The 72,089-nt window shown below is 35.6% G+C and overlaps 1 protein-coding gene across 1 annotated transcript; it reads left to right on the top strand.

Annotated features, from left to right (window-relative positions):
- The first annotated feature begins 19,698 nt into the window (after window positions 1-19,698).
- LOC149814701 (putative galacturonosyltransferase 14) lies at window positions 19,699-49,582 on the top strand. Its single transcript, XM_089990340.1, has 7 exons — window positions 19,699-19,967; window positions 20,335-20,837; window positions 43,536-43,594; window positions 45,402-45,563; window positions 46,345-46,935; window positions 47,867-48,142; window positions 49,075-49,582. The coding sequence occupies exons 2-7, from the start codon at window positions 20,597-20,599 to the stop codon at window positions 49,354-49,356; spliced, it is 1,611 nt and encodes a 536-aa protein (XP_089846466.1). The 5' UTR covers window positions 19,699-19,967; window positions 20,335-20,596; the 3' UTR covers window positions 49,357-49,582.
- Window positions 49,583-72,089: the final 22,507 nt, after the last annotated feature.

Raw genomic sequence — 72,089 nt, 5'->3', positions numbered from 1 at the left:
GTAAATAAATTTCAAAGGAGGTGAGACATCACCACCTACCTATTTAAATGAAATAAATAAAATAAAATAAAATATATGATTATCTATATAGAAATCCCAAGGGGTTGAAAGTTCCAAATTAGATGAGACTTTCTAATCCAATTAGAATTTTCAGCAAGGAGAGGAAAATGGGGTTACCTAATGGGTTTGAGAAACCCATGGAGAGCTATTTAAAGTGGCATTCACCCCCCACCCACCCCACCCCCTCCCCCCGCATTCTTTTTTTCCTTAGCGGATTTTTGTTTGGGTGTTTGGTTTTGTGTTTTTTTGACTTTTTTGAGGTAGGTACACTTACCTTAGCTTGTGTACATGATATTAGATTGCATATGCATATTGTGGATGGTCCATATATGCTCAGCAATATGTGTATATCAACCAATTATATTGACGGGGCTGATATCATAAGGTTCTTGGTGGAATAAATTCTTAAAAAATGATTTTGGGAAAAATCAGTTTTGAAGAGAATCTTGTTTCTTTCGTGGGATCAATTTCTAGTTGCATGTTTAATATGAACGAATGCATGAAAAATATGTATTTTTATATCAAACCCATGCATGTATTGATATGTATATCTGAACCAATCCCTACCACATGATTTTTACAAAAAATAGATTCTTGGATTTTTTAAATACTTATTTTTAGAAATTTGATTTTAGAAAGATTCTTTGTTTTTTTATTAAGAAACGTGTGTAGATCCCTGTTAAGAGATGGTTGTTCATAGCTTCAGCATGATTAGAGGTTACATATATGCATGTAATGATGATATAATGAATCAAAATTTTATTTAATGCATGAATTAGTGTTTTTTATTAAAATAAGCCTACATATGGCATATTTTCATTTTAATTTTGTGCATGTGCATATTGGATAAAATTTTAAAAGTGGTATTAATATGTTATCATCCCTTGCTTCATAAATGAATTGATATCATGTTAGGATTAGAGGTTTTGAAGAACTCCAATTCTATTTTGATAAAAATGATTTTGAGAAAACCTTATAATTCATGGTTATTAATTATGAAAATTGTGTGGATGTCTATAAATTAATGATAATTATTTTATTTGATGGTGATCAACATGTATGATGTTAAAACCATGTTTGGTTTGACAATTATGATATACTCTTAATCAATATGCAAATGAAAAATAAAACCCTAAACTTGGAAAACTGATTTTTGGGTTTTGGGTCTCTTTTTGAAATTAACAATTTTATGGCTTGTATGTTATTGTTCATATGCATTCTAATTAGGATCAGACTTATGTGTATTCTGATATGGATACATGTGATTGAACAAAACATGCACAAGTAAGTTCATGTAGGCTAGTACCGATTAGAGTTTATGAGAGCCTTTTTGGAAAAATCAGTTTGTATGAATTTATTTATGTTTGTACCCAAATTAATTTGTGATCGATTGCTGGTAATTCATGTTTATATAAGTCTGATAATATATGTGCATGACTAATATTGTCATGGGCTTACTTTTTTCAATAAGCCAGTGTTCAAAAATAAATTTCAATTGGTGAAATATTGATTTGGTGTTTTAAAGCCTTGTTTTGAAAATGTGGCATTTACGTGATTTGAGATTTATTTTATGAATTTAATAAATTTATGAACATGAATTAAGTTTGTTTTTAGGTTTTAACTCATGTTAAATGTGTATGAATGGCTGAACATCTAAGAAGTATTTATGAGAAATTGTTTTTGGCTTAAAGAGGTGTTACTTTGGAAAATTGAGTGTTCTTTGACAAATATGGGTAAATTCATGTACTGCAATTATATTTTATTCTGAATCCTTTTTTAACATCATGTTAAGACACCCTTAGACTTCTGTATTTGAGATGTTCATAAACCTAGAATTTAATGGGTGAATTTCTAGGTTTGCTTGGTAAATCCTCGTGAAGCTACATGCGATTTTGAAGAATTTTATCATGAATAACCTAAAAGAAATTATTGTTTCTCCCAAATGGTAAATCCTAAAAATTTCAGATTTTGGAGAGTAATTCCAGACGTCTCAAAGTATTTATAAAAAATATCCAGGTCTGAAATCAATTGCCACAAGGCATGGTTACTTTGCCAGTTAGATGTGAATTTTGGAAAAATTTAGAGTTTTGAGAGAAATTGATTTTGGTGATTGTGCATATGATTATGAAAATATTTGTCATATATGCATGCTCATGATAATTTAATGTTTAACATATCTTTATGTTATACTGCATGTGTTTATGGTGTACATATGATGCTATGAATGCATTTAGTGCTGACATGCAATATGTGAGTATAAGATGCATATAGGGTTATGAATGCACATAGTATTATGTTGTGCATCATGTGGCCATACTATAATCATGTTATCATGCTTGCATTTCAGTGTCAATACAGTACCTCAATTATGTGTTTGTGCATTAGACTGTGAAAACCATATGTGTTCACGCGTTTGCTCATAATTTCATGATGAGTTGGGGTTCCAAATGAGAACCAGAACATACATGATACAATGGGTTATCTCTGTGTGATAGCTGAATTGACCCATGACCTAATAAAGATAACTCTATTTAAGGATTTTGAGTACGCCTCACAAGGGTATATTGAACCAGAAAACCCAAGTCTACCTTAGAGATGGTAGGTGGTACAAACTCCCTAAACCCGTAAATTGTTAGAAAATACTTCGAGTAACAATAGCTTGGTTGGTCCTCAAGTCCTTGGAGTTAGGGGGCCAAGACTATCATTATTAGTCTTAGGTGGTATGTTTAGTCCTTCTGCAGAAGTATAGGATAGATCATGTTTGGCCATAGTTACTAGAGGAGCTTCTCTCAGTCTCAGACCGCTCCTAGTAGGTTTGACTCAATCAGTCACTAGAGAAAAATTAAAACACGTAGCATAAAAAACAATCAAATGGTCTCATCTCTTTTGTGTGACACCCTTTGAATACCCAATAGGATTGGTAAATAAGAGAAACAATGCATTAGATGATTAAGAATACTTTTTTATTATGCAATTGCATTCATTTTATATTTGTTATTGAAAGCATGCATGTGATATTGTTCATGTGTAAATTAATGATATGTTTTGATAATGTATTAACTAAATTTAGTGGTTGTGATTATCATATTTTTATTTTAAATTAATGTTGTTTTCATGCATACTTAGTATTGTGTATGCATGCTTAATTAATATGTAACCTACTAAGACTTGGTGAAGTCTGACCCTCTTACTTTTATACAAATACAGGTAGGAGTCAGCAATTAAGAAGTGGTTGTGGGCTGCTGCGGGGGTGTCATGTGAACCAATCATTTGGATCCCAGGGACATACTTTTGATTAACTGAATTATTAAATTTAAAACTAGATATTTTATTTATATAATGATCATTTAAATTTGATTTATGAATGGATGTGGTATGTGGAAGTTTTTGTAACCCGTCCAGAATGTTTAACTGATTTCAAATTAGTGATTTTTATTGTGTTTTCAAAATTATTTGATAAAGGGTTTTGTTAAGTGGATTTCTACTAAAGAGCTATTAAACGTTGGTGCTTGTGGAGACTGACTCCTTAAAGTTTTATTTGGTTAAGGCAATGTCATAGACGAGACCTTCTATTAAATTGCGCTTTTAAAAGAAATTGTTATTTTTTGGGTTAAATTTTTTGGGCATTACAGTGGCGCATTTGGTTAAGGAACATGGGTAAGCCAGTGTGAAATGATTCCTACTAGTTTATACACCAGCTCACAGATGGATCATGATGTTACTTTATACATGATGTAGAGCATGAACTGTTGGTTATTCAGTTGTATAGATTTATAACTTTAAGGGAGACTCTATCAAACTTGTTCTCTCCCAAGCGTCTGAGCAAGATGATAGATGTGTTAAGCAGAAACATCTACGTATAGGACGGTGAAGTAGTGAATTTATGGAGTACCCACTTATCGAGCAATATTCTCTGTTTGTTGGTCCCTTGTGATTTGGTAGTTTCTCTTTGGATTATGTGTGTGGAAGAAGTCATTATTCTTGGCTCATTGGGTTGGTTCCTATTAAAACGTGTTTGCTGGCTTTGAGACCATAGTTGTAGCGTATGGTCTCTGAGGAGAGAGTTGCAACATTGGGCCGACATGTGCACTTGTTGGATGAGTGACCAAGAAGACTACTTTGGAGGACCACTTCGAACTCTATATGACTAGGCATTGCCCATTTTGAGGATCAATTTCAGTTGTGGACCATTTGAAAATAGCAAAGTTTGGTGCCTTATGGAATCAGATATTCATGTGGCACATATGGTGGTCTCTTTTCTTCGCAAGTTAGCATGGATCATGATGGACAAAAAGTGCTCATTTTGATAGCCCTTAGGTTTAGGGCATGAATGTGACAGAAGGTCGCAAGAAAAATTAGTGGATCGTTGTCAAAATAGCTTGAAGTGTGTCATGGTATGGGACTCGACGTGCTAAAAGTTGTGATGATGGTAGATTGAAGCCAAAGGTGATGGTCATGCACAAGGGAGCATACATGGAAAGAGAGCTCTGGTGTAAGGATGGATTTTTTGGTGTGTGATTCGAATTGAGAAGGATAAGAAAAGGAAGAATCAAAGATAAGTGCAAAGAAAAACTGGCAATTCAAAGGAAAGACATTGTTCCTACCTACACTAACTTCGTTGAGGATGATGAAAGGTTGTGTGGGGGAGAATGTCCCATACCAAACTTGTTAGAATGTGGCAAGCATGGTGTTGAAGCTCTATTGAGTGAAAAATGCATCATATGCAGTAACGAGCGGTATGTGTTGGTATATCGGTTGTGTGCGGTGGTAGCATGGCTTGCAATGGACAACGATATTGTCGTTGATGTAATGGTATATGATGGCATAGACATAGAGCATTGTTCAGTTAAGTAGTGGGCTAGGAGATCAAAGGATGTTTCCTTTTGAGATTTGGTTAAGTACCTATCAACTTGGATGAGATATCCCATGCATAGCGTTTGGTGTGCATGGGGGTGCGTGTGGGTTAGGTTAATTCTCTCAGGGATTACATTAGGTGATCCTAACTGCGTATGGTATTGTGGAGCTAAGGAAGTGAATGCCTAGTCATCAATGAGTGATTTTAGTCGTGTTGCTTACTAAGACGTACAACTATCAACTGGTTGCAAGACTAGGCAGTCATGAGATTGATCTTCCCCATTTCATTGAGATATCTGCAAGGCCTTCCTAGGTGATGCTTTTAGGAGGCTGCATCACAGCCTTAGAGGTGTGACGTTGTTGTTGAATTGGGTTGTTGGTCCAGAGGGATGCACGCGTCGTCCCCCTTCTCGAAACTCCAATGATGACCGCTTTTGTACATTCGCTAAAGAACATTGTGGCCTGCGTATAAGGCAGATGCACCAAGTCATAACTTGGGCTATAGGCAGCCGCACATGAGGTGGTGCATAGTGCTAATGATCATATGGGCAGTCGTAAAAAGAGTTTGTGTACGTGACCTAGGCTATTAGGCTAGCCAGACTGAGCAGTCTGGCGTTGCATGGACTTGCAGAAAATTTTTGCTTGTGACAACGATAATGTAAAGGTATAAACGTGGCTCCATGCATACGAAGTACTTTGCAGGTTTTTGACTATTAATGGATAAGCATGATCATCGCCCAAGAAGTCACCGCTCATCTGATAGGGGCTACTCTTGAACGTCACCAAGTTAACTTTATGTTATGGTTTTAATGCACAAACAAGATAGAAACAACAAAGTAGTAGGAGAATAGTTGTATAAATTTGTGACAAACAATTCCCTTCAGAACGACAATAAAATAAGCAGGGGACAACAAACAAAATAATGTAAGTATAGCATCCATATAGCTTTAAATTTGAGTTCCAAACGTGTAAAAAGGAGAAATAATAAACGTATGAAATTTTAAAAATTTCATCGTAGACTAAGAAACAAGAATGGCCTTTAGAATTTATTAAAAGGCATAAAGTACAACTATTGGATTTTTAGCCAACCCAATGGGAAGGCTGTAATTCTTTCAATGAGATTGACACTAATCGTATTAGCCATTCTATAAATGAATATCAGCTGCAGAACGAATTGGAGAATTAGAGGGATCGATATTTTGCCCCATCTATACTAATACTTTTGTAGCATTTGAGAAAGATACCCAAAAACAAATAAACCCTCACGCCCTCGCAGGCACACATTATATAAGATCAAGTCTTAAAAAACACTTCAAAAATAAACTTTTTTAAGAAAATGAACCAACCTGCGATTGGCTCGTAACGAGCCCAGACTCGACTTAACTAACAAGAAGCTCGCGAACCAAATGCAAGCAAGGGTTTTCCCTCAACCAGCTGAGCTCGAACAGCCCAAGCTCATCTCTTTTGGCTTGTTTATGGTAATATATCATTCTATACTATATTGCTGTTATGCCAACCACGAATAAACACAAAGCAGATTACAAGATAAAGAGAAGAAGAGAACAAGAGAAGATATGGTTCAGCACTCAGGAAGAATAAAATCCACTAGCAAATATGTGTAAGATACAATGGCGGAATACAAAACCCATTACACTCAAAGAACTCCTTCTATCGGCTCCTTTTAAGAGAAAGATGCCCAAAAATACATAAGAAAAAATTATGAAAATAGGACAGGTCTACTTTTTGATGTAGCTTTAACAACATGAAGTTGAGGTTGTTTACATGCTGGAATGAGGGACATCTTTTGTCTTCGAACCTGGAGAGGCAAAATGATGGTCATCATGCATGGCTATCATTAAAAGGGTTGGCAAATCAACCGAGCTGCCGAAATTCTGCTTTGTTCGGCTTGCATGAAGCCCATTCAAACTTGTCAAATGAGCTTAATGAGCCGAGCTACAAGCTACTTGTGCAGTGTAAAGTGACCAAGTACAAACTGTGTTCATTTCGACTTTACTCATTTAGATAGTTTGTATAAGGTTTTTGTATCTCAAAGGTTCAAAAGAATAAGGTAGCTCAATTGGTTAAATGTGTAGAAACCCGTGTACAGTTATCAAATGAGGAAGGATCGAGGTGGAGCATGTTGTGACGCTGATGATCTCCAAGATCAGGAGCTAGTCACAGCCTCTCTGCAGGTATTATGATCTCTCTGCATTCTTGTTTTCTGTGTGTATATGTTTTTCAGAGAACGAGAGCGATCCCCTTATAACGACTAGGGATTGGAATATGTTTCCTTATCTTGGTATAACGCCCCCCCCACCCCTTTCCTTTTCTCATTGGATTGTTATGCATGAGTATATTTTATTTAATTAATTATTGTAAATTAAATATATTTTTTTAATTTATTTTCAAATTTAATCCCATACATTATAGTTTCCATGTGTGTGCATGAGAGGTGGGCTTACCTCTTATGCATGCCTTTAGGACTTCAGCCTGTTGAGATGGCCCCTCTCAACGGTCCTAAATCCTCTAATCAAGGAGGATTTGCTCCTTCCTTAATCTGGGATCGTGTTTCCTTAATAGCATTATGACCACAGATCTTTACATCTCCCACTTGGTCATAAGCCATTTAGCGGTGTTCAGTATCACAAAGCTTACTCTCACATTTTTAGGTTTTTGTATTTGTACACTTACCACTTCATATTCTATTTACGCATGCTGCAAATTTTAATACGAGCATCATGAGGATTTTTTCACACTAATTGAATTATCACTCGTGATTATTTATACATACTTAAATCTCATTTGACTCACATGTCTTGCAAAGGCATCCTCGATTACTACCTTCGTCAATGGATCGACTATCATATCTAACGAGGGTAAATAACTAATTGAGATTTCATTTTTCTTTATCATATCATAAACATACTGATATTTTATCTCAATATGTTTACTCTTAGAGCTATCATCTCCAGAGTTCACTAGGCTTATTGCAGCTTTATTATCACAAAATATTTGGACTAGTTCAATCGAGATATCCAGTCTCAACTTACTCAAGAAGTGATGAATTTAAACCTCGACGGTTGCAACCATGTTACAAGTTATATATTCAGCTTCTTGAGTGTGCAATGTCACACAACCCTGTTTCTTGCATGACCAAGAAACAACTCCACCTCCCAAAGTAAAGACATCAGGAAATAGATTTTTCATCATCAATGATTTTTGCAAAGTCAACATCAGAATAACCAGTAAACTTTAGTTTTTCTGCTTGGTAACATAACTTAAGTTCCTTAGTTCTATTAAGATACCTAAAGATTATTTTCACTGTTTTCTAATGAGGGATGTTAGGATTACTTTGGTATTTACTCACTAAAGTTACAATAAAACTAATGTGTGGTCCAGTGCACAATATAGTATGCATCAGGCTATCAATCGCCTGAGCATAAGGGACTTTAATTTTTTCTTATTCATTCTTTGGACAATCATTCTTACTTAATTTCATTCCTTTCACAACAGGGGTTAACTTGGCTTTACATTTTCTTAACTTAGGTATAACAATCTCGGTTGTCAGTCTCTTGTGATTTTAATTTCAAGCATGTATGATGTTTTACCCAAGTCTTTCATCTCAAACTGAGAAGATAGTTAAGTCTTGGTTTTGATAATTGTTCTCATGTCATCACATGTTATGAGAATATCAACATATAAGGACAAAATGATAAACTTACTTTAACTTTTCTTGACATATATATAATAGTCTAACATGTTTGCCACATACCCCAATTTGGTAATTGCCTTATAAAAGATCATATACCATTGTCTAAGTGATTGCTTAAGACTGTACAAAGATTTCTTCAACTTGTACTCCTTATCTTTTCGACCTTTTATAATAAATCTCTCTAGTCATTGCATATATATTGTAACACCCTAAAATTTTAACTAAAAAATACGTGCTAATTTTTTAGGTATTTTTTTAAGGTGCAATTTAATGCAAGATCTTATATATGGCATTGCCTTAACCAAACTAAGTTCTAAGGAGTTTGCTTGTATGCAAACACTAATGTTTAATATCCCCTTAAAAGTAAGTTAAAAAAAAAGATGACCAAGAACAAATCTATATATGGCATTGCTCTACTAAACTAAGCTTTAGGAAGTCAGCTTGTGCGCAAGTACTAACGTTTAATAGGTATATATAATTTAGTTCAAGAAAGAGATTACCCAAATAAAAAATATTTTATTAAGAAACTAAAATACAATGATTTTTTTTTGACATTTGGTTACAAATCTTAGGCGGGTCATAAATAATTGAACACACATAGGACTGGATCCAAATCCCTTCAACTTGGGTCCACATCCAATTTATAAATTTATTCTAATTAATGAATTTGAACATACTACATGTCATATGGTCTACAGACCATATTCCAACCATGATTCAAATCATGCATTTAAGCAAATATACTATCTAACTTTAAAGTAAAGTGTAATAGTCTTAATACATCAATTTAAAATAAAACAGTTTAATGACTTAGTAATAGTTTAAATCAAATCTCGTGATCCTAAAGAAAGTTTGGTTCTTGGCACTACCGTCGCATCCCGCCACCGCTTACAATGCAACTACTAATTGCCTGAATTTTGATATATTAGGGGTCAAACTCACTGAGTCTGATAGGTACAATAACATTGCAAGTTGCAGAGAACTAAGCATACATGAAACCTTCATTCATTCAGGACACATGCATTTCATTGTGATAAGCAGGATATATCAAATTGCTAAATAAAATGCATAACCATGATATACAATTATTAATTGCATGCTTTCAATATCCAAATCCAAAACATAAGCATGATACAATAGCTTTAACCGAAACTACTCTATAATCTTATAAATGGATTTCTTAACAATTTTATATTGCAATTCAATGTCATGCAACATCATGCAAATATACATAATTAGGTGTTGCACAATTATGACATATTTTCAATACAAAGTAGTTGTGATCAAATATAAGTTATTTGTTTTCCTTGATTACTATGTCCAATAGGTACTCGTTGAACAGATCACTGAGACAGAGGAGACCACAAAAAATGTTTATTATGCTATGTATTTTAATGTATCAAGTGACTTACTAAATCAGGTTCCCAAAGTGAGTGGTCTATGATCGGGAGAAAACCCCATAGAGGCACAACAACTAGGATGCATCTTATATTTCTGCAGAAGACATGGACCTATCACCTAGAACACATTCGTAGTTCAGCCTTTTATATCTCCAAGGATTAGAGATCAGGTGAGATGCATTGTTCTCACAAAGATTTTAATAACGAGGTCACACAAGAGGTTATACTACCTACTATCTCCAAGGTAAGCCTAAAATGAATGGGTTATTGGGTCTTTTCTAAAAGGGTTCAGTATATTTCATTACATGTGTCTCATATCATCAAGCATTCCAAGGCTCAATAGCTCAAATACCCTTTTAGGAGAGTTTTTTATATTTTTAAAGGTTCAACTTAGTCTCAACTCATTCATCATGCTATGGCGGATTTAGTCTAATTGAGTATCTTGTCATGAAGGCAATAACCATTAATTTATGTGTGAATGTATTTTTTTATAATTTGGTATACTTTCAGTACCTCATGGCTTCTCATCAACCCCTTACTCGTTCAAAAGTGATATCATGTACATGCATGTATTTTCATACCTTACAGTACAACATAATCACATGCTACAAATACATATGTGCATCATTGCACCATATTGGTTTCTTGAACCCAAGTTCATTCATGCGCATTATGCATGCATTCTTTTTCATGCCTTATAATATAATATAATCACATGTGTCACATTCATATGTATATTATTACACCATATTGTTTCTTTAAACCCAAGCTCATTCATGAGCATCACAAGTGCATGCATGCATTTCATGCCTTATAACAATATCATGTTGTATACCGACATCATGTTGTATCTCAACATATCATGTTACATATAAACATCATGTATGACAACATATAATGACATGCTTAACAATCATTCATTACAAGCATGATATTTAAACATATTTGGTATATACATAACCATATCATCAATATACACATAAAATATAATTTGTTATGCCCATACACATAGCATAAATCGCATACCTTAAATCAGATTTTTTGTGCACATAAGCATGATACAATCACATACATCAAATCTAATTTTTAGTGCACATAATCATTGCACAATGACATACTTTAGATCTAAGTTTTAGTGCATATAAGCATTTTCACAATCACATACAACAAATCAGATTTTAGCGCACATAAGCATTGCACAATCACACACATCAAATCTGATTTTTAATGTACATAAGCATTGCACAATCACATACTTTAGATTTGATTTTTAGTGCACATAAGCATGGCACAATCATATGTATCAAATCTGATTTTTAGTACACATAAGCATTGCACAATCACATACTTCAGATTTGATTTTTTATTTCATATAGGCATTTGCATAATCACATAAAAAAATTTAATTTTTTTTAGTGCACATAAGCATGGCACAATAATATACATTAAATTTGATTTTCTATGCACATAAGCATGAAACAAGCATATACATCAAATTTGATTTTCTGTACACATTAGCATGGCACAATCACATATCTCAAATATGATTTTTAGTGCGCATAAGTATTGCACAATCACATACATAAAAAATTGAATTTTAGTCCACATAAACATTATACAATCATATACATCAAATCTAAAATTTCTATATAGATGAGTCTCACCTCATATCTAATTTTTTTATGCAATTAAACACCATTTCAAAATTGAAAATTTTGTATATCTATGCACCATTTCAAATTTAAAAATTGTGTGCATCTATGCACCATTTAAAATCTAAAATTTGTGTGCATATAAGCACTATATAAATTCTAAAATTTATGTGTATATGAGCATTATTTCAAATCTAAAAATTTTGTACATCTATACACCATTTAAAATTTAAAAATTCTATCTATATAAACATCATATGAATTATAAAATTTCTGTACATATGAGCACTATTTCAAATCTAAAAATATTATGCATCTATACACCATTTCAAATCTAAAATTTTGTGCATATGAGCACCATTTTAAATCTAAAATTTCTATGCATACAAGCACACTCTCAAATCTAAAATTTTCATCACACACATGCATTCTATGAATTTTGAAATTTCCTTTGCATATATATTTCATCAAATCCGTTTTTTTTTAACACATGCATTATGTCAAATCTGAAATTTCTTTTCACACATACATTCTATTGAATCTAAAATTTATTTTCATGAATGCATGCTATTAAATCTGAAATTTCTTTTCACACATGCATTCTATCAAGTTTAAAATTTATGAGCATATATAAATTCAAATTTGCATAAAAACACATTTCTAAAGTATGCATAAATTTATATTTGCATAAAAATATATTTTCAATGCATGTATTAATTCAGATTTGCATATAAACATATTTTTAATACAAGTATAAATTCATATTTGCATAAAAATATATTTTAATGCATATATAAATTCAGATTTTGCATAAAATATATTTTTAATGCATATATAAATTTAGATTTTGCATAAAAACACATTTATAATGCATATATAAATTCAGATTTTGCATAAAAATATATTTCTAATGCATGTATAAATTCATATTTATATAGAAACACATCATATTTATATAAAACATAATTCTAACACATTAATAAATTCAGATCTACATAGAAACATGATTCTAACACATGACTAAATTTAGATTTACATAAAAACTTAATTTTAACACATGAATAATTCTTGATTTACTTATAAACATAATTTTAATACATAAATAAATTTTAATTCACAGAAAACAGTATTCTATCATATATTTAAAATTTAGTTTTACATAGAACATGGTTTTAACATGCATGTATAATTCAAATTTTGGGAAAACCCAAATCCTACACATGAATAAATTCTAATTTTTATGAAACATCATTCTAACATACATTTCAAATTCAGATTTACATAAAACCTAATTCTAACATGCAAATATAATACAAATTTGGAAAAATCCCCAATTCTAACATATGAATAAATTTAAATTTCTATGAAACATTATTCTAACATGTATTTAAAATTTATATTTACATAAAACATAATTTTAACATGCATATAGAATATGAATTATGAATTTGGGGAAAACATAATTCTAATTTCTATAGAATGTCATTCTAATATACATTTAAAATCTAGATTTATATAAAACTTAATTCTAACATGCATATAAAATTCAAATTTAGTATGTTTTAAAACTCTACAACCATATAAGGTTAGTGTATTTTTCTACCTCCAATATATAGAAATCAAATTCTCAAGAAAACCAAAAATAAAGAATCTCCAATTTGTGAATTAGAAAGCTTCCTCCAAAATCGTGAACGAGAGTAAGTGAGCTCCTCTAAAACATGAATTGAGAGAGGAAGTAGATAAAGAACGAGAGCCTTCTTAAAAAACCATGTGAGAGAGGAAGAGCTTCCTCCAAAATCGTAATTGAGAGAGATGACTTCCACTAACATGAATGAGAGAAGGAGATGGCTTCCTCCAACATCAATGAGAGAAAAGAAAGTGAGCTTCTTCCAAATCATAAGCGAGAGGGAGAGAAAGAGCCTCCAAAATCTTGAATAGAGAGGGTATACCTTGAGGTGAGAGATGAGATGAGGGGTTATAAATAAGACAAAAATTAAGGTTAAGGTTAAATAAACAAGGGAGAGAGAGAGAGGAATAGGAGGTGGTGGTTAAGGAGGAGGAGAAGAGAAGAAGCTTCTCCAAACTTTCTCTGTTTTCATCTTTGGGTTGTCCTAATGAGTGATCACCCCCTCTACTTGTGCCCCTCACTTGGATCTCCTTTCAAGTGGGTTCAAATCCAACCCCATGGGTCAACCCTCACTTTGGTCCCCATCTAGGTCAAAATACAATTTCTTAGGTCCAAATTAAATTTTATAGTTATAAATCTTTAATTAAATTAAAATATAAATTAAATAGAAACTATAATTTAAATGCCATTTAAAATTAAAATTAAATATCAATTTAAATATAACTACAATTAAATGCTAATTCAACTAAAATTAGCAAATAAATTGCTACTCAAAATTTAAATGCAATTTAAATATAAATTAAAATTATAAACCATATTTAAGGCAAAATTTTACTTTTAATTATTAATAATTATGAAAAAACTCATAATTGTTTTTTGGATATTACATATATAGTTTCTTTCAATTCACAATTCAGAAAGATTGTTTTTACATCCATTTGATGTAATTCAAGGTCAAAGAATGCTACTAAGGTCAATATAATTCAAATTGAAGCAAATTTCACCATAAAAAAGTAAGTTTCTTCATAATTGATGCCCTTATTTTGAGTGTAATCTTTTGCAACCAATTTTTGCTTTAAATTTGTTAATGGTTCCATTAGCTTTATATTTCTTTCTTAGGACTTATATAAAACAAATTCTTTGTGATCATTAAATAATATTACTAATTTTCATACTCTATTCTTTTCTATTGAATCAATTTTATTTTGCATTGCTTCAATCCATTCATTGGATTCATGCAAACTAATCGCATCCTAAAAGCTAAGACTATCAACAACTTCATCTAAATCAATGAAGTAACATAATTTCTCTGCCAAGTACACACAATAATCATCCAAATAGGATAGATGAACTCTAGACCTTTTATGTCTAGTTATACATTATAAAGATTGTCCGTCATCTATACTTGACTCTTGATCCACTGTAAATGGCACAAAGACTTATGATTCATTCAATGATACAATCATTATTTAAGATGTCAAATGGTACATGATCTCCTTGATGATTAAATCTCCATTCATTTTCTTATATGAATTTGACATATCTACTCTTTATAAAACATTTTTTAAGGTTATATAATCTATACCCCCTTGAACTTTCAGGATACCCAACAAAAATACACCTGAGTGCTTTGTTATCTAGCTTATTTCTTAGACATTTAGGAATTAATGCATGTGCAACAACCCTTCTACTTAGTGTCTATATCCCTTAAATCTTTTTAAAGCCTCTAATTTCTTAAAAATCAGATAAACATACTATATAGGTTCGCTAGGATAGGTCAACATAACTTGACTTGAACAATGAGTCAGGCTAAAAAGCTTTTATGAGTTGAGCTCACGGGTAGGTCATCTTGTTTTCCAGCCTTTGTTACTGTAGGTTCTCTAGCTAGGATAAGCTCATTTGGTAAGTCTACATAACTTGACTTGAACCATGAGTTAGGCTAAGCCCCAACTCAATATGGGTTTAAACTGTTCGATTTTGGGTTGTGTATCCAAGTGAGTGTGAGCCAGCCAGTAAGCAAAATTGCAGGTGAATGGTAATTGGACCCACAATTAATCTTAGAATGTTCTTATATTCATGTCCAAATCCAAATTGACCAAAATCCAAACTAAAGGCAGAACCAGGAATTTAGACTAGGGTGGGCACAAACATATAGTAAAAAAACAAATTAATTGTTAATAAAAAATATTCTAATAATATGTTTTCAAAAAGTGATCAAATAGTTTTTGTAAATCCTAACAAACATTGTTCATAGTTATGCTAATTAAAAAAAAAACACCCCTAATTAAATACGTATATTATTTGAAAAACCAAAATAAAAATTTTAAATTCTAAAAAAATCAAAGATTTAAGGGTTCGATAACCAAAATCAAGCACTCTTTAAAAGAATAGGTCAAGAGAATTAATGGAATCATGTTTAATGATAGTTGAAAAGAAAAAATGCACAAAAAAAAACCTTAGAACCCTAATTGAACGTTCATGTCATTTGAAAAAAAAATTCAAATAAATTTCCTAAATCTTAAAAAGAAACATAGATTTGCAAAATAGAAAGAAAATCTCGTACAATATAAAACACAAACATAGGGCATTAAAATTAGCAAAAATAGGCCTAAAACCTAACTTCACAAAAAAAAAAAAACCCTAAAACATAAAAAAAATAAAACTTAATTATTGAAATGCAACTATATAAGAAAAAGTATATAAAAACTTAAATCCTAATCCTAACAAACAATATTCATAATTTCATATGCTGATTGAAAAAAATCATAATAAAAAACCTAAATAAAATGCTAATTTAAAAAATCACCAAAAACCTTAACCCTAAAATCAAAGCTCATGAAGAAGAAGACCGTCAGACAGCAGATGGCCCAACACAGGAAAACCAGCCTGAGAGAGAGAGAGAGAGAGAGCATTCACCATTACCACAATACATCCAACAGAATATTGGATGAGAGAGGAACATAGGAGTAAGACAACCACAATCTAGATGGTGATTGTGCCCAGTTCAGAGTACATGCAGATCCAACCCCCGTCTCTACTATGTAATTTAAGAGCCAGATACACATCAGACATAACCCGCTGGCGAAGCCTTCTAAAATCGAATTTGATGCCCCTGAAAAAGATGTCATTTCTTTCAGTCCAAATCACCCACCATGCTGAAAACAATCATATATACCCGCCACAATAATCTCCATTTTTTTTGTCGTAAAATCATGGGACCAAGCAAGAGGTCCCAAATAACGGAACTCAAACAAGTTTGAACAGACGATGCACCCCAAGTTTGAAAAAATAAATCTAGAACGACCGGGCAAAACCAAAATAGGTGAGTCGTGTCCTCTACTGCCTTCTCGCAAAGAACACACATGCTTGGAAATTGAAGCCCCCATTTCCTGACATTAAATCTAGGTTTGAACACGATTCAGAGCCACTAGCCATGCCAAAGCTTTTCGCCTTGGAGCGGGACCCTTACCCCATATACAATAAGTGGGAAACCAATCCATCTCAGATGGCAACAAGGAATGGTAAACTTGCTTAATGGAGAACCTATCTCCGCTCGCCATGGCCCAATGAATCCACGGGCGGCCATGTCTAGGCCTAAGATCCCTGGCACTGAAGGAGCGAAGTGTCTTCCACCACTTCAGCCAGAGGAACGAATGGCACACTGAACTGGGCGTCGAAAGAAGGGAGTTAGGTAGACAATCATATTTTTGCCTAACAAACGTAACCCAAGGAGATGGAGATGTGGAAGCAACCCAAGCCCACTTCAAGACTAAAATGATGCTCCTCTTTCTCAGAGCCGGAATCTCCAAGCCGCCTTGCTGCCTCGGGAAAACGATCTGCTGCCAAGAAACAAGAGGGTATTTTTTGTGAGACGCATTCCCAAACCAAAAGAAGTGCGAAAGCAAACTGTTAATCGTATGTTCCACTGTCGTCGGTATAATGGACATGCTTATACGGAAATCTGGTAATCGGGCCAAAACATGGCGAATTAGCGTCAATCGTCCTACAAAAGATAAATATCGGGTCTTCTAAGACTGCAATCTCCCTTGCACCCGCTCTATAGTAGACATCAAAGATGAAGTTCCCAATGGCTGTAGTGAGTGCAACGATAGACCCAAGAAATTAACAGGAAGGTCGGATATCGGGCAATTGAAGATCCTTGCAACAGCTGATTGGAGAAGAGGGTCAACATTGAGTAAGACCAGAGCACACTTACTCTCGTTCAGGCGAAGACCTGAAAATGAAGCACAACCTAGACATTTGATTAACATTCGCATGACCAAATATTATAGTATCATTTGCATATTGAATTGTGTGACCAACAAAACCAGGAATGCCCAAAGAATCCAAGAAGACTGTTTGTTCTGCCTTTTTCATGAGTATAGGTAAACCCTCTGCCGCGATATTAAAAAGGATAAGGGCTAGGGGACAACCCTGTCGCACACCTCTAGCCAACTTGAATTCTTTTCCTCTCAGTCCGTTTATGCAAACCGATGACACGGATTTTGTGACCAGCTCCTTAACCCATGCTACCAAACCCTATATTTGTTAGAGATTCAAACAGAAAATCTCATGCTAGACTATCATAAGCCTTGTGAAAATCCAATTTTAGCAAGAAGTATGGTGCTCTAGTCGACTATAAAGAGTAAAGAAGATCAGTTGCATAAATAAAAGACCCTTGCACACTTCAACCTGCAATAAAAACCTTCTCGTTCAGAGAGACAAGTTGATCAATGACAGTGCACAACCGATTAGCCAACACCTTAGATATAATACGATACAGAGCACCCATCACCAAAATCGGCCTGAAGTTGGATATGTCTGACGCCCCTTTCTTCTTAGGAATCAAAGAGATGACTGCCACATGGTATGGTTTAGGCAACCTTGCATTACGATAGAATTCATCGAACAAGTGAAGCAGGTCAGCTTTAACAATTGACCAAAAGTTTTGAAGAAGACTACGTGGAAACCATCAAGGCCTGGGGCCTTCCATCATGAGAGGCCGCTAATAGCATTAGAAATCTCAACTTCGGTGAATCGAGCCTGCAGAGGAACAAATTGGTTTGCCACCAACCGCTTATAACCCATATCGCCGATGACCCCTCCAACGCCTAAGTCGATCGAATACAGCCTCGAGAAATAAGAAGTAATAGCTGGCAGACAATTTTGCTGACCAAATTGGTATCCATCGATCTCGACCGAGAGGAACCGGTTCTTACTGTACTTATTTGGTGCGTTTATGTGAAAAAAATGTGTATTATCATCGTCATTAGCCAACCAAGCAACTCTGACCCTCAACTTTCATCTAAGCTCATCTCGCGCTTTCCATTTTGCAATGAGGGCAGAGAGGACGACGATACGCTCCTGCAATTGTAGCACTTGACCCTCCGGCACACCAACAAGATTGACTTGACGTTGGGCTAGAGAGGAGAGCCCAGCTTTCCACTGGCCGATGAACCTAAACTTGTTCAGGTTATTAAAGCTGAGTTATTCCTTAATACGTTGCCGAAGACGAAAAATCATTGCATGGATGCGGATGGCCGCCCAAGATCCTGTAGCAGGTTGAGCCCACGATTGTCCAACCAGTTGTTGAAAGTATGGCACACGAAGCCACCACTCCTCAAAGAAGAACCTACGACACGCTTTGAAGCCTGCGCCCCAAGAAACAGTCAGTTGTTCATGATCGAACAGGGTCTACGAGAGCAGGCATTCAATGACATTCGAGACTGCGTGAAATAGATCTGGAGAGAGAAATACACGATCAAGTATCCGCAAGCAAGAGAGAAAGAGAGAGAGAGAGTATGTGTGGCGTGCGATGCACCTGAGGTCACCTTCGGATGATGAATGACCAAGTCTGGTGGCACTTCAAGGATATACTAGAGAGAGAGGTGGGGTCGGTTTGGGTGGTGCACATAGAGAGCGAGGGGTGGGGTCAAGGCTCAGAACTCTGGGTTGGGGGCACAATCGTGCCCTGCCTGGGTCGGGCCCCGAGTGGTGCCCACCCTGACCTGGGGTACCTTTAATGTGCGCTCCAGATCAGGGTGGACACGTACCCACCCAGCCAGCAATGGGGCTCCGCCCCTGATCCAATCTTTTCTTTATGTAAATGTACGCGTGATTAAAGCATTTATAGCCTGATCAGATTCAGCACGGGCTCTGTTCATCACTCCAAAGCCGATTATAACCGACCCGAGTGCGACTCGTTCAGACAGGTCACTAAAACTATCCTGATCAATCAACTTGTATGGTCAGAAAGTCAAAGGGCGAACTTTTGTGTAAAAACACCAATTTCGTCTTAGAACAAGATGGTAGAGTACATTTCAGTGATTTCATTCGCTGCCGGCTCTTACACTTGTTTCTATTATTTTTTTTTCATCTCACTTTTTTCTCCGCGGCTTGAACGCGGCATTAGTTTGGGCTTTTCTCCGTTTCCTTTTTCTTTTCCTTTTCCATTTTATCAAAATTTTGCCCACTCCGACGCCACAACTCTCTTTCTCTCTCTCTCTCTCTCTCTCTCTCTGAGTGAAGAATCGATATTTATAAACTAGAGGGAGCATCTTCTTCATTAGAATTTCTAGAAGCTTCGAGACGCAGGCAATCTCTCTCCAACGGCGCAGCGTTGAGAGTTTGCATACCGTCATCTTCCCAGGAAGGACGTTCTGGTATGTATAGAAGAAACTCAAGAATTCTGGTTTTTTACTGACTGATCTTACTTTGGATCTGCAAAATTTTCTCTCTTTTTCTGTTCCAAACCGAATCGTGATTTCTTACGGTCAAGTTTTGAAATTTCCCGATCGGTTTGTGCTTTTCTAGAATTCGAAAACTCCCGAATTGAAGAATTATTTATAAGAATAAAAAAAAGATAGATTTTTTGGAAACGTTCCGATGAGTTATTGGTGGAGAGAAGATCTCGTTTGGTTCTTCATTAATTACACGAAAAAAAGTAGCAGTTTAGTGAAGCGAACGAGATCCGGTACTGGGACGAATTCAATGAATAAATTAATTGTCTTTCTTTTTCTTCTGCTGCAGAGAAGCTTTTATTCTGCCCGAAACCTTCCGTGATCGAAGAACACGAAATCTGACTCCTGGATCTTTCACGAGAAGCACAAGGGGATCAGGATCGCAAATCTCGGTTTTGCCCTTGTTTTTTTTTTCAGAAATCGGAAGAAGAAAGATCTGCGTGAGAAGAAGAGAAGACGGCGGACGAGGGAGGAGAGGGGATGAGGTGGAGGAGGAGGAGGAGATTATTAGGGTTTTGACGTTTCGGGTAGGAAGGACAGGATCGGGTTTAATGGGAAAGATGCAACTCCACTTCCTGCCGGGGCACAGGAGAGTGACGATCTCGACGAGGGATTGCCTGCCGGAGATCGTTAAGGCGAACGGAGGGGGAAGCGGCAAGCCGGCGATTCACCGGCGACTCTCTTGGCGGTCGCTGCTGCCCACGGCCTTCCTGGTGACGATCCTCGTGCCCTTCCTCTTCTTCCGCACGGCCTTCCTCGCCCTCGACAGCGCCTCTAGATGCCCATCTCTCGGTAACGTTTTTCTTTTCTCTTCCCCTGATAAAATTTTATTGCCAGATTGGTCCTTCCATGGCTTTTTCTGTGATTTTTATTTTTTTCCGAGGTCGCTCTGGTTCCGGGGGTTGTTATGGCCAATGTTTTCTCAGCAAGGGAGGATCTCACGATAAATCAAAACTTTTTTTTTCCTGAAAGTTTTATAGAAATATTGACAAAAATATATAAAATACATAAAATAATACGAAGTAAAATATAAAAAATTCAAAATTTTAAATATGTTTTATCATTTAGATATTCGGTATAATGTGATCATACTAGGCAACATTTAAAAAATACCGCTATATTTCGGATTAGATCGGTGTCTGAAAAGGTTATATATGATAAAATGCAATATTTGCAAAATATCGGCCCTTTGAAAACAAACCAAGCTGTTGGTGGCCCGGACCCGGGCCCCGGCTTTGTTCGGCTTGTAAAGAGGCTCATTTGGTCTTGTAAAATAGGCTTGGCAATCCAAGTATGCGCTTGTTTGAACGAGGGATGTGAATATCAACTCGTTGCCTTTATATCCCATTAAAAAAAAGAACTCCTTGCTTTTAGATTATCCACAAATCCTTTGCTTTTAGCTTGTTAGAAGCATAGCCACAAATATTTCTGTATTTTTTAAAATCTTGCGAATTTATTTTCAGATTTTCAAAAACCAATATAATCCCAAAAAGAAAGTGTTATTTTGAAATACTGCATTTTTATCCCAATATTATTGCATCATTAACACGATAGTTATTGATTATATATTTTTTACATTTTAATGTTTTCTTATATTTTTTAAGTATATTTTCTTATATATTTTTAAAATTTAAATATCGATATTTTTTCAGAGATTTTTCCGAAAAACAAATTTTATTAATTTATCGTGAGATTTTCTTTTGCTGAAAAGTCCCGATAGATTTGTGATTGTGGTTTGAAGTAATAATATGTATATCTTAAATGCCATTAATGTCAACTACTATGTTGTAGATTGGTTGGTTGAGACGTATGGCTTTGTGTGGAATATATTGGGGTCCGAGTTCCGTCGTCATGCATATTTTTCATACATGAACAATCGATAAATAATCTTTATTTAATACCAGCTAGCAAGTGGTGATGGCAAGCTTGAGCTGGCTCGAGCTTGGTTTGAGCCTAAACAAGCCAAGCACGAAAACCAATCCCAACTGATGCCATTTGACGTGAGTTTTGTGCTATGCTATTAATATCGTCAAAATGCCGCTGGGAGTGGCGATAGGGGCATTATGAAGGCACCGGATCAAACCCCGCTGGTGCGCGTGCATGAGTGTGTCCGAAGCTTTCAGAGGTAGGACAAGTAAGGCAGGGTGGTCGTGGGCCCCACCCAGGCCTTTTGTTGTTTTGGCGAGGGTTCCTCGTCATAAAAAAAGATTGTTTTTGTTTTTCTTCTCTAAAAAAACCGGTCTCTCTTTTTCTCTAAAATTTTTACTTCTGTAATCCCTTTTTTCTTTTCTTTTTTAAGGAGTTCTAACTTTTTCCTATTCGTTTTGCTACTTTAAATGCACTAAAATTGAGATTTGGTTTTATGGTCATTAAAATCTTCATTTATTCCTTTTCTTTTAAGGAGTTCCGACTTTTCCTATTCTTTTTGGCACTTTAAAAATGTACTAAAATTGAGATCCGGTTTTTATGGTAATTAAGTTTCTCTTTTTGTTTAATTGAAAACTAATTGCCCTTGTTTCAGACATTACACGGTTACACCATTTTCAGTGCCGCACCTTCTCTCTTTATAAGAAAAAAAACTTGGTAAAAGTGGCTATCTCCATCACACCATATCCATGTGACATAATCAGTACGTCACAAACGCATAAGCAAATTACAGATTGGTTTCTTCTTAATCGACAGATTAGGTTGGGTACATATATATTACCGTCCTTGGCCCGTATGCCCTTCGGACGCCTGTCCTTACCTCGTCCTGGGACCGGATCCATTCCGGTATCTTAAAGAGAGTCGATCTACTTCCGCTCCTTGGGCCCTACTGGTCCTGGAGAACTACAGCTAGGTCCGGATATGGATAGTTGTAATTTTCTTCCGTTCCTTGTGCTCTCTGGTTGGGGTCTGCCCAACCCTAATTCCAGCTTGTCCATAAAAAAAAGGTCTTCGGAGTTCTTGGTTATATACTACGGTGGGATACTGTGAATTATGGGCGCTCTCGAGGTGCGTTTGACAAGCACAGAAACAGATTGAGTAGTAGTTTGAAACCATGGGTGGTGATGTCAAACTTGTAGGGCATAGACCATAGAGTACACACAAAATTACGGTGGCTTGTTGGGCACGATGGAGAAAGCAAAACCTTGTTCGTTTGGCCTCTTCAATGTCTTTTTGTTGAACCCCAAACGCTCATGGTATTCCACAAAACCCATGGATATTTCTGGGCCACCATTGGACCATGGCTGTCCAATTCAGTGATCTAATAATGGTCTTTGTTTTTTTATGGAGAGCTGACTGTGCATGATTAGATCACGGGCTCTAATCATGCCGTCAACTCGTCCAGTCAGTCTTCCATCTAAAATCTTGCTAACTTTGAATCATGTAGTGTTAGGCTATATGGGTAAGTTTGCACGTGATTTGAACTCCATAACGGTTAATAGTCATTGTCATACTGAGCTCGGTCAGGTTGAGTTCCGAATCACCCATGATGAGCAATGACTTGGTATGAGCTGCGGTCCACCAGCTTGGGTCTGAGGCGTCTAGAGTGGGCTTCATCCAAACGGGGCATAACGTGCTTCATGAATCATAATACCCCCACAAGGCCACAACTGCGGTTGATCACAAATATTTGCTGATCTTTTGAAAATCACGATGAATTTTCATCAACGATATTCTGAAAAGCTGAAGTATTCTTGGAAAACCGTGATATTTTCAACATACTTTTTATTTTTAAAATGATGTGTTTTTATCGAAATATGAACGTGATAAAAGCTACTTTTGTATTATTTATAGAAAAATATTGTGAAAACTTTCCTGACAACAAGTCCATATGGGACAGCACTACGGGGTTTGCCATAGTAGGATGGGGCTTATGCTGCTAGGCCAGCAGTGTAGCTTCAAATCTCATTGGCGTGACTCTCTTGTGCAAGCCGAAGCGCGACAACTCCCTATGGACATGGAGTTTTACGCTACCTAAGTCTGGCTAGGGCTGCACATGAGCCGGGTTTGAGCCAAGCTTCTCATGCTGAACACATTTATAACTTTTTTTTTTTAAATTTATGTCAAAAGTTCTTTTTGAAAGAAAGGTAAGTAGCAGGATTTGAACCTAAGACACTTTTCAATGAGACTAAAGACACACCCACTATGGTAACACCTCTTTTTGTGTTTAAGTATAGAAAAATAATATACATATATAAACTCTAATTTCTTTATATATGTGAACCGAGCCTAATTGGGTTTATCGAGCCTAACCGAGATGGACTATCTGTTCAAGCTCGGCTTGTTTACGTGTACCGAACCTAAACCTTTGTTCAAGCTCGGCTCATTTATTTTTCAAATGAGATCGAGCTGAGCTTAAACGGGTCGAGCCCGAGCTGAGCCCAAACTAGCTCGGCTCATTTATTTTTCAAATGAGATCGAGCTGAGCTTAAACGGGTCGAGCCCGAGCTGAGCCCAAACTAGCTCGGCTTGTTGTGCATCCCTAAGTGTGGCTGGCTGAGCCAGCACAACTAGGTTTCCAATCTTTTGGGGGGAAGTTTCTCCGTACAGTCAATTCAAAAAAGGCCCATATGGGGCATGGAAGGTTTACTTATCACTAGTCTTGTTCTATTGAATTTTAAGCACAAGCTGAGCTAAGGTTGAGCTAATAATAACATGCTGGAGATAGACAAAATGATTGGATCTGTCTCATTTAACCAAAAAAAAAAGCTTCTTCGACTAGTTGTTGACCAACCACCTTGATATAGAGAGAGGGAGAGACTAAGAAAAATGGAATGTGACTACTATTCTATAAAAATGGTGTGTTCTTGCAAAAACTCACAAATCTGCCAAAATTCTATGTCCAAAATCACTAATTCTTGCTTTTTTAGGATCATTTGACCCTTCGCAACATATTTGCGAAGACCTCTTGATGTTTACACAAATATGTTGCGAACCTCTAAATATATTTAAAATTATCGAGAAGATTTACAACAAATTTGCATCCTCTTGTTCACACAAATATGTTGTGAACCTCTGAATATGGTTAAAATTGCTGAGGAGATTCGCAATATATTTGTGCGGAGATCCTTACATTCACACAAATATGTTACAAACCTCCAAATATGATTAAAATCACTGAAGAGATTTATAATATATTTGTGCAAACCTCTTCACGTTCTCACAAATAAGTTGCAAACCTCCGACTATGGTTAAAATCACCAAGGAGATTCACAATATATTTGTTCGAACTTTCTCACGTTCACACAAATATGTTGTGAACCTTCAAATATAGTTAAAATCAAAATAAAAAGATTCACAAATATGTGTGCAAACTTCTTCATGTTCGTACAAATATGTTGTGAACTTTTAAATATGGTTAAAATCAAACTAAGAAGATTCATAACATATTTGTGTGAACCTCCTCACGTTTGCACAAATATGTTGCGAACCTGTAAATATGGTTAAAACCACCAAAGAGGTTGACAACATATTTGCGTTGACCTTTTAATGTTTTCAAAAATATATTGTGAACCTTCAAATATGATTAAAATCATCGAGAAAATTCAAAACATAGTCGCAAAAAAAATACAAGAATTTATATGAATATGAAATCATGTAACTATAAGATGTCAATATATTTTGTGCGAATGTTGAAAGGTCCGTGCAAATATCATGTGAAATCCTTAGTTTGATTTTAATCTTTCAGAAGTTCGCAATATACTTGTGCGAATGTCGGTAGGTCCACATAAATATCATGTGAAACTCTTTTAATTGATTCTAATCTCTCATAAGTTCACAAGATATTTGTGTGAAGGTCGATAAACCTGTGTAAATATCATGTGAATCTCCTTTGATTTTAACCATATTTGGAGGTTCACAACATATTTGTGTTAAAATGTAAACTGTAATATATATATATATATATATATATATATATATATATATATATATATATATTATTTAATATTATTATATTTTCTTTTATTATTTTCTTTTTCTATTTTTCTTTATTTTCTTTTTTAGCATCTAGTTCAATAGAAACTAGATATTTGATCTTGGAACTTGACTGTGCAAATAGCTGTTGGACTGTAGTCCAACAACTATAATAAATGTTGTTGGACTATAGTCCAACAGCTATAATAATAAATGCTATTGGACTGTAGTCCAACAGCTATATTAAGAGACGTTGGAATCCAACGTCTCTTTTGGAGAGCTCAAAATGAGCTCTCCTCTCTCTCCCACTTTTTTGTATATATAGGGGTGAACCCCTTCAATGTAAATAACCATGTTTCTTAAGCATTTTGTTCATGAATAAAGTATTATTTATTTTTCAAGTGTTCTTCCTTTTATACTCTTTCAAGGGTCATGTTTGTAGTGTCTCCAATAGACACTTGTTTGTGAGTTATTTGTGCATTTGTTGAAGACCACCATTTCATTACATGGTATCAGAGCTACGAAATCCTTAGATCTTGAAGTGCTTCTGCCTCGATTTCCGTGCCACATTGACAAAAGGTGTTTCATCACCTTGTTCTTGGCTCAAGAAGATTTGTTTGAAGAAAGGCAAACTTGTGCTACAAAAAATTTTGGTTTTGTATCCTCTCTTATTCCTTTGTCTACTCTTTTTCTTTTCTTTTTATTTCTCTCTCTCTCCTCCTATTTATTCCTCTCTTACCCTTGTAAAAGATGGATGACAATGATAAGATCACCATCATTCCTATGAAGCTAAATGATACTAACTATGTAATGTGGGCTTCGATTATGAAGCACCACATTTGGGGAAAAGGTTTATGGGGTATAATGGATGGTTTCGATTTGGAACCTAAACTATCTCTTACCAAGAAAGAGGGTGATAAAGAGGTTCCTCTAACGAAAGAAGAGAAGAGTAAGGCGTTAGCCACTTATGAAAAGAAATGGAAAGAATGGAGGATAGGGCATGCAAAAATTATGTCATGGCTCATCAATAGCATAGACATTAAAAAATGCTCTAGTCTAGCTAAGTTTGAGCATGCCGATAAGGCTTGGGAATACCTCAAAAACATGTATTCCCTTAAAGATATTGCACATGTATGCAATTTACAAGATAAAGTTCGGACAATGACTCAAAAAGATAAAACTATTCGAGAATATTATAATGAGTTGTCTGAACTTTGGGAAGAGTTGGCTCTTCTTGAGCCCAAATGGTATTGTGCCGAAGACATCGAGCTTCGCCAAAAGCAACTCGATATGGAACATTTCTATCAATTTGTGAATGGTCTAAGGCCGGAGTTTGAATCCACCAAATCGGCCCTTTTACATCGTGGAAAAATTCCTTCTATTGTTGATACTATAGAAGAGCTCACTATGGAGGAAAATAGACTTAGAAAAAGTACTCCAAAAGTTGATGATGACTCCGTTTTAGCTGTATCTAGACCGGAGAATCATACTCGTACTTACAAGCCGCCTCATTTTGTAAGACAAAATTGCGACTTTGATAAAAGAAAAGTTATTTGTCATCATTGTCATGAACCAGGGCACTATAGGCCTCAATGTCCAAAGTTAAAAAGAAGAGAAGAAAAAAGAGTTGCATCTGTTGAATCTGAGTCAAAAGATCAAGATGCACCTGTGTCTATGGCTCAACTGATGGAAATCCTTCAACCTCTTCTCAAAGGGGTATCCTCTTCAACCGAAGCCTCAACTGGAGCGGCAGTTGCATCTTTCTCCGGTCCAGGTAACTTTCCTTGGCTTTTAGATTCTGGTGCTTCTTTTCATATGACCCCAAATGTTAATAGTCTATTCGAATGTCTTAAAAATAACTCAAGTGTGTCAAAGGTTTTTACAGCCGATGGCACATCTCTCGAAGTAAAAGGAATAGGATGTTTTGAAAATCTTCAAAAATCCAAAAGATTTTTTATCCCAGAAGTTAGATATATCCCTAAACTTAATTTGAATCTCTTATCTGTCTCGCAAATATCTGATTATGGATGTAATATCTCCTTCTCTTCTCATGGTTGTTGGGTACAGGATCGCCAGTCAGGGAAGCTGATTGGGGAAGGCCATAGAGAAGGAGGACTTTATTACATGGACTTTTTGGAATTACCCAAGAATGCATTTTGTTATAATATTCAGAAATTAGAATTGGATTTATGGCACAAAAGGCTTGGCCATCCTCATATGTCTAAAATTCAATATTTTCCAAGTTTGGAAAAATTTTGTAATTCTGAAAATTTTTCTTGTAAAGACTGCATTCTTGGCAAAATGAAAAGGTTACCATTTCTTAGTAGAACTTTTGTTTCCTCACGACCACTTGAGTTAATACATTCGGATGTTTGGGGCCCCGCACCAGTTATTTCCAAAGGTGGTTATACATATTATGTCATTTTTGTTGATGACTTTTGTAGACATACTTGGATTTATTTTCTTAAACATAAATCTGATGTCTTTGCTAACTTCCAAATATTTCATAAAATGGTTAAAAATAAGTTTCAAAATGATATTTCTGTTTTTCGCACTGATTCAAGGGGAGAATTTATGTCCAACGAATTCAAAGACTATCTCAATTTACATGGTATTACACATCAAAGATCATGTCCACACACTCCACAACAGAATGGCATAGCCGAACGCAAACATCGGCACATTATGGAAACTACTAGGACATTGCTAATTGCAAATCAAGTTCCAAAAAGCTTTTGAGCTGAAGCGGTCCTAACTGCCACCTACCTCATTAATAGGATGCCATTTTCCTCATTAAAGAATACAACTCCAATAGAAAAGCTTGTTAATTTAACTCCAGATTATTCTAGATTAAGAGTCTTTGGATGCAAATGTTTTGTTTTCACCAACAGAAATTACCAGCTCTCTCCTCATGCAATCCCATGTGCCTTTTTAGGATATGCTGATAATCAAAAAGGCTACAGGTGTTTTGATTTTCAAAATGACAAATTATATGTGTCAAGAAATGTATCTTTTTTGGAAAAAGAAAGCTTCTTTGAATTTGAAAAATCCAAGGATGACACTGAATACTCGTTTTTAATTGATCCAACTTCAAAATCCAATGAATGTGATGTTGGATGTGACCTTGACAATGATCAAAGTCCTATTGTTGTTGAAAATGATGACAATGAAGAGCAAATCTATAGGGATGTTAGTCTACAATATTCAAGACGTAGAGAGCAAAATCTTCCATGTGCATTACAAAAATACTCTGAAGTCTCACCTAGAAGAACGTCTAGAATCTCTAAACCTCCAGAAAAAATTGTGTCTTATGAATCTTTTTCACCCACGTATAGGGCCGCCGTTACATTAATACAATCATATGTTGAACCATCATCCTATTCTCAAGCAAAAAATCATATAGAATGGATAGAAGCCATGAAAATAGAATTGGATGCACTAGAAAAGGCCAATACTTGGACGATACAAGATATTCCTCCGGGTAAGAAACCTATAGGTTGTAGGTGGGTATACAAAGTCAAAACCAAAAGTGATGGGACCCTAGAAAGATATAAGGCCCGTTTAGTAGCAAAAGGATATGCCCAAGAGTATGGCATCGATTATGAAGAAACATTTGCTCCTGTGGCCCGTATGACCACTGTTAGAACTTTAATAGCCTTGGCCTCCATTAGAACATGGTCTATCTTTCAATTAGATGTCAAAAATGCTTTTCTGAATGGGAATCTCGTTGAAGAAGTATACATGGAAGCCCCACTTGGTATTAGTATCCCTAAGGGTAAAGTTCTTCGTCTAGAAAAAGCTTTTTATGGTCTTAAACAGGCTCCAAAAGCCTGGTATGACCGATTTAGTCATGTTATGCTTGATATTGGTTTTCAACCTTGTTTAACTGACATTGCTTTGTTTGTTAAGAAATCTGATGCAGGCATCATTATTCTTCTTCTCTATGTGGACGATATGATCATCACCGGAGGCGACAAACAGGGAGTTGCAAATATCAAATCTCTTCTTAAAACTCACTTTGAAATTACTGACTTAGGTTTATTAAGATATTTTTTAGGCATTGAAGTTGCTTATTCCCCTCGGGGGTATTTGATATCTCAATCTAAATTTGCTCTTGATATCGTTTCCAGGTCTGGAATTACAGATGATAAGAAAGTAGACACTCAAGAAGTTGTCAATGTTAAAATGAAAATTGATGATAGAGAACTTCTTGATGATCCTACTCCTTATAGACAACTTGTTGGAGCTCTTTCTTATCTTTCCATTACTAGGCCAGATATAACTCATGCGGTTCATACAGTCAGTCAGTTTCAGCATGCTCCCACCTCCGTGCACATGAGAGCGATTTTGCGTATTATTAGATACTTAAAATCCTCTCTTTCACGAGGACTCTTCTTGTCTGCTTCATCTTCATTAAATTTAATTGCATATACTGATGCTGACTGGGGAGGTGATCCCAATAATAGACACTCAACTACTGGTTTTTGTGTGTTCCTAGGTGAAACCTTAATTTCGTGAAGGTGCAAGAAGCAGCAGAAAGTCTCTCTTTCCTCCACCGAAGCTGAATACAGAGTCATGGCAACCACCACTATGAAGGTTGTTTGGCTCAGACGATTGCTAGCGGATATGGGAGCTAAAGCAACGCAAGCTTCAAAGATGTGCTGTGACAACAAAAGTGCGATCTACATTGCAAGCAACCGGACATTCCATGAGCGCACTAAACACATTGAGATGGACTGTCAATATGTCAGAGAGGAATACTTACATGGAACCATTGATCTGCCATATGTTACATCAGAATATCAATTAGCAGACTTCTTCACCAAGCCTCTCGCTGCTCCAAGATTTCACTTCCTCTTAGACAAACTTTCGCTCATTGTACCGTAAGTTTGAGGGGGAGTGTTAAAATGTAAACTGTAATATATATATTATTTAATATTATTATATTTTCTTTTATTATTTTCTTTTTCTATTTTTCTTTATTTTCTTTTTTAGCATCTAGTTCAATAGAAACTAGATATTTGATCCAGTCAAGTTCCTGTTGGAACTTGACTGTGCAAATAGTTGTTGGACTGTAGTCCAACAGCTGTAATAAATGTTGTTGGACTATAGTCCAATAGCTATAATAATAAATGTTGTTGGACTGTAGTCCAACAGCTATATTAAGAGACGTTGGAATCCAACGTCTCTTTTGGAGAGCTCAAAATGAGCTATCCTCTCTCTCCCACTTTTTTGTATATATAGGGGTGAACCCCTTCAATGTAAATAACCATGCTTCTTAAGCATTTTGTTCATGAATAAAGTATTATTTATTTTTCAAGTGTTCTTCCTTTTATACCCTTTCAAGGGTCATGCTTGTAGTGTCTCCAATAGACACTTGTTTGTGAGTTATTTGTGCATTTGTTGAAGACCACCATTTCATTACAATTTGTGCGAACATGAAGAAGTTTGTGTAAATATGTTGCAAATTTCTTCGATGATTTTAATCATATTTGGAGGTTTTCAACATATTTGTGCGAATGTAAAGAGGTCCAAGCAAATATATTACAAATCTCTTTATTAATTTTAACTATACTCAAAGGTTCACAACATATTTATGCGAATGTGGGGAAGTGTGACCAAATATATTGCGAATCTCCTCAGTGATTTTAGCCATATTCGGGGGTTCACAACATGTTTGTGCAAATGTCAGGAGATTCCCACAAATATGTTGCGAATCTCATTGGTAATTTTAGCAATATTTGGAGGTTGACAACATATTTGTGGTAAAATGTGCTATGAAAGGTAAAATGATCCTAAAAAGTCAGGAATCAATGATTTTGGACATGCGAGGATTTTGATATATTTGTGGGTTTTTGCGATAACACATCTTTTTAATAGGACAATACTATAATTTTTTGTAAAAAAAGAGGTGATATTATTTCAGAAACATAATCACGACGTGCCATTTTTGTTATTTTTGTATGAATGACAACAGGAGAGAGAGAAAGAGAGTCACTCTCATCTCAATAGACATTACAAAAGTCCCCTTGTATGTGGACAATTTTTTCTAAAAAATAAAGAATATAAAATATTTTATAATAAATGTATTATATTCTTACATAAATGGTTTTATAAATAGTTATTATAAAACAAAAAATTAAATTTAAAATGAATAATATAGAACATTGTATATTAATATAAAATACTTTATATATATATATATATATATATATATATATATATATATATATATATATATAGTAGGGTGTATCATCAGACAAGGCGAAGTGCCATTGTTGATAGCATGTGCGATCAACAACATTTTTTTTACGTTTTTACGGTTTTTACTGGCGGTCTAGGATCCAAAATTTCAAAAAAGAAGACAGCGTTCGTGAAGCGCATATCTGATTTCTATCTTCAAAAGGGGGATCCCATTAGGGGTGGCAATCGGGTCGGGTTGGCGGGTCGTGTCGGCGGGTCAACATACCTCAACACGAACCCGACCAGTTTATTAAACGGGTCGGCTGTGGCAAACACGAATCCAACCCATTTATTAAACGGGTAACCCGACACGACACGGTTAACCCGTTTAATAAACGGGTTGGCGGGTCGGGTTCAGGGTTTTACATTGAAAAGTTTACGGGTTGGCGGGTTAGCGGGCGGGTTGGATGGCGGGTTAGCAGGCGGGTTGGGTTCGGGTAAACGGGTTAACCCGACCCGCCTAACCCGTTTATTAAACGGGTTGGCAGGTTGGCATACCCCTAACACGAACCCGACCCGTTTAATAAACGGGTTGGCGGGTTGTCATACCCCTAACACGAACCCGACCCGTTTAATAAACGGGTTAGGCGGGTCGACCTGTTTACGACACGAACCCGTTTAAGCCAAACCCGAACCCGGCTAAGAAGCGGGTTGGCGGGTCATGTCAGAAATTGCCACCCCTAGATCCCATGATACCCCTTATATATATATATATATATGTGTGTGTGTGTGTGTGTGTGTGTTGTTGTGTTATATCAGTGTCATGTTTTTGCCAAATCAGTGTTATGTTTATGAGTCATGTATATGTACATAGTTGTATTTTTGTTAGATAGATCTGCTCCTTGTTCTCAGTAATCCTCTATTAGGAACTTTTAGGGCACGTTTGGAAGTGAGAAAGATATAAGAAAAGTGAAGGTAGGAAGGGAAAATATGACTTTTCTGACCATTCCAAATGAGAGTTTTTTCTAAAAGGTACAATTTTTTATTTCCTCTACCTGGAAGGGTGGAGAAATGTTTCCTACAAAAGAAATTTTCATTTAACCCCAACCTTCACTCTTGCCCTCACCGAGTTCGAAGCCTTGAAAGCCGCCCAAAAAACCGCAGGAGGAAGTTGCACGCCCTCCTATCGGTGGAGGGCATTATGGTAAAGCACATCAGGACCGGTGAGGACGTCGTCATCCCCTATCAGCTCATCATGGTATTCCTCCGAATGATGATGGCAAATTTCAACGACCAGCTATTTCGGTTCCAAGTTTGATAACTCCAACAGCCAGATGAAGATCTCTGACAACCGGTTCGTAGCAATTTGGTTGGGAAATGGGAAGCTCAGGCTGTGGATGAACTCCATTTCTCAAATGAGTGCCCTCTACAATCTCTTCACGAGGGAAGAAACCCTCTACATAATGGAGAGAGATGAGGAGAAGAATGGTGGGATTGAAAATGGTGGTGTTTGGCACGAAAACGATGACAAGAACAGTGGTGTGAATGGAGAATTGGGTGGCAGGAATTTTGGTGAGAGGATGGAGGAAATAAAGCTTGTGATACCTCCTGTGTCTTTGAGAACTATTCTAAGATTTTGGGCCAACATGATCAGATTTAGGCAAGGGACATGTATTAGAAGGCAGTCAGATTTTGGACAAACGTAATTTTGGCTTTTCTCGCCCAGTAGCTGTAATGAAGTGGATTGAATCTGATACACATGCAAGTGGAATGCTTGATTGAATCACCAAACCACCCACACAAGGGTCTAACAAATTAATATTGCATATATTCACTCAAGGGAGTGTATAAAAAATACAAGGCCTTCAAGGCCAATTTATAGAGCAAGAAGGGTTGTTGGGGCAGCCCAATGTGACTGTTGGGCTGCTCCCAATGGTTAGAATTCTAACCGTTGGGAGCAACTCCAACAATCATATTGGAGTTGCTCGCAATGACCCAAAAAACAATAAAAGGAAAAAGACAATAAACAAAAAAGAAATAAAAGAAAAAATAAAAAGAGTTGTAAGCCCCTATTGGGCTAACACCTATTATAGTGAAAGTACCAAAATACCCTTGGGGTATTCGGTTTACAACCTTTATATATATATATATATATCTTAACACCCCCCCTCAAACTCATGGTACAACCATCTAGAGTTTGCCAAGTAGGAAGTGGAATCTGGGTGATGGTAGAGCTTTGGTGAAGAAGTTTACGAGTTGGTATTCTGATGGAACATAAGGTAGTGTGATGGTCTTTCGCAAGAACTCTTCATGAACGTAGTGGCAATCCATCTAAATGTGCTTTGTTCTCTCATGAAATGTATAATTGCTTGCAATGTAAACAACGCTCTTGTTGTCACAACATAATTTTGAAGGTTCTGCAGTATGAACCCCCAAGTCGTCGAGAAGTTGTCTCAACCAAACTAATTCCGACGTAGTGGTTGTCATGGCCCAATACTCAGCTTCAGTCGAAGACAGTGACACCTTCTGCTGCTTTTTGCATCGCCATGAGATTAGAGAATCACCTACAAAAACACATAAACCAGTGGTTGAGCGTCTATCATTGACATCCCCTCCCCAATCAGAGTCAGAATATGCAATGACTTCTAGTGAGGAAGAGGATGATAAAAACAAGCCAAGGTTAATAGATTTTTTAATATATCTAACAATTTTCATTACAACACTCATATGTACTATAGTGGGAGCATGTTGAAATTGACTAGTAGAATGAATAACATGAAATATATCAGGGCGAGTAATAGAGAGATAAGAAAAAGCCCCAATCATCTGTCTGTAGGGCGTTGGATCTTGCAAGGGCTCTCCATCATCTATCTTCATTTTGGCATTTATGACTTCCGAAGTGTCAACTAATTTCTCATCCGAGAGTCCTGATCTTTCAATGATCTCTGCCGCATATTTAGTCCATGACAAAAAGTAACCACGAATTATGTAAGCAACTTCTATTCCAAGAAAATATCGTAAAAAACCAAGATATGTCATTATCAAAGTTGACTTTAAGCACATCTTTAATATGGTTAACTCCCTGCTTATCATCTCCAGTGATTATCATATCATCTACATATAGTAGCAGAATTACCATTCCTGCATAAGAAGACTTAACAAACAATGCAGTATCAGTAAAACAAGATTTAAAATAAAGTTGAGTCATCACATCACTGAATCTATCATACCAAGCTTTTGGAGCTTGCTTTAAGCCATACAGGGCCTTACATAATCGGAGAGCTTTTCCATGTATTAAAGACAAACCAGAAAGAGGATCTATATATACTTCATCTAGGTTGCCATTTAAAAAGGCATTCTTGACGTTCATTTGAAATATGTGTCATTTCCTAATTGATGCTATAGCAATGAGAGTTCTAACACTACTCATGCGAGCAACTGGGGCAAATGTCTCATCATAGTCAATCTCATATTCTTGATTGTATCCCTTAGCTACTAACCTAGCCTTATATCTTTTTAATGTTCTGTCGTACTTGGTTTTTACCTTGTAAACCCATCGGCATCCTTTCAACTCGTCATTCATAGCCTTAATCCATTCATGCTGGTGTTTAGCCTCATGATATGATTGAGGTTCAGAATACGAGCGAATGACTATTAGGCAAGATCTAAACTTAGGTTCAAGAGAATCATATGATACGAATCTATTAGGAGCTTTCAAAATTCTTATGGATTTTCTAAGGTTAGAAGTATCTTCTTCTTGGCATTGGGAGTATTTTTCTAAAGCACTTTGTGGGTGATTTTCAGTACGACGAGCATAGGTTTGTAAATTATCATAAGGTAGGTCCACATTGTCAAGACTCTTACTCATATTCTCATTTGCCTCATGAATGTTTTGACTCTCATGAATATATTCACTCTTGTCATTGACAAGGTCAAAGAGAAACGAATAATCACAACTTTCTTGGATATTCTCTTTGGTAAACCCTCTTTCATTTTCAAGAAACGTAACATTTCTAGAAACATATAACTTGTTTCTTTCAATGTCATAACACCTATATCCTTTTTGGTTTTCGGCATAGCCCAAAAACACACACGGAATGACTTTAGGGGAGAGTTTAGCATTTTTGTTGGTAAGAACAAAGCATTTGCTCCCAAAACCCCTCAATTTTTTGCATTCGAGAGACATTTTACAAAGTTTTTCAATGGGAGAAATGTTTTTAATATTTTTTAAAGGCATTCTATTAATCAAGTAGACTGTCGTAAGGGCGGCTTCAGCCCAATTTTTTTTGAAATATTTCAAGACACTAGAAGAGTTCTATTGGTTTCAATAATGTGTCTATGCTTTCTTTCAGCAAGACCATTTTGTTGAGGGGTATAGGAACATGATTTTTGATGTACAAATCCATTTGAGTCAAGATAATTTTTAAATTCTTTTGACACAAATTCTCCCCCAGAATCAGTTCTAATAATTTGGATATTGGTTTTAAATTGATTTTGTATATAACTATGAAAAATTTTAAAACAATCAAATACTTTAGATTTGTGTTTTAAAAAGAATATCCAAGAGTGTGTTATAATCGTCCACAAACACAACATAATAAGAAACGCTTCCTTTGGATATGACTGGTGCAGGTCCCCATACATCCGAATGCACAAGTTCAAATAGATTATTAGTTATAAGATGTCTTGTTTCAAAAGGTAAGGACTTCATTTTGCCAAGAATGTAATCTTCACATACAAAATTTTCTTTTTTACAATTTTAAAAAAATGAAAATAATTATAATTTGGTCACACTAGGATGTCTTAGTCTTTTGTGTCAAATTCCTACATCTTTCTTTTTCATAAAATTACAAAAAGGTTGTTTTGGCAATTCAAGATTGTCCATAACATAGAGGTCTTCTCTTCTATGGCCTTGCCCAATCGGCTTCCCGAATTGGAGATCTTGTATTAGACAATCATTAGATGAGAAAACTATTTTGCAACCATAATCCACAATTTGAGAAACCAATAGGAGGTTTAAATTTAATTTTGATACTACTCTAATATTTGGTATGTGAAATATAGGTGTTTTTTGATAAATACCAAAAAAATTGATTTTTAAAGTGGTATCATCGGCAGTGAAAACACAAGAATCATTTGAGTTAAACTTGCATTCGGATAATATATACTCATTAGGGGTCATATGAAATGAAGCACTGGAATCTAAGATCCAAGAGGTCTTACCATGGTTGTCACTTGTCGATACAGCCACTCCTGAATATGAAGAATATTGAGCTTTGAACATAAGTTACAAAGCCTCCATCAATTGAGCTAAGAAGAGCAAACCGATGCATTTGGAGTCGTCTACTTCACTCCTTTCCACTGAAGCCACTCTTTTATCTTCTTTATAATCCTCCTTCTTTCTTTTGGGACAAAAAGGTTTGATGTGTCCCGGTTCATAGCAATGGTAGCAAATATTTTTTTCACCTTTCTTTGACTCATGATCACCCCTTTTTTCATAGTTGTTGGGGTTTCTTCCATTCTCATTTCTTACAAAATGAGGTAGTTTATAACTCTTCGTATGGTTTTCGGGCTTTGACATAGCAACCACAGATTCTTCATCCTTAGAAGTGGATGGCCTTTTCAACATATTTTCTTCCATAGTTAATTCTTCAAGAGTTTCAACTATGGAAGGAACACCTCTATGAAGTAAAGCAGACTTAGTTCCTTCAAATTCGGGCCTAAACCCATTTATGAATTGATAAAAATGCTTCGCTTTGATTTGATTTTCGCGGAGCTCAACATCTTGTGGGCAATGCCACTTTGGCTCAAGAAGAGTCAATTCATCCTAAAGGAGAGTAAGAGCATTGTAGTATTTTCTTATGATCATCTCCCCTTGAGTCATAGTCCTCACTTTGTTTTGGACATTACATATATGCGCAATATCCTTAAGGCTATACATGTCTTTAAGATATTTTCAAGCATCACTAGCGAAGTCAAACTTGGCCAAACTAGAACATTTGTGAATGTCCACACTATTGATGATCCATCAAATGATTTTGGAATGACCCATCCTCCATTCTTTCCATCTTTTCTCATATTCGGAAACAACTTTAGCTATTTCCTCTCCTTGAAGCACAATTTCTTTTCCATTTTCCAACTTTGTAAGGATGAGCTTAGGCTCCTTGCCGGTGCCGTTAACTAATCTCCAAAGCTCTTTTTTCCATATCTTATATTTTACTATGGATGCCCACATCACATAGTTTGTGTCATTTAAGCATGAGAATGGAGACAATTACTTCCCTTTCATTCTCCATTTACAACAAGCAGAAATAAAACACAAGAGAAGATGAGAAAGAGCGGAAGAAAGAAGAAGTGATACAAGGCCTTTTTTGGAGATGGTCCGCTTCCTGATGCAACGATCGGAATTTTCCCAAGTTCAAGATCCTCCTTTTGATCACGACCTCTTTCTAACAAACGTCCTTTGGAACACCAAAGCTTTGATACCATGTAATGAAGTGAATTGAATCTGATACACATGCAAGAACACTCTTTCAATCAAGTGGAATGCTTGATTGAATCACCGAACCACCCACACAAGGGTCTAACAAATTAATATTGCATATATTCACTCAAGAGAGTGTATAAAAAATACAAGGCCTTCAAGATCAATTTATAGAGCAAGCGAGGGCTATTGGGGCAGCCTAATGTGATTGTGATCTTGTAAGCCCTTAGTGACATTGTTTTGCATTTTTTGTTATTTTATTACATGATATCAGAGCCAAAAAATTCTTCTTGTCATTTTGCCTCTTTTGGGTCTTAGGATTCTTTGGTTCGAGTCGTGCTTCGTGAAAGATTCATGATCATTGTGTGACTTGGATTCTAGGAAAATATTGACCCGATATGTATCTTATATCTTTAATATATATATATATATATATGTTATTTTTATTAAAAACCTTTAAATATTTTTTAATTATCGTTGGACTTTTTTCATTAAATATCTTATAAGGCTTATTTGTTTAATCTTGTGAAATTATATATATGTATGTTTTTTAAAATTATGTTTAAATCTTAATTTTTCAAAACTTGCTTTATTTGATATTTATATATATATATATATATATAATCTTGTATGCTTGAGCATGTATTGTTGGCATTTAGATGCTTTATTTGAACAAGTCATGATTATAAATGTCAAATCATATTTGTATTTATTATTGAACTTTGTTTTGTTCTCTTTTGAAAAATTATCATATATTTTAAAATAATGTGAGATATTTTAAAATAATGATATCTTTATTTCACAAGTATGATCTTATGAAATTTTGTTTAAACTTGTGTTTAATTTTTCTCTTTACTCTTGGTGTATTAAAAATAGCATATGAAGTGTTAAAAATTATGATCTAAGATATGAATAAATAATTTTTATATTAATATTTAATCCTTGTGCACTTATGATTGTCTTACATGATGAATAACAACAACTACGCCTTCATCCCAAAACAATTGGGGTCGGCGATATGAACCAAAAATGAAAATCATTCTGGGTCTTCCACATGAATCCTTCTCCTCCAATCATTTCTATCCAATGCCATGTCCTCAGTGAGGTTCAAAGCATTCATATCCTTTCCTATCACCTCCATCCATGTCTTCCTAGGCCTACCCCGACCTCTTTTAACTAATATATTTTCCCATTTCTCCATCCTTCTAACTGGAGCATCATTAGGCCTTCGCCGAATATGTCCAAACCACCGTAAACGATTCTCTCTCATCTTATTTTCAATGGGTGCAACGCCTACCTTCTTACGTATCTCCTCGTTCCGAATCTTATCTTTTATTGTATTTCCACACATCCATCTCAGCATACGCATCTCAACTACACTCATTTTTTGAATATAATGTCTCTTGGCATCCCAACATTTCGTACCATATAGTAAAGCGGGCCTAATAGTCGTCCTATAAAACTTTCCCTTCAACCGCAATGGCATTCTACGATCGCACAATACTCCAGTTGCACTTTTCCATTTCATCCACCCAACCTTTATCCTATGATTTACATCTCCATCAATTTCTCCATACTTTTGAATGATAGATCCCAAATATTTGAAACAATCATCCACCGGTATTTCTTGCTCACCAAGCTTCACTACACTCCCATCACTACTTCGTTGCTTACTAAATTGACATTCCATGTATTCTGTCTTACTCTTACTCAACTTAAAACCTCTTGCTTCCAATGTCTGTCTCCATAATTCTAACTTAGCATTAACCCCAGCTCTAGACTCATCAATCAAAACAATATCATCAACAATCAACATACACCACGGCACATTTCCTTGAATTGATCTCGTAAGCCCATCCATCACTATAGCAAATAGGAAAGGACTTAAAGCAGATCCTTGATGTAACCCAACCGTTATAGGAAAATTGGTTGTCACCCCTCCACAAGTGCGGACATTGGTTACTACTCCTTCATACATATCTTTAATTATACTAATGTACTTGAGAGAAACACCTTTCTTCATCGTTGTCCACCAGAAAACGTCCCTAGGTACTCTATCGTATGCCTTCTCCAAATCAATAAAACCATATGCAAATCTTTGTTCCTCTCTCTATTTCTCTCAATAAGTTGTCTAAGAAGATGTATAGCTTCCATAGTTGATCTTCCAGGCATAAAACCAAATTGATTCTTCAATATCATGACAACCTTCCTCAACCTAGACTCAATCACCCTCTCCCAAAGTTTCATAGTATCGCCTTACATGATGAATAATATTGTTTATTCGTGTATAAGGTATTGACCATAATTTTTTATGAGAAGTCATTCACTTTAATAAATGCCTTTTATGGTCCTTTTGTGGGACAATAATTATGATATTAGGTGTTTCTCTTATTGATCATTTTTGTAGTACTTATGATTATATTATTTTCTTAGTCTCATGGCATTATTTTACATGTTTTGCATGATATTATGTTGCATACTTAGTTTTTAATAAAATATTAAGTTGAGAATCATTAAAAACTTTTGTGTTTGCTCTTTATGGGTGTTATAAGTGTTTCCTTCATAGTCCATTTAGTATTAGTCCATTATTGATGGATGAGCTTGTCCACTTAGATCTTTGGTGGATATATGTATTCTTGATTAAAAGACTCTTGATTCATTTTATAATTGTTATTTATAAAATATAAATTTTTATATTGTGCCCTTAGTGTCTTAATCTGTCACTTGCATATACATGAGTTTTTTTATCCCTTTATGAGTATCCATGATTAGTTGTACTTGTGTATGTACTTAATTTTCTATGTGGTACTTTAAGAATCTCTATATGTATTTTGGTCATCTTTAATGTCATATGGCATTGATTGTCTCATAGTAGACTTGTGATCTAAATTGAGTTATCTCTATATAGCTTGCTTATATTGATATGATTGCATTTCATTTTATTGCATCAATTGACACTTGTGCATATAATTGCACAATATTCATTCAAAGTTTTCATCTACCATTGTTAAGATTTGATTTGAAACTTTCTTTTTTCAAATTGGTTCTTATATATGAACTCACTTATTTGAAATTTGATTTTTGTGGGTATTTATTGTCTTCTTATGGCATTTGTGTTGTCCATAACAGACTTTTATATGATGTATCATTTTTCTTGGCCTTGTTATTGTTGAATCAGAGATGTTTATTGGGGTGAGTTGTGTACACCTCGTTTTATGTCAATTTAGATCGTCAACTTGGTAGTTTGGCTCTAACTGGTAGTTATGTGATCTCTGATTGTGTAAGTGTGTTGAATCACTCATTTGATTTTGGCCATTGTCTTTATTATGGATGCTTATAATTATGTGTATATGTGATGACTATTTATTTTTGAAGCCATGGTGTTTCGAAAGATTGTTAAAGTTTAATATTCTTATTAGTGATATTAGCTTATTTTTATTACAAGTTCTTTTACCTCATGTGTTTTCTCCTATTATGCTTCTTATCTATGTGTCATTATATGTGGACAAGAGTTGTTTATTCACACCTTCATGTGTGTTTTTAGCCCATTAGTGGCATTCTTGTTATACTCTTGTTCTAGTCGCTGATACACTTGTTTTAAGTGTTATTATATGTAGACAAGAGATGTGTTTTAATGTAGTGAGTTATGTGTATCCATTGGTTATACTCTTGATCTAGTCGTTTATACACTTATTTTGAGTGTCATTATATGTAGACAAGAGATGTTTATTCACGCCTTTGTGTGCGTGTTTTTGGCTATTAGTGGCATTCTTGTTATACTCTTGCTCTAGTCACTGATACACTTGTTTTGATTGTCATTATATATAGACAAGAGATGTTTATTCATACTTTTGTGTGATTTTTAGCCATTTAATGACATGGTGATTATGCTCTTGTTCTAGTTGCTGATACACTTGATTTTTGAGGTTTGAAGGCCTAGTGAGGTGATTGTTTGTGGTGGTCAAACTATTGTTGAAGTTTGTAAAATATCATTTTTGGATATTTGTGAGAATTTAAATCTCTTCATATTTTTCGTAAATCGGTATTGATTTGCAAATATCATTCTCTTTGTTATGTGGGATTTTTAAAAAACTCTCTTTGAAATTTTTAAATTTTTACTTGTTTTTCCTTGTATGGATGATGTTTATGGCTAAAAATTTCAAGCATTTTTGCATACTTGTGATGTTTAATAAAAAATTTATTCTTTATATTGTGAGCTTTCTTGTGTTTACCCCTATGTGGGTTTTGAGAGTATATTTCTTAAGTAAACACTTGTGTGTTGTCCACTAGATATTGGACACTTTGGTTTGTAATAAAAGGATACTTGTTTCTTTACATTAAATTCATGCATTTTGTGCATTTTATTGATAAAAATAGTTACTTTTATTGTTGTTTCACGTTTATTAAATATGCTTTACATTTAATTAGCTTGTTCACATTATTGTATGCATGAATTTAATTAGCTCTTCTCTTCGTGAGGTCTGTTTTTGAATTGTTATATTTTATATGCATGTTGTTATTTGAAATGCTTGGGATATTATTTATGCATATTGCCATCATTCCTATGAAGTTTAAGGCTGTGTTTGGATAGTTGGCTCCGTATTTCTGCCTATGATGGGGAATTGCAATGCCCCATAATTTCACTGAAATTGGTGCATTAGTAATTGGGTCTATCCATGACCTTGTAATTTCATGGTGGTGGTGAACGATTTTCTACTACGACTCTAAACCTGGACTAAAATGACTGTTTTCTGTATAAAATGCTAGGTGAACAACCAAGCTATCTATGCTCCATCTTCTATCTAAGTGTTTTTTTTTCCTTTGCAGAATTGATTATGTTGGTGCTCTCTCTCTCTCTCTCTCACACACACACACACACAACAATGTGCTGATGAGATAGTTTTTTGTTACTGATTGTGCAGATTGCATTGGGAGGACACTCAGTCAGCGGTTTCAATGGATAGGTGGAGACGCCTCTCGGGTATGTCCTTGTTCCATTAGCGCAGAAAAACTTGTATTTTATTATCATGATTTTTACCGACTCAAATCAGGGAACTGGGTTGACTCATGGCATGGTCCAGGCAACTCAGGGAGGATTCAGTCTCAGTTGCCTGATTTCGAGTCAGTGGGAGGGAAGCGGTGGTCCTGGAACTTCCCTTCTGGCCTGGCCCATGAAACTGAGTCAGCTGGTCCTTGGAACATTGATAAAAGTATCTGCAATGTCACTTTCGCTCTAGGATCATCTGTAGCATGAAATTGAATCAGAAAGCTTTAGGGGCTAATCCTAACTGCAACTACTAAGGCTACCCCCATGAGCTGCATGAAGGACAGGGAAACCACCCTCAGAATCAGAGACCTAATCACGCACTGGCTAAGCCTGCTGTACTTGCAGTCGCTGTCTCAATAATGTAAACCTGTGGTGCACCCCTTGGACCCAGGGAGTCGCGAAGCTTCGGCTGAGCAAGGGCTCATCCCTTGCCCTCATTAATGCTAGGGACTGATGCTCATGTGTATGAAACCCTGATTACCCGTCTAGTGGCCAAGGCCCCTTCCACTGCACCAAACCCCTTGGGACTTACCCCCATGAGCTCAATATCATAAACTTGAATGAATTAGTGAAACTCATGACTAACCACATTTGTCATCATATGAAACAGCGAACAAGGCACCAATCAAAACTTTTCACCCAGTTCACGTTAGCTACTACTCATTGGATTTTGTATCAAAGACTCCTATGGAATGTCTCTTTAGACATAATTAACGGCATGTTTGGATGTGGGGTATTTGAAAGTGAGTGCTTTCCAATTCCCTAAACACGGGCTGCAAGAGGTTTTAAAAACATTGCAATGGCTAAATTTCAATTGCAGTTTCTTCCTATCCAAAAGATGACACTGTGACATGGAAAACAATTATCAATTTGCAGCACCCAGTGTTAGCACTCTCACCCAACTAAGGTGTTGCCCAAGATAAATCACGAGTATGACTGAAAAGGTTTGGGATAATGAAGAAGGCAGCATTGCAATAACTTGCTCATCACCATGCACATCGGGTAGTTGAGTGATGGATTTTACCTTCTTCAGTCTTCCACGACATTATACCAGTGTAATCAACCAACTATATAGTTTAACATAGAAAATTCTTTCAATGGTCCTTATTCACTTAAAACTTGCCAGTCTAAACCGTATCAAACTGTAATGATGTGTGCTGCTGCCTCAAAACATATGGAAAAAGGTATTTTTTCTTCATATTATATTGTACGCTGGCCTATCCCCTAATATTCATGACTGTAAGGGTAAATCTTCAGGAAAGGTGCAGGCTGGTAATGTCCCAAACCCGTTATGCGTTTAAAATGCAAGCAGGCTGAACATGGCGGACTGAAACTAAATTTGAGATGTATTTATTGAACAGGCTAATAAATCCTACTTGGGGCAGTGTGTGATCATAGTTGGAATTGGGTCGGCTTGCTACAGGATAGTTTCAGTTCACTCACTGTCCAGATAATTTAGTTGACTAGGCAACCTCAAGAATGACTGTAGGATCAGCCAGTAAATGGTGTAGGGTTTGGTCTTGCCCGGCTTGTCCTCATTGTACCCTCTAACTGTAAGACTTTTTGGGTCAATATTAGAAAACTGGAAAGGTCCTTAGCACCTTCAACTTTAAGACACATCTTTAATGCGCTCAGTTTCTAGTAAGTTATATTGGGTATCCATTTTTTATACTTTTGGATGAGAAGGTTCACTTTTATGACTAGCCACAGCACCTCTTTTTGATGTGAATTACTCATGCAGGCATTGTCAGCGGAGCTGACCTGGGCAATTCTTAAGGCTGAAAATGGACCTGATGAAAAAGCATTGGATAAGGATGTTCCTGATTCATTGGATGATCTTATTGCTGACATGAGGGCTAACACAAACAATGTGGACATGTTCATTTTGAAGACCAAGGCATTGGTATGTGACTCATCAGGATGATTGGATAAGCCAACAATCTGGATTGGTCTTCTCCTGTTAAATTGTCTGTAAGATCCATTTGCCATTCATTAGAGAATTGGATGGGCGAACAATCTGTTTCTGATTTCACTGTTAGATTGTGCATGGGATCCATATGTCATGCTGCTTCAGCATAAAATTTGAATGTATGGTTACTTGTATATCACCATAATTAATGTACAGGCTCCACATTATGGTTCTTGTGTCATGTGTAGAGCATGTTTAGCTTGGACTCCACATAGAGCTAAGTTAGGATTCATCTCAGAATTCATGAGTTGCATGGCCCACTGAAGCCTATACTCTTTGCAGGGTTATATCTTTCTTTAGTCTTCTGTGCTATACCAAATCTTTTTAGCACTTGTCTTTGTTATTTGTGTCTGTATGTGCTTATTTTCCATTTTAGTGGTATTCTCAACAAAACAGGCCAAATGAGTTCAGTGAAGCAAACAAGCTTTGAACAACTTAGTTTAGCTCATTTTATAGTATCACCAGTGAATCCAATGTACAGCGGGAACTTCAGACTGACTATTGCATTGGATGGCATAGACTAAGTCTTGGCTTTCTTATTTTGGCCATAGACAAGGCAGTTAGAGCTATGCCTCAATTGTTGGTTCATGGTTCCAGATCCTTAACTACTCAGTTAGGGGTCTGTATGTTGAATTACAAAGTTTGTAGTCGAGCTCTGAACCTAATTAAGTTGACATAGTAATCTAAACCAGGCTGTTGTTTTGTGTTATTTCAGCTATCAAAAATGGATCAGAAGGTTCGTTCAGCAAAACTACAGGGGTATATATATCGTCACTATGCATCCATTGGTATCCCTAAGAGCCTGCATTGCCTGAGTCTGAAGCTTGCTGATGAGTACTCATCAAATGCTGCTGCTCGTACACAAATACCCTCACCTGATTCTGTTACCCGGCTCACCAACAACTTATATCACCACTATGTCCTCCTAACTGACAATGTTCTTGCTGCTGGTGTTGTTATTGCCTCTGCAGTAAAAAACTATGCCAGGCCAGAGAATGCAGTCTTCCATATTATTACTGACAAGAAAACATATGCCCCCATGCATGCCTGGTTTGCTCTGAACCCAGTTTTTAATCCAGCAGTCTTGGAGGTCAAAGGTCTCCACCAACTTGACTGGCCATCAGAATCAAACGTGAAAGTGATGGAGATCACAGAAATGCATGGAGCTATTAAAGAATACTTTTATGACCGATGGCGAGGCACGAGTCTTTCACATGTGCCAAGTGACTTTGGGATGGAGATGGAAGCTCGACGCAGCCCTAACCATGTCTCATTGATGAATCACATGAGGATTTACCTGCCTGAGGTGAGTTACTTCTTTGCGGTTTGATGGAGATATGTGATTGCTATAGGGGCTTGTTTAATTGCTTCCTAGTTCTAATTTTACAGAACTATGACTTCGGTGGGCTCAGTCCCAGTCAGTGATGAGAATTGCATAGTTCATCTAACAACACTCAGATTAACCCATAAGCTTGACAGGTTCTCCAAGTTTATCAATTTCCTGGACTTGGTAGGCTGAATTTCCTATGTGGGACTTTGTGGTGGTCACTCAAGTTTAGGACTGGACTTGAGTTGTCAAATCAACCAAAGTTTCCTTAGTGCCAAGGAAAGGGTACAAATTGAGGTTCTGCCTACTCTAAGATTATCATCTTGAAGCCAGTAAACTGGGAATCAATGCTTATTCATTTTAAAAAAGTCAAGACGTCCCTCCTCAAATAGTCAACTATTCCTATATGTATTTTTGGCATGATATGGTACTTGACGAAGTTCATGAGCTCTAAAATCTTTACTACTTGGGGAAATTTTGGACTTCCTAAATAATATAAAAACTGGAATTCATGGACTTCTCAACCTGCATATGATGTGTCTCAACATACCGTTCTGTTCATATCACTTTCTCAACACTAGAAATGGAGATTGACCTTTTTGGCATGTGTTGTACTGGAAATGTTATTCTAAATAAGCATGTGCCTTCTTTGCTATACGAGGGCGCTTCTGACATAATCAGTGGTACTGAAAAAATATTAGCAACTGATTTCATCACATAATGGATGTTGTCCAAAATGTGTGTAATCATTCATTCCCACCTCCATTGACAGTGTGAGAACTCCGACCAAGGTGGTAACATGGCATGTTTAACATAAACAGTTTGCATCAAAGATGCTATTTTTATTCTTGCTAGTATCTGATGATGATAAAAGTATGTAATTTTTCATGAAAAAAAATTAAACAAGCAGTTGTTTCCGAAGCTCAACAAAGTTATCTTCCTTGATGATGATGTCGTCATTCAACATAACCTGTCACAACTATGGGAGATAGATCTTCAAGGGAAAGTCAATGGTGCAGTTGAAACATCCAAGAAGTTTGAGGTTTATCTGAACTTTTCAAATCCATTTGTATCAAAAAATTTCCAGCGGGATCGGCTTGCATGGGCATATGGCATGAACATCTTCGACCTTAAAGCATGGAGACAGACCGACATCACAGAGAGATACCATCATTGGCTTAAGCTGGTAAGTTGTCTTAGTTTTTCTTTCCCCTCTTGTTTTCTCTTTTTGAGTTTGGTTGCTTTTGCATATTTGGATGAGCAACCTCAGTTCCTGACATGCCAGTAAGTACTGTGTTTTTGGGGGTGTGCATCTTCAATCCTGGTCACTGTAAAGCCACCCGAAGTCTTGCTAAATGTCTGGCAGTGCCTAATGCCTGGATTTCATGGCATTGGAAAGTTCTCTAGGACCTCAAATGGATGCCTTTACACGAGATATTTTCCTTGAATGATTTAAGGAAATGCAAATATGAAATCTTACTGTTACTATCAAACCAGTCCCAAGAAATTGACATGTAATATTCCCTGTTTATGGAATAATATTATGATTTATTGTCCATATTAGGTTTAGTTAGGATTAGTCTTGTTTTAGTGAAGCTAAGTCAATTTAGCTACATGCTCACAAACAAACCAGAGGCCAAGAGAGATTAGTTATGATTAATCTTTGTTTTACTGAAGCCAAGTCAACTAAAAAAAAATGGAGCAAGCTAAATGGATGATACAACCGCTTGATACAATGGAAGTTTATGTGGACTGACCACAATGTCTGGCAACTAAGCAGTGGAATCTTAGTTGCCACAAAAATTAAGAAAATTGACCTAAGTTCAGGGAACTCTCTCTCTCTCTCTCTCTCTCTCTCTCTCTCTCACACACACACACACACACACACACACACACACACAGAGTAGTGGTTGTGTATGTGTAATGTGCATAAAAAAGGCTGCACTCAGTTTGGTAGTCAAAAACATATGTGGCGAACTGTGGAATCCATCAGTCTGCCCTGCCCATTATGAAAGATCTGCCAGACTACCTGCCACCAAAGTTTATGTTCTTTTATCCAATAAAAGACAGTGCTATAAGGTTAACTGCCAACATTTTCATGACTTCTTGATTTTGCAGAATCTGGATTCAGGCTTGACTCTATGGCGGTTAGGCACATTGCCGCCGGCCCTACTTGCATTTGATGGATACGTGCATACAATTGATTCTAGATGGCATGTGTGTGGACTGGGCTACAGGCCCGAGATTGATCCACAAACTCTGGGGGATGCTGCTGTTTTACACTTCAGTGGCCCAGCGAAGCCCTGGCTGGCCATTGGATTTCCAGAGCTAAGGCACCTTTGGACAAGGTACTTAAACTTCTCTAATGAATTCATACAGAGTTGCAATTTTGTGGAGTGAAGATGTAAAGAATAAGGGTCACTCGATTCTTTTCTGTTTAAGGAGAGGGTACAGGAGTTAGCAAAGTGAAGAAGGATAAGAATTATATTATGCCTTCAGGCTCTGCTCTCTTTTCTTCCTCTAGTATATATCTGATAACGTATAACTTATTTTTTGTTTGTAACCAAAGAAAATATTTATATGTTTCAATGAAATAAATGTTGTAGAAATTTGAAAGGCAAACAAATGAAAGGTGAGAAAATTAGTTCAGCAGCTTTTGTTTTAATGAACTGATGAGGTTTCATAAGAGTAGAGAAAATATGGAAGTTTTTGGTGCTCTTTTTCACGATTTTGACCCCATAGATGTGTTCAGCATGGCCGATTTACTAGGAATCAGCACCAGGATCCTGTCATTTCGATGAAAGAAAATAGATTTGGAGCCTCAAAAATCTACAAAACGTTTCCACTGTTAATTTTTTGATCCTTATAAAAATCTACCCGTATGTCGGAATCTGATGCTCCAAGAGCTGATCCCTATAAAATCAAATACGAAGATTACATCTGTAAGGTTAGAATTTAAAAATAAAACAAAAAACCCGAAAATCCCATTTAGCATGTTTGCACCTCTCTCTCTCTCTCTCTCTCTCTCTCTCTCTCTATATATATATATATATATATATATATATATATATATATATAAATAAAGAGAGAGAGAGAAACGCCATGGTGCTCTCGCAACATCTATTCCCACCTACTATAAATTATTGTTGTAGGTTGCATCTTCTCAATCAGGCCTTATATGTGTACTGAATACAATTTATTTGATAGGAATTATCTTTTGGATCATGTTTTTTGGACATCAAAATATGTTTTTTTAAGTCATGAAATTTGTGTACATTGTTAGCCGTTGAATTTTGAAGGTCTTAAAAAACCTACATTTATGCCATAATCACATGATCCAAAACTTGGATTCCAGCAAATAATGAATGTAGATCATATCCATAGGGTTTGTCAACAAAACGAGCACTCAAATTTTGAAAATTTAAAACTTCTATTAGGTGGGATTAGGTGATGTGAGAGCACCATATCATTACTAATATATATATATATATATATATATATATATATATATATATATATATATATATATATATATATATATATATATCTTCCTGGCCATTTATCTCTACTTCTTTAAAAACTATATTTGCACAACTTTTTTATTTAATCCAAACATGTAGATGTGTTTATCATTGGTTATTTACTAAAAACCATGCTTTGAATCAAATCAATTTAACAAAAAATATTTAATTTAGTTAATCAAGTTTTTTGGTGTATCTGAAAACACATCTTAACATAAAAAATGCTTAAACTCATGCATGTTTTCTATTAAATAAAGCATAAAGATCATATATATATATATATATATATATATATATATATATATATATATATATATATATATATATATATATATATATATATATATTAAACATAAAATATGAAAAACGACAAATTTGATGTGTTTTCCCAAATGCTCCATAAAGATTAAAATGTACTAGATCTCCAATTTTATAGTTTTTTGACTTTTTTAGGATCTTTTTACTTAGCATAAGCAGATTTTTTTATTCTTGCATATTACATCGCAACACTCTTTCGATCTCGCTAAATCTCACTAAAAATAAAATTTATGCTATACTTTTGTAGAAATCATGAATTTGCACAATATATGATGCGAAAATGGATACTTTCGCAAAAATCCCATGATTTTCACATCTATAGTACAAAAATCACGACAGTGCAAAAAACTTTTGTTAATTTCATTAAGAGTTTTGTGGTATTGGTTGTAAAAGTCTGCCTTTCAATGCAAAATTCATAAAAAGTTCACAAAATTTATGGACTTTCGCATATTGTTAACTTAAGCGATGCGAGATTTTGTTTTAGCGTACAAATTTACTTGTATATATAGGCAATTAGAGTATGAATTTAGTCAAGAATTTCACGTTGATGGTTGTGAAAGTCTACTTTTGATGTAGAATTCATGAAAAAATTGCAGAATTCACAAATTTTTGCATACTATCGACTTTAAGCTATGTGAGATTCTATTTTATCATGAGAATTTACTTGTATGTATATAGGCGATTAGAATGCAAATTTCATGAAGTTCTTAAAATGTTTGCAAAAATCATAAAGTTTTGCATGAGGTGATACAAAATTTCTTTTCAGTGTGAGAATTCTGCAAGTATTAAAAGTGTTTTGTTTTTTAAAACTTTTTATACCCAACCCAAGGCTATTTTCATAAAGAGAAGAGAGAAACACGATGAAGGAGGGAAAGAAGAGGTGAGAGAGAGAGACATCTAGATGGAGAGAAGGAGAGAATTGAATTCTAATTCAATTAATCAAATTCATTCATTCATTATTAAGAAAGATTTTTAGGCCTCTATTTATATATTTCGAGCTTGGGGTATTGTCAAATTTTTAGTCCTAAAATAAAGTTAACTCATAAAACCAAAACATCCTCTAGTCGCTAAAAGAAAAGTCCTACTTGACCGTAAGAACTAAACTATCGAAAGGAGTTTAGAGTCTTATCTTGACAAGACTTTTTATTAAGCTTAGTTTTCAAAAATTATAAAAAATAATTAAATAAGCATAATTGGACTCTACACATTCTCTCCTTCCTAGAAGGAGGAAGATGCTTTCAGAGAGGGGTAGTCGTCCCCCCCATGTGGACCCTATTGGCTTGTTGTCCTTCGTTCTGGTGTCGACATGTGTCATGTGCTAGAGATGCCACCTCAATTCTAGAAACTCTGCAGGAAACTTGCACTTGTCTTGTGTAGGGCTCATTCTTGACCCACCACTTAAGCTGCCATATCAGCATGCAGGGGTCCCATGTTGACTGAGTTGTTACTTCAACACTGGATCTTAGATGCTCTTTAGATTTGGATCGTTGAGTGGATCTGGATCTCTTCTTAGGTCTAGAGCTCTAGCTGGATTTAGGTCAGGAACAATTGATGGATCTTAATCCATACAAATCCAACTCACTTCTTTAAAAATAAATGAATATAATACTAAAATCCAAACCCAAAGACCCATTACACTCACTCCATTAAAATAGACCAAAGTAAATCGAGTTCAATTCTAAACCGTAACATGGTGACACTCCATTACCCAAAAAAAATATAGGAATAAGAAGAGGAAAGAGAATACTTCTTGGTGCCACTTTGCTTGAACTTTCTAGAGTCTGCTACCTTCCAAGTGGGCCCAAGGTGAAACCTGTTTCTAACCTAGGTTGGGTTAGGTCAGTTAGCTCAAAAATTTGGTCAGTATCAAAACAAAAGTGGCTGATTTTTTAGGTGGGGTTCCTAGACACATGGGGGAAGACACTCTAAAAATGAGAGGGTTAAACTTTACTCGGTTGAGGACTTAGGAGCTCATGATCAGACCATAGGAGAAGGGTTGATAGGGTCTGGTAAATATGATGGTTCTCCTAACTGGGATGAAGTTAGGGGCTGGTTTTGGAGGGTTGGCAAGGGACACCTTGGTTCACCTACAGTTAAAATATGAGCTTTAACTGAGTCAGATTAGGGAGACAGTCAAGGGAAATCAAGTCAGAATCTATAAATTATAGCAGATTCATATCTATGCTTAGGTATAGTTCAAGGGGTTGACAAGGCAAGGCAGGTGGGTCTACTCAACTCACTAGGCTGGGATGAGGATGGTGGGGGTCTGCTACAATGTTGACACTACTGAGGTATGGCTGGGCTGTAAGGATGATGCTGGAGATGGCTGGAACGCCGATACCAAGCTCGAACCTTGAAGTGGGCCTTGTCAATGGCCTTGGTCCACAATGAGTTGATCACAAGGATCAAGCACACAAGCTTAAATGTGTCAAAAGAGACTTGACTTAGAGAGAGAAAGAGGACTAGGGGGCAGGGAAGAGAGAAGAGGACCTAGGGGCCAAGAGAGAAAGAGAGTTGGACGAAAGCCTAGGGGCTTAAGAGAGACGATTTTTCAAAGGAAACCTTCAATTCATTTTTTCTTTTATTCAGTCTACAAAATAGGGCCCTATATATAGGCTCAAGGATGTCATTTACAATGCCCCCACAAGTTACACGACTCAATTAAAGAGTAAGCTAAAAAAGTAGAACTTACTAGACCCAAACTATAACTAGGTAAGTCAAACTTGTACTAAGCTAAAAATAGCGAAACTAAGATGGACTTAACTGAAACAAGTAAAACTTAAGATGACCAAATTTGACTTATCCCAAAAATAGAGAGAACTTTCCCTCTCTCTTCACATAACCTTCTAGGAAGCTCCCAAGGGGAGGTCAACCTCCTTGTGGGCCCACTAGTACCAACTGGCCCCTCCTTGGATCCGGGTTCCTCTTGGCTGATCTGCTCTACTTCATGCTCCAATTTGTCCAAGGTGGAATTGGATTAGTTCTCTTCTTTCTCTGCTCCATCCAGAACTTTGTTGGATCCAGATTTAGTTGGATCCTTATCAGAGTGCTTCACCGAAAATCCTGTATGCAACACAACCATTGGTGCCACTTCACTGGAAAGTTGTCGATCAATGCCTTTTCTGGGTGCCTCTTCGCCAATGTCGACCACCTTTTGTGTTTCATGCATAACACATGTTTCACATACACAATGTGCTGCTATGTGTTTTGAGGCAATAACTAACTTCCACTTAAAAGAACTGGTAAAACAGAGTTTCACTTAAAGTGGTACAATGAGATTCACTTTTATAATCTATAGTGAATCTCTGATTCGTTAAAACTGACAATACTGAGCTACACATTAGAAAACCAATGGCAAAACTCATTTTGCAGTTTCATTCCAGCCATACAAATGGAAGGAATTGGGATTCATGTTATCCAACCAAAAAACGAAACTCTAACATTCATACAAATTGATACAACTGAGCTTCACTTTAGCAAATCAAAAGTGAATCTCATTTTGCAAATCCATTCTAACCACAGAAACAGAGGAAAATGAGATTCGGGTTAACAAATTAAAAGTGAATTTTTGGCATTCATATAAACTAAAAGAATTGAACTTCGCATTAGCAAATTAATAGCGAAATTAATTTTTGTAATTCCATTTCAACCATAGAACTGAAGGGATTGAGAGCTTCACATTAGCTAGTTAATAGCGAAACTCGTTTTTAAATCTATTCCAACCACAAAAATTGATGGAATTGAGATTCATGTAGATAAATCAAAAACAAATATTTTATATTCGTATAAATTGAAGGAACTAAAATTTGCTATAGAAAATCAGAGAAATTCATTTTGCAATTCCATTTCAACGATAGAACTGAAGGAATTGAGATTCACTTTAGACAACTGAAAAGTGAAACTTTGATATTTGTACAAACTGTTAAAGTTAATTCTAAATTGGTACAAACTGAAGAAACAAACTGAAAAGTAATTCTAAATAAGGATTTTTGATGTTTAGTGCAGAATATTCTATTTATACTGATAAAGTTATAAGAATGCTTGATTTGTTTGAAAACCTAAATTTTGGGTTTAACTTAGGAACTACTGTTAAGTAATGCCTAATTAATAATTAAATTTAGGAATTTAAGTAACTGACAATTTCATATGATTATTAAGTTGTTGAATAAATTGGTAGCTAGACAACATCTATATAAGTTAATTAAACTTTGTTGTTGATAGATAAGCCCTAAGTATTGAATGAGTAAAATTCATTGGGGTTTGGGTTTGGATCGGACCCAATTGGATTCAGATCCAATTAGAATCCATTATATAATTGAAAGTAAGTTAGGAAATTCAAGCAAAATAATAAATACATGAATATGTAATTAAAAAAAATATAATAATAATAATAATAACATAATATAATCTTGGTTGTTTAGTCTAGTTGGGATTGAACCAACTAGCCAACCAAGAGGGGGACAATTTTTCCATGTGGGGCCCTTCCCTATGCCATGTGCATGTGGGGAGGGGAGACACCTTAGGATTCTCATGAGAGGATACTCCTCTCATGCCACTCCCAAGGTGATTCCATGTTGGAATCCCAAGTTTTATCCCAAAGGGGATAAAATCCTTTTAAAAGACAAAATAACATTTTCTTTTTTGTGAAATTAGAAAAAGAGATTTTTTGAATTTTGTAAAAAATGGTTAAAGCCCAAAGATCGAGTTTCAGGGTGGAGGCTTGATTTCATCCTAGCCCTCCATCCTCACTCATGTGTGCAACACCATACATCTTATCTTGACCCTTTTCCCTCTATAAATATTCCCCTGATGCAAGTGAGAGAGCTCATTCCTTGTATTTTCAAAAATCCTTGTGCTCTCTCTCTCTCTCCACATAGGTATAGTGTGAGGTACCATTGTAGACTTCATCCTACACATTTTGTGGTTCTTGGTGTTTAGTTGTTCTTCTTTGGTGATTCTCCTATCAAGTGTAAGTTAAATTTCATACTTAGAGTTATTCAATGCTTGTTCTATTTTTTTTTTCATCCACATATATATATATATATATATATATATATATATATATATATATATATATATATATATATATATATATATATATATATATATATATATATATATACATGTGGGTATGGGTATGGACATTCATTCTTGTTGATACTCTTCCTAATCTCTTAGTGGCAGTTTCTCTTTTCAATTTATGCTTATAGTTAAAAATGATGTTCTTAGATTTTTAATTGTAACATTGTATTTTAACCCATGCTTATGGTTAAAAATGTTATTTTTAGAGTTTTAATGGTTACATTATATTTCTAACTTATGCCTATGGTTAAAAATGAGGTGTTTGGATTTTTAGTAAGAGATTCTACATTTTTAACTCTTGTTATAATTAAAAACGTGGTTCTTAAAATTTTAATTGTGACTCTACATTTCTATTCCATGCCTATGATTAAACATGTTGTATTTGGGTTTTTAGTAGTGACTACATTTTTTGACTCATATCCATAGTTAATAACTTTGGGTTGGATTCTTTTAATGACCGTTTCCCATTCTAGTACATGTGTATAACTAGATCTCAAACTTTTAGTTTTTGATGGTGGTTCGCCATTTGTAACATATGTCTCTTAGTAAGTTTCATATTAGTGTTTCCAAATTAAAACACACACGTTAAATCACTTGTATGCTCAAAATCTATTCATGTTACATTGTAGAGGTTGTTAAAGAAAAATAATAATAAATAAGCTCATGTGGTGTTAAAATATAACCGTATATGATTTTAAAGCAATATGGTTCTAAATACAAGTTTGTGCGGTTTTATAAAAACATATGATGTATGATTTTTAAATCTTAGTCTATAGGGCTTTAAAGTATAAGCATTAATGGTTTTGGAAGTGCTAGGGTTTTCAATATAAATATATATGGTTTTCATTAATTCAAGTTTGCATGGTTTTTTAATCATGTTTTGAAAACTGGTAAAAAACAAATCGTCCCTTACTGGTCTGGGTCAGACCCGGCCTGACCCTAGGCAGGGTCAGACCCAGCCTAAACCGCATGTTAGTTCAGGTCAGGCCTGAACCCAGGCGAGTTAGATCTGGTCTAAACCATTAATTGGTTCAGACTAGGTTTGAACCTAATTGGTTCAGACTAGGTTTGAACCTAATTGGTTCAGACTAGGTTTGAACCCAATTGGGTCAGATCAGGTCTGAACCTGAATCAACTAGATCATGTCTGAATCCGGGTGAGATCAGACCTGGCATGAAGTGAGCTCACCTTGTGAGCATTTAAAAAAAAAAGAAAGAAGAAAAAATATATATTAATGATGTTTGTGCAAAGTTGATTTCAAAGAAAAAAAGTATATACAAACTTATGTATATATATATATATGGTGTATAACATGCATACACTTATATGGACACACTTGTATGAAAATAAAAACTTATAAATACAGTCTCAAAAGAGTATATTTGATTTTGGCATTCACGTATGCACTGATACACATGTTCAAGTAGCCTGCTTGTATGCAAAGGATGATGTGTGCTAAAATTGCATGTCTTGATTATTCTATGAGTTGTGCCTAGTCTGAATGGGAAGCATGAGGTTATTAAGTTATGATACACAATGTTTGAGATATATCACCTGCTTGTGTAAAGCGCAGGGTTCAAGAAATCTTCCAGTATTTATGAATACTTATGTGGATTTACTTATTTATGCAATTGTCATAATTACACATGTGAGCATGTCATATTTATAATTGATAGCTCGGGTATGAGCTTGGGTTGGTCAAGAACTCATAAGGTATGCAAGGTCGTACCATTCACATGCATACATCCACACTTGGTTTGATCTCTTGCTCTCATCGGGAATACACTTATATGGGCTAAAGGCACTAGAGTGGCGTGCATGGGTTGAGTACATAACTGCATCATCACATGACTATTACCCTAATAGGGTATTCGGGTTACTGAGCCTTGTTTGCCTCATGAATGGAGGTACCTAGAATATCAATTATATTAATTAAGCAATACTTGTAACCCATTCATACTAATGGTGTATTGGAGAAGATAGATCGGTACAACTTTGAGTGACCCGGTCACATGTAGATTCACCTACATGTCACACCTCTTGTTTGAAAGCAACGACGTCCCTTGGGTCTCTAGTCACTAGAAGTTAAGGAGGTTGGGGTTGTTCATGGGATATACCTCAACTACTACAAATAATTTAGATTATAACCCGTGTTAAATGTTAGAACCTTGCAGGTTTTCGCCCGCTTGGGGATGGGACCTGGTCTGTTAGGCACTACGAGCAAGCAAGTCATGTAGCATAACAAACACTCGTAGTGACCTCAACAAATTATGTGACTCACCATTCGTGTATCTAGAGGTGTAATAAGGAAAAACAAGTCTGATGTTGGCATATCAATTTATAATTGTTTACAATGCTCAACTATATAGCTCTAGTAGTTCGGTTCAAGGTAGACCATGATTATGTTAACTGTTATGCTTGTGAGATCATGATTGTGTTAAATTGTTAAGCTATGATTTCATAATATAATGAATGTTATGGCATTATTCAAACTTTATATATGTGATTTTTCTTTCCTACTCGAAAGAGTCTGACCTCATTTCATGAGAATGTAGGTGACAAGTGAATAAGTGCGATGGTATGATGTGATGGTGTTATCATTGTAAAATTTTACTTTTGCAAGTCAAACTGACCTTTGAAAAAGATTTTGAAAATAACTTGCCTCTGTTTTAAAATGCAGGATAATTTCGAAGAATGGGACTCGCATGTCGGTACGAGGTTCAACCGTTCCTGGCACCATAACCAGGGGTAATCAAACCAAGGACCAATCATGTGTTTTGCTTTGCTCAACTTGTCTAAATCGATGTTATATTCCTAAATGCACAAAGAATCAAGCATGTGTTAGAAAATTCTAAAAGGTTTTGACTGAAAATATGATATAGGCTTCAAATGTTGGAGAATTCTTGGAAAAAGGGACACTTTGAAAATTGTGAATCGCATTGGAAAATATTTATGAAGAAAAGAAAAATCGATTTCTGAAAAAAAGGAGATCTTTTTGAGAAAATCGAATTCTGGAGAAAGATTTAGAGAAAATTGATTTTTATTGAGATTGAACTGGAAAACATTCAAAAGAGATGGATGTGTGGCCCTGTGGAAACTTTTCATGATGTAATCTAACCTAGATGCATGAATGAATGCAATTTGAGAAAATACTTTTTGAAGAATTTTAAGAAAATCATTTGAAAAAGGAATTTATGTGCCTTATAGAATTTCAATGAAATAAATTCTCTACATATCCCTGACTATAGCCACGAATACGTATTGAATATAGTTTATTTGTTTCTAAAAGGAGAAAATATTTGGAAAAACTTTGAATTATGCAATGATTTTAGAAAATGACTAAGAGTGTAGGTTATTTGTAGCTTAGAAAAAGATGATAAATCTGGGTTTCGTTCGTATTCTGACTATGGCCACAAATATGAAATAATATGGTTCCCGCGTGCCCGAGATCGAGAATCACATATTATCGATAATGCATGAATAACCTTAATCTAAGCATAAAAAATAAAAATAAAAATAAAAATAAAAAACTTGCAAATAACATCACAAATTTGGATTTAATGTTTTGATGAATAGAATAAACATAAATATGGTAAATAAATAAAAAAAATCAGGAAATACACGGTTAGAATTTGATTTAGCCTTCGAAATGAGGGATTCGACCAATTGAACGGGCGAATCTTGATCTTTTATTTGGCTTGAACATAAAAAATGATAGTTTAAACAATTTCAACGGTTTGAAATCATGAAAAATGCCCTTCCACAGCATTAGATGGCTTTCTTGAATTGATTTCATGGTTCTTGAATGAAAGCTTGGCTTGAATCTCAAAACCAAGGGGAAACAATGGTGAAAACCATAGAAACATGCATAAAAAATTAATAAAATTAATGAAATAAGATAAATAAAACTTACCTTAGAGGTTGCTGCAACAATGGAGGAAGGAAAGCTGCTGGAGGAGAGAGAAGAAGCAAGAAGAGGAGAGAGAGAGAGCATGGGGATCACCCCCTCCCTCTTGAGTGCCTTTTTATAATTTTTTCAAGACACTAATTTAGAAAGAATCTAGGTTAGTTTAAAACTTTCCTAAAATGAGTTTAGATAAACTACATGTGGGGCAATTTTTATTGAGGAATCCTAATCTAACTTAACTAGCCTAATTGACCTAAATCAACTAAAAAAGGTTTCAAATGTGGCGCCACCAAGGCGGGCCCACATTTGGTTTTTAAAACTTTTATTTAGAGGTTAAAAATACTAAAGTGAAAATGGATTTTTAAAAACCAATTTTGAATCTTTTAGACTCCTAACCTAGTTGGAACACTAACTAACCCTAGGCTAACCCTAACTCTTTCAAATGTGGCACCACCCAAAGTAGGCCCCACTTGATTTTTTAAAAACGATTTTAAAACATGAAAATACAGGTTTTAAAAAAAAAAGGTTTAGAATGGAATTGTTTTTTGAAATTAAAAGTTTTTAATTAATCAAAGTTCTGACTGGATCAAGACTCTTTCGGACGTGGCACCAACTGAGTGGGCCCCACATTAGGGTTTTAAAAAAATTGAAATAAAGACTGAAAAAAGGTTTTAAAATAGAGTTAAAATTATCAGATGACAATCAGAGGTTAAAAATAGAGTCCTAAATGAACTGAAACTCTAGACTAGAGTCCTAAACCAACTAAGACTCTAACATTTAGGTTTTTAAAAATCAAACGACGAAGTTTTCGAAGGATTTTCTCAAAACTAATTAAAATAAGTCAGAAAATGCAGTCAGGGTTAGAGTCATAATTCAATCAAAACTCTGAAATAGAGTCCTGAATCAACTTGGACTATGCAAATAAACTAATTTTTAAAATATGAATGAATTTTTTTTCAAAACAAGTAGAATTGAAAGTGAAAATAAGATTCAGAATAGAGTCCTAACCCGATTAGGACTCTAGAACAGAGTCCTGAAATTTTGAAACTCTTTATTTTTTGGGGTTTTTGAAAGAAAACAAAGAGATTTTGAAAGATTCTCTCAAAATTAAAATCAGGGTCAGAGTCCTGATCCAACTGGGACTCTTGAATAAAGTTTTGATTCGACTAAAACTTTAAGATTTTAACTTCTTTCAAAAGATTTTAACTTCTTTCAAAAGATTTTAGGAGGTTTTCTAAAAAAAAGGTGAAAACAACAATGAAAGATAGAGTCCTGATCCGATTAAAACTCTGAAATAGGGTTCTAGTTCGATTGAAACTCTAAACTTTTGACCAAAATAAATTTTTTTGATAATTTTTGCTAAAAATAGAGATGAAAGACAGAGTCCTAGTCCGAATGAAACTCTGTGATAGAATCCTAGTTTGACTAAAACTCTAAGATTTTGGCTCTTTTGAAAGTCAGATGAGAAAGTTTTTTAAAACAAGTGAAAAACAAGAATAAAGGATGAAATCGGGATAGAGTCTTAATTCGACTGAAACTCTGTGATAGAGTCCTAGTCTGACTGAGATTCTAAAATTTTGGCCAATAGGAAAGATTTTGAAAGGTTTTCTCGAAAATAGCTAAAAATAGAAGTGAAAGGTAGAGTCCTTATCCGACTGAAACTCTGAAAAAGAGTCCTATTTCAACTGCGACTCTGAGATTTTGGCCAAAATGAAAGGAATGGACAAAGGGTAGGACTACTTCTACTTTAAAACAGAAATGGGATTTTAAAAAAATCTTAAAAAGGTGAAAAGGTAGAGTTCTAATCTGACTAGGACTCTGAAAATTGAGAAATCCTGATGAAAGAAGTGATCCAGAAGCGACACCACCTAGATGGGTCTCATCTGAGAATTGAGATCAGTTAAAATTGAGTTTAAAAAAAATCCAGATCACTTTCTAAGAAAAATATTTTGAAATATAAGATCCTGGGGGTTGACAAAAGGCAAATATTGATCTAAAAACCCAGGTTTTGAAATTGATTTTGAAAGAAAAGTTTTAAAACTTGAATCTGAATTGAAAGATTTTGAAAAACAGGAGTGCTGGATCTCGAAAATGAGATGCAATGCCATAAAATGATATGAGATGGTATGAGATGATATGCCAAATGCATGCAGTGATATGCAATGACACATGAAATGTAAACCCTGGATGAGGGATTTAGAATCTCAGACCCCTAGCAAAGATAAAGAATTGAACATTGATGGTTGAAATCAAGCCAAAATAGATATTAAATCTTGATTGTAAGATGAAGTATTGAAATTTATTATAAATTTTGGGCTATGAATAGCCCTGGCTCAGATGTCGACCAACTGGTTCCCCGAAGGCTACAGAGAGTAGGCCCCAGTGGCAAAAGAAAGGGCTTGTGAATGAAGGTGGAAATTTTAAGGTGTTTACAGATGCCCCTCTTTGCTACTAAGTCGGTTGAGAGCTGAGCTTAGTGGCAAAGAAAAATACATCAAATTTAGACTATAAAAATACCCCAGTTAGAAGAATCTGACTGAGTGTGAAAGAATTGGCTCTGGTGATTATGGTAAGTATGAAATGAAGAGTAAAAAAGAAAAATTGCCTCATTGGAATGAGGCTCAGGCTTAGTCCTTAACCTGGATGGGACAAAAGATACCTCGTGGAAGAACGAGATTCAGGTATGACCCTTAACCTGAAGAGGACAAAAAATACCTTGTAAGAGAATGAGGTTCAGGTTTTGACCTTTAACTTGAAGGAGACAAAAAAAAACAGAATCCTCAAATGAAGAAACGATGATGAAACCTTCGAATTTTGCATAATAAATCTAAGAGGGGTTTGCAAAAGAAAGAAAATGGGGGTCCCTAAAACTTAAAAAGGGATTAATCTTGGGCATCTCATTGCTGAGACTGGATGACTTTTAAAACATATGACCTTTTGCAGAAACAATTCAGGTTTAACCCTTATCCTGAACAGGAACTGTCTATAGTGGGACAGTGGGGAACACAGGAAAGTGTGCGAATCTAAGAGCCCAGGCACTCAGATTAAAACAAGAAGAGAGGGATCTTGAAAACTCTTGTTATCAAGTCCTAAAGAAGGATAATAACAATGCCAGAATATATCAAAATGGATATCAAGCTCTCGCTTCATGTCAGGATAACTTAAAAATATTGTCAATAAGATAAAAATTACAGTTGATTCAAGATAATTGAAAATAAGCACATTTATTTGAAAGATATTCTCTCTTATACCTAGAATATTACCTCCAACCAGGCTAATTTTGTAGAATCCAGAATCAAAATCAAATTATTGTTGTTGGGTTTCTTCAAGGAAGCTATCCATTTTCTTGATATAAAAAGAAAGAAATTTGTTCTCAGTATCATAAAAGCAATTTATGAAAGGATGTTGATAAAAGAATTTTACATGAATAAAGAGGATTCTTGGCCGTTTGATATCTGGGGTTTACCCATGATAATCTTTTTGCACTCTTTTAAGACATAGAGGTTGACCTTTCTTGGGGTTTGGCAAGAATTTCATCACATCAGCCTTCAACTCGGTGGTGTTCTGATTTTCCCTGGAAGGACATGTCAGATACTCCTTCAACTTGGAGATGATCTAAGCCTCCTTTGGTCCCAGAAATTATATTGATGTTGTCTGTTTAATTGAAATCTCTTGATAATCTTTTGCGCTCTTTTAAGACATGAAAAGTAAGTTCTCTTGAGATTTGGCAAGAATTTCATCACATCAACCTTCAACTTGGCGATGTTCTGATTTTTCCTGGAAGGACATGTCACATACTTCTTCAACTTGGAGATGATTCGAGTCTTCTTTAGTCCCAAGAATTATATTGATAAAATTGTCTCTTTGTAAATCTCTTGATGATAACAGTGATCAAATATCTTTTAGAGATTGGCGGGAGGAGGTTCATTGCATCAGCCTTCAACTTGACGAAGATTTGGACTTTCCCTAAAAGAATACATCACATACTCCTTCAACTTGGAGATGATCTGAGTCTTCTTTGGTTCTGGGGGTCTAACGCATCCATCAGTCTTCAAATCGACAATGATTGAGAGATCCCTTTTGCAGATAGTTGATTGTAGCTTGATTGATTGAAGAGATATATTGAAATTGAGATTCAGTGAATTCTTTTATATCACCAAGGATATTTTCACTGCCTTATTACTAGAAGAATAGTCTTTAGAAATGTGCCATAGCTATGATCAATATCGATTCACTTATGTCTTCTCAACATCATTAAATTTTTTTTTTGCCAGTCATATCGAATATTTTTCTTCATCCTTTTGGTTGACTAACAGACAAAGCTTGAATTTTCTTCTTTATTCGCAAAAGTGTTGTCCTTTTAGAAAGAATACTGAAGGTAATCTGAGGTAAAATCTTTGTGCAATAAAATTTTGAGATCAACGATTGTTTTTCTTTTATAACAAATTAGCAAAATATTCTTGAAAGTCTTGATAAAAGAAATCGCTTGAGGTCCAATTAATACATTCGTGACTAAATTCTCCTCTCCTTTCCTCGAAGGAGAGACTCAGGCTTGACCCTTACCTCAATTAATACTCTTCTCTTCCTTGAAGAGGAGGTGTTTGCAAAATGAACTTTCGAAGAGAAATAAAGTTTTTGTCAAAACTCCCTATCTCTAGGCTTCTCTTATGGAAAGATGACCGATAACAAAGGTCGAGAAAAATATCATAGAGGAGTGAGTCCATCACACTCTCCTTGGAAACAGGGTCCTCAATGATGGGGTGGCCTAACAAAAAATATTGGGGGGTCACAAGGAGAACGAGCTTTCATCAAAGCTCTCCCTAGAAACAGGGTTCCTAGTGTGATAATAAAAAAAATGCTTTGCAAACTGTCCGTGAAACACGAGTCCCTTCAAACTCTCCCTAAAAAAGAGTTCAACGAACCAACAAAAATTGCATGCGAAAAGAACAAGCTCTCTCGAACTCTCCCTATGAGAAAGGGTCCCTCGCAAAAGAAATGATTGATAATTGATTTTGAGCCAATTGGCAGATGAGTTCGACACGAAGGTCAAATCTTGGATGACAATGATTGGTGGATGCAACCCGGGGGTTGGAAAATGATTGATTTTGATAGAATTGGTAACCAGAAGGTTTGCTTGATAAAAATTAATGACCCAAATATCGATTTAATAAAATTGGTGAAATGGGCGACCCAGAGGTCTGATTGACAAAACTTGATTGATAAAAATTGATTGACCTAGAGGTTTAAAAATGTTTGATTTTGACAAAATTGGTGACCAGAGGTCTGATTGATAGATTGGAATGACCCGAAGGTCTGATAAAGATTGTTTGGCTCGCAGATCTGAAGATTGGCATTGAGCTTAAACCCTAATGTGAGACTAGTGTTTGGATTGAATTTTGGAAGAGCGACCAATATTAAAAACCAGATTTTGAAGAAGCGTCAGCATGAACATTGTGTTTTGAAAGAGTACCAGCACGAACACTGGATTTTAAAAGAGTACCAACACGAATATTGTATTTTAAAAAAGGTACCAGCACGAACACTAGGTTTTAAAAAAGTACCAGCACGAACACTAGATTTTAAAAGAGTACCAGCACAAACACTGAATTTTGAAAGAGGTACCAGCACAAACACTGGGTTTTAAAAAAGTACCAGCTCAAACACTGGGTTTTAAAGAAGTACCAGCACGAACACTGGATTTTGAAAACATAACCAGCATAAACACTGGATTTTGAAAAGTACCAGTACAAACACTGGATTTTGAAAAAATACCAGCACGAACACTGGATTTTGAAAAATATACCAGCATGAACACTAGGCTTTGAAAAAGTACCAGCATGAACACTGAATTTTGAAAAAGGTACCAGCACGAAGAAAAAGAAAAGTTTGAGTTGAAACTTGAGTCTTTGAAAGAGAACTAGATAAATTGGATTTGAAAGAAGATTCCAGACGGAACTCGGATCTTCTAGACCAATTCTTGAATTTGAAAGAAGGTTCAAATGGAGACTCGAATATTCAAAGGAAAAACTAGGCTAATTGGATTTGGAAGAAAATTCGAGTCGGAACTTGGATCTTCTAGACCAATTCTGGAATTTTGAAGGAAAGAAAATTTGAGTCAGAACTCAAATCTTTAAAGGAAGACTAGACCAATTAGGATTTAAAAGAAAGAAAATTCAAGTTGGAACTTGAATCTTGAAGAAAAATTAAACCAATTAGGTTTTAAAGGAAAGAAAATTTGAGTCGAAACTCGAATCCCGAAGGCAAACTAGACCAGTGTGGACTAGGTTCGAAAATATTGACCAGTAAAAACTGGATTTAGAGAGTTCAAGCAGTAAGAACTGGATTTAGAAAAGGCTTAACCCGAAGGTTGATTTTGGCAAGACCGACAAAAATGGTTTTGATAAAAGACTCGATCCGGAGATCGAATTTTGAAAACGATTGGAGTTTTGAAAAGTGCTCATTGATTGTGATGGGAGATTTTCAGTCTTTAGCCTCACGGTGACTTGGACAACTGTCGGGAGTCTCAAGATTATCCCTTATCCTGAATGGGTAATAAATTTGATACAAATGCAAATGGGTGCAAATGAATGCAAATAAATGCAAAATGTGGATGAATGCAAATGAATGGTGAAAGATTTTGTTTGATCCTGCCTGCATACAAGGTATTCTAAATAAAAAACAAGTTTTCATAACAAAAGATGCCTCAGTGTAGTCTAGGAGGAAGATGTTCAGATGGAAGAATAATTAATCATTATTGAAGAAAATTTATTAAAGAATACAAAAGATAGAATAGTTCTATATATAGAATTTCTTCATATGTCGGGCATTGATTGGATCGGGTAATTCTATCCCATCTGCATTAATCAGATGATATGAATTGCATGGTAATATTTCTTTGACCACGTAGGGACTTTCCTAGTTTGATGACCATTTGCCACGTGGGTGGTGCTTGAGATGAGCCATAGATCTAAGGATCAGATCGTTAACTCGAAATCTTCTTTCGATGATTGACTTGACATATTGCCTAGCTATCCTCTGACGATAGGATTGAGCGTGCTCTGCTGCCTTGAGTCTTCTCTCATAGAGTAGATCAAGTTGTACCAACTTTTGTTGTTGATACTGATCGAGTGGTAACTCTAGTAAAGATGTAAATTTAAGAGCGGGCTTCTGAACATGAAGAGGCAGTATCACCTCGGTTTCATAAACAAGCTCTGAAGAAGTTGCATTAGTTAGGGTCAGAATGGTGGTTCGATATGCCCAGAGTGCATCATGGATTTTCTCATGTCAATCATGACCCATCTCAACAATTCTTTTTAAGATGCAAATTAGAATTTTATTTGTAGCTTCCGCCTGATTGTTCCCTTGGGGATAGTAGGGAGCTGAGAAATGATGATGAATTCTGAATTTTGAACAAAAGATCTTCATTCTCTTATTCTTGAAATGTGTGTCATTATCTGAAACGATATCATGTGGTATGCCAAAATGATAAAGGATATTTTTGTGAATGAACGAAACCATATGTCGGCCTTCTACTATACGTAAAGTAACAGTTTCAACCCGTTTGGTGAAATACTCTATTGCGGCAAGAAAATATTTATGGGCATTAGAAGCAGAAGGAGTAATTGGTCCCACCACATCAAAAGCCCACATAAAAAATGGCCATAGAGACACGACTGATTTCAAATATGTGGTCGGCGCATGAATGAAAGTTGCATGCATCTGACATTGAACACACTTCTTCACGAAACGCTAGTAGTCTTGTTGCATGGTTTTCCAATAATACCCTGCCTGAATGATCTGCTTAATAAGAGTTTGGTAGTCGACATAGCCACCACAAATACCTTCGTGTGCTTCTTGGATAACTTCATTGGCTTTATCTTTGTCTAAGCATCTAGAATACTCGGCACTGAATCCACGACAATAAAGCACATCAACAAGAATAAAATATTGGACAGACATACGTTGAATCACTTTTTGCTCCCTCTTTGACAATTCTGGTGGAAGCTCACCAGTTTTAATGAAATTTTTGACATCGTGATACCAAGGCTTCTTCTTTTGCTCCGCCTGGTAGATTTGCATAACTAGAATGAAGGCAGGCTAATCGAGTCTGCCAATTTTAAAAGAGCAATAAGATTCCCCGTCTATGGAAGATATAATGGAGCCTAGGCTGGCTAAGCCATTAATTATTTGATTAAACTCTCTTTTGATATGATAAAGCTGAAATTCATCGAAATTGTCGATGAGAGCTAGAACAATCTTCTGGTAAGGAAGTAGCTTTTGATTTTTCACTTACCATTCAACTTTGACCTGGTTGATGATGAACAATAAGTCGCCAAAGGCATGCACTTTCTTGATATTGAAATCTTACAGAATTCTCAGACCTTGTATTAAAGCTTCATACTCGGACATGTTATGAGTGCATTGAAAATCAAGTTTGAGGGAGAAAGGGATCATCACCTTCTCAGGCGTTATTAACAAGATCCTGATCTCTATACCAGCCATATTCTTGAAACCATCAAAGAATAAACTTTAAACTGGAGACTGTTGAATGTTATGGATGCGCTCATCAGGAAAATCATCATTGGCCTTCATATCTTCTGACAAAGGAAAATCGGCTAGCTGGTCGGTGATGGCCTGGCCTTTGATTGACTTCGAAGAGACATACTCTAAGTCATATTGCATCAACGAAACATGCCACTTGGTGATCCGTCCACTGAGAAATGGTTGTTTAAGAATATACTTGAGATGATTAAGCTTTGACAAAATCATGACTTCTGATGCTAACAAGTAATGTCTTAATTTCTGACACATCCAGACCAGAGATAGGCATGTCTTCTCTATCTGAGAATACTTCTTCTTGTAGTCAATGAAAGTTTTGCTCACATAGTAAATGGCATGCTCTACCCAACTACCTTCTTCGTATTGTGCCAAGAATCTGCCACAAGCGGTTTGATTTACCGAGACATATAACAAAAGCAGCTTTCTCAATTTTGGTGGCTTCAGAACAGGAGGATTGAGAAGATACTTCTTGATGCATTTGAACTATTGTTGACACTCTGGTCCCCATTCGAACTTAACTCCCTTTTTAAGTAGATGACTGAAAGGTTCACACCTCGTGGCCAAATTGGATATGAATCGTCGGATCGACTGCATACATCCCTGAAGACTACGCAACTCTTTAAGATTGGTCGAAGGTGGCATATCAATAATATCCTTTTCCTTAGCGGGATCTTTTTCTATCTCCCTTTTGTTGACAATGAAACCAAGTAGATTTACTGACACTACCCCAAAAATACATTTCTGAGGATTGAGTCTCAACTTGAATAAAATGAGTCGCTTGAAGATTTGACCAAGAGCTTTAATGTGATCTTCTTTCTTCTTGGATTTGACCAGGATATCATCGACATATGCATCCATAATCTTATACATCTGGTCATGGAAAATAATTGTCATTTCACGTTGATAAGTTGCCCCAGCATTCTTAAGCTCAAATGGCATGACTGTGTAACAGAAAGTGCCCCCACGGTGTAGTGAAGAACGTCTTGGACTGGTCACGAGCGACCAACTTGATTTGATTATATCCAGAATATTCATCTATAAAGGAGAACGTGGCATGACCAGCCATGTTGTCAATCAGGAGATCAATATTAGGGAGTGGATAGTCATCCTTTGGAGTAGCTTTGTTAAGATCTTAGAAGTCGATACAAAATCGAACTTTACCGTTCTTGGGAACTACTACAATATTTGCTAACCAATCTAGATAATCTATTGCTCGAATGAATCCAACTTTGAGTAAGTCCTCAAGTCCTTCCTTGACCTGTTGCTCGATTCGAGGATCCATTTTTCTCAACTTCTGCTTAACAGGAAGTTCTTTCAGAAGGACTCTAGTGAAAAGAAGTTCACCCTGCCCACAAAGAAGCAGAGAATACAAGGGGGTGTGAAGCCTCAGCAACAACAATAATCTTCTCAGTCTTGCTAGAAGTGTGGTTGTAGCCACCCGAGACATCCCTGTCCCTATGAGACCGACGGATGCCTGTACTGTGGCAAGATGGGACACTATGCCAAGGAGTGTCGCAAGAAGAAGTATGACAAATGGAGAAAGGGTCTTGAAGCATCGTAGCAACAATAACAACAACCTCAACGCCAACAACAATCACAACAGCAACATAAACTAGTAGGACAGAAGACAGTGGCATGACGAGTCTATGCCACTATCGTCGAGCAGTTGACCAAAAGTGAATTGGTGCAAGGTACCATATTAGTTGTTGGACAAGTGGCTCTTGTCTTATTTGATAATGGTGCAACACATTCATTTATTTTTGAAAGGTTTGCAAGACAGTTAAGTGTGCAAGTAGTGTCATTGAATTATGCTTTAGATATACACACCCCTATCGGTAGTCATTCCTTATGTATAACTTATATTTCAAGCATAGAAGTGAAGATTTGAGGACAAAATATGCTTGCAGATATCATCATACTCGATATACCTCACTATGATGTCATATTGGGCATGAATTGGTTATTCGAGCACCATGCTCAAGTTCCGTGCTGGGAAGAGAAAGTTATCTTGTCTCGACCTGAAAGCCTGAAGGTGGAGTTTAGACTTTCTAGACCCACTCTGAAGGACTGAGTGATTTCTACATTAAAGGCATGCAAGTACCTTCAGAAAGGGTGCATTGTCTTTCTGGTTAATGTTTCATTGATAGAATCGAAGACCATACCGATCGATGAGCTGGATGTTTGTAAACACCCCAAATTTTCACCTTCATCCAGTGTCTATATATTTCATGTGTCATTGCATATCATTGCATGCATTCGGCATACCATTTCATTGCATTGCATGGCATTATATCCCATTTTCGAGATCCAGCACTTCTGTTTTCAAAATATTTAATCCAGATTTGGGTTTTAAAACTTTTCTTTCAAAAACAATTTTAAAACCTGGGTTTTTAATCAACATTCTGTCATTTGCCAACCCCCAGGATCTTATATTTTGAAAGGTTTTCTTAGAAAACAATCTGGATTTGTTTTAAACTCAATTTTCAACTGATTTCAATTCTCAGATGAGACCCATTTAGGAGGTGTCGCTTATGGATTCCTTCATTTATCAAAAATCTCAAAAATTTTAGAGTCCTAGTTAGATCAGGACTCTGTATTTTCATCTTTTTGAACCTTTTTAAAACACCATTATGATTTTAAACCAGTTATAGTCATATCCTCTGTCCATTTCCTCTATTTTGGCCAAAATCTTAGAGTCCTAGTTGGATCAAGACTCTTTTTCCAGAGTCCCAGTCGGATCAGAACTCTACTTTTTACTACCTTTTCTACCTGTTCTGGAGAAAACCTTTCAAAATCTTCTGTTTTGGCCAAAATCCCAGAGTCCTAGTTGGATTAGGACTCTTCTTCAAGAATCCCAGTCGCATTAGGACTCTTTTTCAGAGCTTCAGTCAGACTAGGACTCTGTATTTTGTCATTATTTTTACCTATTTTTAACCAAATCTTTCAAAATGAGTCAAAAACTTAGAGTTTTAGTCAAAACAGGACTCTGTTCAGAGAGTCCTAGTTGGATCAGGACTCTGATCCTTATTTCAATTTTGAGAGAATCGTTCAAAAATCTTTCCATCTACCAAAACTATTATACTTTTATCAAAGAATTTCAAAATTCTGAGGTTTTATCCCAGAGTCCTAATCAAATCAGGACTCTACCCCAGAGTCCTGATCGAATCAGGACTCTATCCAAAGTTCATTTTCTCACTTCATTTTCACTGGTTTTCAAAAGCTTTGCTTAAAATTCATCATTTGCTTACTAGAAAAACCAAAATTCTTAGAGTTCTGATTGAATTAGGACTCTTTTTTAGAGTCCTAATTAGATCAGGACTCTGAACCAAAACTTTAATTTTATACTATTTTCACTTGTTTTTCAAAATTCTCTCATTTGTTTTCTCAGAAAATCCAAAAAATTGGAGAGTCCTAGTTCAATTAGAACTATGTCCCCAGAGTCTCAGTTGAATCAGAACTCTGTTTTATTTCAATATTTGTTATTGCTTTCACTGTTTTCACAAGTTCTTTCATCTGTTTTTCAGAAAATACCAAAAAAAATCTAGAGTTTCAGTCCGATCAAGACTCTGTCCCAGAGTCCTAATCCAGTTAGGAGTCTGATCTAGAGTTGTTTTTACTTCTATTTTTATTTATTTTTATTTTTTTTCAAAAATTAGGTCATTTTGTAGAGTCCAGTTAATTCAGGACTCTATTTCAGAGTTCTGATTGAATTAGGAGTCTAACCCTGACTGTATTTTCTGACTTGT

The sequence above is a fragment of the Nuphar pumila genome, chromosome 15 (genome assembly GCF_984573655.1).
Source record: "Nuphar pumila chromosome 15, dmNupPumi1.hap1.1, whole genome shotgun sequence".
NCBI classification, from domain to species: domain Eukaryota; kingdom Viridiplantae; phylum Streptophyta; class Magnoliopsida; order Nymphaeales; family Nymphaeaceae; genus Nuphar; species Nuphar pumila.
The sequence above is the reverse complement of the archived record's forward strand: the minus strand, read 5'-3'. Positions and strand labels throughout refer to the sequence as shown.

Coding starts and splice junctions, on each gene's coding strand:
- LOC149814701 (XM_089990340.1), top strand. CDS start 20,597: ATGGGAAAGATGCAACTCCACTTCCTGCCGGGGCACAGGAGAGTGACG. Junction 46,936..47,866: donor TGAGGATTTACCTGCCTGAG/GTGAGTTACTTC, acceptor TTAAACAAGCAG/TTGTTTCCGAAGCTCAACAA. Junction 48,143..49,074: donor ACCATCATTGGCTTAAGCTG/GTAAGTTGTCTT, acceptor TTGATTTTGCAG/AATCTGGATTCAGGCTTGAC.